Below are 72,089 nucleotides of genomic sequence, written 5' to 3' on the forward strand. Positions count from 1 at the left end.
TCCCGGCAATGTGGAAAATTTCCCAGGTATGTTCTGTACACCAAAAGCAGGACAAGTCCAACCCGGCCAACTACCGCCCCATCAGTCTACTCTCAATCATCAGTAAAGTGATGGAAGGTGTCATCGACAGTGCCATCAAGCAGCACTTACTTAGCAATAACCTGCTCAGTGATGCTCAGTTTGGGTTCCGCCAGGGCCACTCAGCTCCTGACCTCATTACAACCTTGGTTCAAACATGGACAAAAGAGCTGAACTCAAGAAGTGAGGTGAGAGTGACTGCCCTTGACATCAAGGCAGCATCTGACCGAGTATGGTATCAAGGAGCCCTAGCAAAACTGGAGTCAATGGGAATCAGGGGGAAAACTCTCCGCTGGTTGGAATCGTATCTCGCGCAAAGGAAGTTTGTGTTGGAGGTGTGGTGTTGGAGGTCAATCATCTCAGCTCCAGGACATCACTGCAGGAGTATCTCAGGGTAGTGTCCTCGGCCCAACCATCTTTAGCTGCTTCATCAATGACCTTCCTTCAATCATAAGGTCAGAAGTGGGGATGTTCGCTGATGATTGCACAATGTTTAGCACCATTCGCGACTCGTCAGATACTGAAGCAGTCCGTGTCGGAATACAAAGAACAAAGAACAAAGAAAATTACAGCACAGGAACAGGCCTTTCGGCCCTCCAAGCCTACGCTGATACAAATCCTCTATCTAAACCTGTCGCCTATTTTCTAAGGGTCTGTATCTCTTTACTTCCTGCCCATTCATGTATCTGTCTCGATACATCTTAAAAGACGCTATCATGCCCGCGTCTACCACCTCCGCGGGCAATGCGTTCCATGCACCCACAACCCTCTGCGTAAAGAACTTTCCACGCATATCCCCCCGAAACTTTTCCCCTAAACTTTTCCCCTAAATACAGCAAGACCTGGACAATATCCAGGCTTGGGCTGATAAGTGGCAAGTAACATTCCTGCCACACAAGTGCCAGGCAATGACCATCTCCAACAAGAGAGATGGAACCATCTCCCCTTGACATTCAATGGCATTACCATTGCTAAATCCCCCACTATCAACATCCTAGGGTCTACCATTGACCAGAAACTGAACTGGAATAGCCATATAAATACCGTGGCTACAAGAGCAGGTCAGAGGCTAGTAATCCTGCAGCGAGTAACTCATCTCCTGACTCCCCAAAGCCTTTCCACCATCTACAAGGCACAAGTCAGGGGTGTGTTGGAATACTCTCCACTTGCCTGGATGGGTGGAGCTCCACCAACACTCAAGAAGCTCGACACCATCCAAGACAAAGCAGCCCGCTTGATTGGCACCCCATCCACAAACATTCACTCCCTCCACCACCGACGCACAGTGGCAGCAGTGTGTACCATCTACAAGATGCACTGCAGCAACACACCAAGGCTCCTAAGGCAGCACCTTCCAAACCCGTGAGGTCTACCAACTAGAAGGGCAAGGGCAGCAAATTCATGGGAACACCACCACCTGCAAGTTCCCCTTCAAGTCACACACCTTAGAACTATATCGCCGTCCCTTCACTGTCACTGGGTCAAAATCCTGGAACTCCCTTCCTAACAGCACTGTGGGTGTACCTACTTCACATGGACTGCTGTGGTTCAAGAAGGCAGCTCACCACCACCTTCTCAAGGGCAATTCGGGATGGGCAATAAATGGTGGCCTAGCCACCGATGCCCATATCCCATGAATGAATAAAAAAAAAGAATATTCATCAGGAAGATTAGCATGCGAAGTATCGCTAAATACAAGTTTCATGTTCTTTGGGTCACCTAAGGATGGGAACTTAATACACATTTCTCCAGATTTAATTTTTAAAAATGTTTTATTTGCCCTTAAAACATTCTCTATTTTAGGGTTTCATCATCGTACTTAACTCATTTCAAAACTAGCATCTGGTCTAATCTGAATGCACAACCAGTTCAACTGACCAATCAAGCTTTACAATTGTTCTGTCTCGTCTTTAGGATATAATATATTCTTCATGACCTAGCATGATTAACCAGGATGGGACCGACATCTCTAAATAGGGTTGTTGATCTACAGTTACTCTAAACCAATATATTTAAAAGCCCCACAAGTCTGATTCCCAATTTTAAATTCTCATCTTATGCATAACACATTTCTCAAATTCTGCAGGACCATCCCATAAGAAATCATCAACATGCATCATGAAGATGACTAAAAGTTTTCCTTTATGATACCAGTAAAATATTGCAAGATCTGCTTTTAATTGAACACAACAGATTTTCAGCAAACAAATCTCACCAAAAATACCACACCCTGAAAGCATCATTCAGGCCATAAATGCATTTATTTAGTTTCCACAGTTTTCCTTCTGCATCTGTTACCTCTTTGGGCGGATTCAGAAACATTTCTGTCCGAAAAGTATCACCGTGCAGCAAAGTGATGACACTCCCATGAATATGTGGACAAAAGAGCTAAAAAGATTTTAAAGATTACTTTTCCAGCTATGGGAGAGTCCATTCTAACATCTGTAACACACAGCTGCGCTTTAAAACCCCTAGCAGAGAGCCTTGCTTTGGCTTTATAAGTTCCATCTGCGAGGGCTTTTTCTGTAAAAATCCACCAATGTGACAAAGCTGGTTGCCCCTTATCTGGTACCTCAGAATAAATTCCAAACTCTCTCCAACTACCCAATTCCCTTTAATAAAAGCAAAATACTGCAGATGCTGGAAATCTGAAATAAAAACAGAAAGTGCTGGAAATACTCAGCAGGTCAGGCAGCATCTGTGGAGAGAGAAGCAGAGTTAACCTTTCAGGTCAGTGACATTTCATCAGAACTCTGATCTCTGAATTGTGTTCTGATTAGCTGGTGTCCCTCTTGCTCCTCTGGCTGGGTGCAGTCCCAGCAGTGGTCACCGCTCCCAGTGGCACTGCTGGCACTGAGGTCTGCCAGCTCACCAATTGGCCGGCAGTTCTTGGAGGTGGGACTCCCTGCTTCAAAGGGGTAGAAGACCCACCCGAGGCCAATTAAGGGCCTAGGCCACGCAAAATCATAGCGTGGCTTCCAGGCCTGGTGGAGGCAGGTTCGCTCCTAGCTTTTTGGCCGGTGGGCAGGGCTTCCAGCCCAACATAAAATTCTGGCCTGTGTTTTTGATTCCAAAGTCCATATCGTTAATGTAAATTATGAACAGCAGTGGTCCCACCACTGATCCTTGTGGAAAACCACTTCCCATCTTCTGCCACTCTGAATAACTACCCTTTACTCCCACGATCTGCTTTCTGTCTTGAAGCCAGTTGCAATCCATTCTGCCACCTGGCCCCTGACTCCGCTGACCTTATTTGTTAGTCTATTATGGGGCACCTGATCGAAGGTCTTTTGAAAATCCAGATTAATCACATCTACTGCATTGCCATTGTCTATTCTCTCTGTTACCTCCTCAAAAAATCCTATACGATTGGTCAAGCAAGATTTTCCCTTTTGAAATCCATGCTGACGATTCATTATCATATTTTTTGTTTTGAGATATTCTATTCTCTCCTTTAGCAGGGATTCCATTATTTTTCCTACCACTGATGTTAAGCTGACTGGTCTATAATTCCCTGGCCATGTTCTGTCCCCCTTCTTAAATATAGGAATTACATTAGCTATCTACCAGTCTTCTGGCACTACACCTTTTTCTAATGAATTATTAAATATGTGTGGTAATGCCTCTGCTATCCCTTCTCTAGATTCTTTTAAAAAATGTGGTTGCAATCCATCCGGACCAGGGACTTTATCTTCTTTGAGTTTGATAAGCTTATTCAATACATCCCCTTTTTTATTTGAATGCACTTATCTCATTGCTCATCTCATCATTCAATGTCATGTCTAACTGTTCTATCTCCCTGGTAAACACTGAAGCAAAATAATTATTTTATTATTTCGCCATCTCTCTATCATTACCTGTGGTATTATCATGTGTATCCCTTAATGGTCCCATTCCAATCTCAACCTTCCTTTTTTATTGATGTGCCAGTAAAATTTTACTATTTTGTTTTATGTTCCTTGGTAATTTAATTTCATATTCCTCTTTGCCATCCTAATCTTTTTTTGACTTCTCTCCTAATCTCTACACATTCTCTCTCATTGTGCAGTCTTGTACTATGTATTTAACGTATGCCTCTTTCCTAACCATCAACTGTCCCCTTATGGCTTTACTCATCCATGGATACTCACAAGTGTTTAGTTTGTTGTTTCCTTTTAGCTAAATATATTTTTTCTGCACTCTACATACGAACATACGAATTAGGAGCAGGAGTAGTCCACTTGGCCCATCGAGCCTGCCCCGCCATTCAATAAGATCTGTTAAACACCATTGTAAATCTTTCCCATTGTAGTTCTACATTGCTGTTTGCCAATATTGTTGCCCATTCTATTTTCCCAAGTTCTATTCTCAGCCCTTCAAAATCATCTTTTTTCCAATCTATGAGCCTGGTTTACATCATACTTATGTCCTTCTCTATCATCATCTGAAAGCTTGTTATATTATGGCCAATATTGCCTAGATGTTCCCCTAATTTTACTTCTCTGATCTGCTGTGGTTCATTCTCCATTACTAGATCCAAAAGCGTATCTTCCTTTGTTGGGCTTTTTACATATTAGGTTAGAAAGGAGCCCTGTATACATTGTAGAAACTCCATTCCCTTATCCCTTTACCTATCTCTTCTGTCAAATTAATATCAGGGCAGTTGAAATCCCCCATGATTATTCTATGTTTTTTGCTTGACTCCCTAATTTGTCTGTATATTTCTTCCTCCACCGCCCTTCCACTACTAGGTGGTCTGTAGACTACACCTATTAGTGTGATTGATCCTTTATTATCTTTCATCTCTATCCATATGGATTCTATTGTTGTCTTGCTGATAGCTGCGTTCCTTTTCTCTACTGCCATTATTTTATCCCTATTATGTACAGCTACTCCACCTCTCCTTTTTCCCTCTCTATCTTTTCTAAATACGTTATACTCTGTAATGTTTAATTCCCAGTCCTGATTTCTCTGTAACTATGTCTCAGTAATCCCTACTATGTCTGCTTCTTCCCAACACATGACTGGCTCCAGCTTCCCTGTTTTATTACAAACACTGTGCACATTGCTGATACAGACATTTTAGTTCATTTTTAATAGGACTTGGTCTCACTTTATGTTTAGCTATCTTTTTAGACTTGTCTAACACTCTGATAAGAAACATTAGGTTCTGTTAAGGGGATGCATTAATGTCCCAACTGGGTAACTTGCAGATCCACTAACTTTCCAAAAATAATTGCCTAATCACACTCCATGTCAAGTTTCATTTGTGCCTTTTTCAGAGAAGGTTTATTCAACAGCATAGGCATCTCACTAGAGACTACATCAATACTTATAAAATGGCTTACTCCAGCTTATTTAACATGGAATTACAACTCTCTTTAGTGACCTCAGTGTGTTGTCATCACCAAACATAAACCTTAACCTTGTATTGATTCTCACTATTTAACCAATTTGAACCACATACTATCAAAGTGCAAGTTACTAACACATTCATCACAGGACTAAAACTCCTTGTGACCAGTATAATTTGTTCGGATTCATTATTATCTTCATCCTCTTACTCAAAATTCTGTGTCATGTATCATTTTGAGAACTCTGCCCCTCCACTTTGGGAAGTTCACCGCATAATGATCCTTCGAGTCAGACCTGAGGCACCTAGTAACTGTTCTTTGGATGTTCCTTGGATTCATTCACCTATTATTGCTGTACCAATTTTATCTTCTGCTGTAATAGCCAGATCCATTAACGATGCTTTCATCCTCATTCTGTCTGTCTTTAACATTGTATTAACCCCTGCATCCAGTATCTGGACCATTTTGAAATCTGGTAATCCTTGAGTCCTCTATTTTTTGTGTCATTGCAAAATGCCCCACTTGTTCCATGGAGGCTGAAGGAAATTACTATTTCCCCAGGATTTTTTTCAAGGCTGCAGATACCATATCCAACAGGAAGGCTCTCTCTGAGAACCAAAAACCCATTTAAAGCCAAGGGCTTCTCCATATGAGACACCTTAGCACAATCCAGCAACTTAAACATTCATACTGATCATGGACCCCAAATTGATTTTTGTTAATCTTTTATACAATATTCCTCCATTGAATGACAATCTGTTTTATGAGATTTATTAAAGTCGAATCATGCCTCATATGCATTTAACAGATCATCTTTCTTGTAAATTTCATCCAAGAACTCTAATAGCAGGTCCAAACCTTCATTACTATCCAACTGACAGGCATCCATCTCACAAAATACTTTTATTTCTTATTTTACTTCTGGTAGGAAGTACAATGCCAAGGACATATCTTTTTTCCTCATAGGTGTCCACGGATCCACTTTATTCTTCCACTGGTCATATCGTTCAGACTCCGAGAGCATCAGAGGGTAATCATACCATAACAATTTATACTTGCTTTCTGCCATTTTTCACAATGGCCACTAGGATAGCAGTCTTCTGTCTGAATTTTTTTCTTAGCTTCCAACCTTCACCTTTAGGCAAGCATCCTCTGACTATGTTCTATTCCAGAAAGCTAGTTGGTGAAGGATATAACTGGAGCCAATCTTTACACACGTTTACATTTATTTACAGAGTCACATTAAAAGCATACACTACTAAACTCACCACCACCGCAAATAGTCTGTGTCCATTTATAGAGGCTCAAGAGAATCCTCAGTTAATCCCCACCACCTGCATACAATGAAACACAATTAAGAAACAAAGTGGATAATCCTACTCTGTGTTCTTCTGAGGTTCTATCATCCTAGATGCCGGTTTCCAGTCAACTTGATTCCCTCAATATGGAATTTAAAAGTAGCTTTGGACACATCAAAGACCATGGAACTAGACAACATCCCAGCTTTAGTGACCTATGCACCAGACCTAGCAGGAAGCATTGCCCATGTCCTGAGAACAAACAGAAGAGTTTTGGTAAAAAGGTAGCAAAGTTGGACTGCTCCATTCAATGAAGAAATTTAGACATGCTACTGCAGGAATCCTGGCAGGTTAGGTTGTTTTATTTGGAGCTGATGAGCATCATCTAGTGAAGAGAAGTGCCAGAGGAGATGAATCAAGGGGCTCGATATTGACAGGGGTAGGTTTGGTGAGCGCAGAGGGCAGAGTTTCAGGTGGAAAACCCAGAAGTTTGGGTTTCCCCTCGGGTGTAGAATATTAACTCCACAGTGTGTGTACTTTTTTAGCGACATGATTTTCGCCCACAAGTCAGCTTGATTGAAAGGCTGGGATTTCAGTTAAGCAGGGGGCAAGCCAGCACAGCCCACAGCCCCAGGTAAGGAGCCTGCAGCAGTTTGTAGGAGCATGATGGGGGGGAGGGCCTGATCCCCAACTCGGGGTGGGGTACCAATCCCTGTCCCAAGGGAGGATCTGATCCACAACCCCGAGGGGGTCTGAAGTTCGATCAGAGGGGGTCTGAGGGGGTGGGGTGGGAATCCAACCTAAGGGAAGAAGCTAAGTTTGGGGGCCAGAGGGAATCCTCTTGGCCCACAAGCAGTGCTGCAAAAGTGCTTATCTTTTCCCTGAAGCTGTCCTCACCTCCCTTAAGCTGCCAGGTTTCCCAAGGTTTGGGGAAACCCTGCCGGCCTGGGTTAAACACAAAACAGGTTAAATCTGAGGTTGTCAGTCTCGTTTAACTGGCTAAATTGCCTCCTGGGAGTTGGCTGGCTGTCAGGCTTATGTCCCACCTCCATTAAACCCAAAAGTAGGTAGGTTGGGGTGGGGTTTGGGGATTTTAAAATGTTAACATCTTACTCAATTCCAACCTAGCCAGTTTTTGGGTCAAAATTCACCCCAAGGTGGCTGAAAGAGTAAATTATGAATGGAATCTTTAAAATGTTTCTGTTGTCAGGAACAGCAGGCCGGCTGGTCACATGACATTGTCATGGGACGCATCCAATAAAGAGGCTGCCTCCGTGTTTCCCATCCAATTCGGGATGGTGGGTGGATTCTCAAGGCGGGAGATCCATTCAGAGGGCCCGAAGCGCTGGATGACTGACAGCCCCACCAGGAGAAATGGGTGCTGCAGAGGTAGGCAGGAGACTGCGAGGATGCCTCAAAATGGAGGCACTCCCTGCAGAATTCTAGAAATTTAAAAATCATTCATAGCCACAGCTGTCAGGCCAATTATGTGAAGGAAAAGCCCCTCCACAGACTGGCTTGTGGCCGCAGCTGTGGCCCTCCCATCCCAGTGGCTCCATGCTGGGGTGATGAACAGGAGGTGCAATGGCTCCTTGGCCTGCCGCCGGGAGGCCACCTCCAATTATCTGTTGGGCTCCAGCATCATCGGAGGGGTGGGGCTTCTGCCATCAGGAAGATCCGGCGATGCCATAACCATGTCCCCAATTGGCCCCTTCGCTGCTGCCGATTGGGTAGCCGCTGCCACCTTGACTCCGTCTCTGGCAAGATTGCTCAGAATCGGGAACGTGTCGGGTGGGCTGACCTAATGCACTAATTTCCAAGTTTCCTCCCAGTTCCACCTCCTATATTTCAGCAGGCCTTGAACCTGGGAGTAGTTGACAAAGGACCATACTTGACTTTAGAAGATTGCCGAGGTTAAATGTTGCTCATTTTATGCCTATTTTGAAATGTTACTGTGCATTGGAAGGATGAATGAGAACGGGCAGAGACTGCTTGAGTTGTGTACCTATCATAACCTCTGCATCACCAACTCGTTCTTTCACACTAAACCCTGTCACCAGGTTTCATGGAGGCACCCAAGATCACGTCGTTGGCACCAGCTAGACCTCATTGTCACAAGGCGAGCCGCCTTAAACAGTGTTCAAATCACACGCAGCTTCCACAGTGCGGACTGCGACACCGACCACTCCCTGGTGTGCAGCAAGGTTAGACTCAGACCAAAGAAGTTGCATCATTCCAAGCAGAAGGGCCACCCGCGCATCAACACGAGCAGAATTTCTCACCCACAGCTGTTACAAAAATTTCTAAATTCACTTGTAACAGCCCTTCAAAACACTCCCACAGGGGATGCTGAGACCAAGTGGGCCCACATCAGAGACGCCATCTATGAGTCAGCTTTGACCACCTACGGCAAAAGTGCGAAGAGAAATGCAGACTGGTTTCAATCTCATAATGAAGAGCTGGAACCTGTCATAGCCGCTAAGCGCATTGCACTTTTGAACTACAAGAAAGCCCCCAGCGATTTAACATCCGCAGCACTTAAAGCAGCCAGAAGTACTGCACAAAGAACAGCTAGGCGTTGCGCAAACGACTACTGGCAACACCTATGCAGTCATATTCAGCTGGCCTCAGACACTGGAAACATCAGAGGAATGTATGATGGCATGAAGAGAGCTCTTGGGCCAACCATCAAGAAGATCACCCCCCTCAAATCTAAATCGGGGGACATAATCACTGACCAACGCAAACAGATGGACCGCTGGGTTGAACACTACCTAGAACTGTACTCCAGGGAGAATGCTGTCACTGAGACTGCCCTCAATGCAGCCCAGCCTCTACCAGTCATGGATGAGCTGGACATACAGCCAACCAAATCGGAACTCAGTGATGCCATTGATTTCCTAGCCAGCGGAAAAGCCCCTGGGAAGGACAGCATTACCCCTGAAATAATCAAGAGTGCCAAGCCTGCTATACTCTCAGCACTACATGAACTGCTATGCCTGTGCTGGGACGAGGGAGCAGTACCCCAGGACATGCGCGATGCCAACATCATCACCCTCTATAAAAACAAAGGTGACCGCGGTGACTGCAACAACTACCGTGGAATCTCCCTGCTCAGCATAGTGGGGATAGTCTTTGCTCGAGTCGCTCTGAACAGGCTCCAGAAGCTGGCCGAGCGCGTCTACCCTGAGGCACAGTGTGGCTTTCGTGCAGAGAGATCGACTATTGACATGCTGTTCTCCCTTCGTCAGATACAGGAGAAATGCCGTGAACAACAGATGCCCCTCTACATTGCTTTCATTGATCTCACCAAAGCCTTTGACCTCGTCAGCAGACGTGGTCTCTTCAGACTACTAGAAAAGATCGGATGTCCACCAAAGCTACTAAGTATCATCACCTCATTCCATGACAATATGAAAGGCACAATTCAACATGGTGGCTCCTCATCAGAGCCCTTTCCTATCCTGAGTGGTGTGAAACAGGGCTGTGTTCTCGCACCCACACTTTTTGGGATTTTCTTCTCCCTGCTGCTTTCACATGCGTTCAAATCCTCTGAAGAAGGAATTTTCCTCCACACAAGATCAGGGGGCAGGTTGTTCAACCTTGCCCGTCTAAGAGCGAAGTCCAAAGTACGGAAAGTCCTCATCAGAGAACTCCTCTTTGCTGACGATGCTGCTTTAACATCTCACACTGAAGAATGCCTGCAGAGTCTCATCGACAGGTTTGCGTCTGCCTGCAATGAATTTGGCCTAACCATCAGCCTCAAGAAAACGAACATCATGGGGCAGGATGTCAGAAATGCTCCATCCATCAATATTGGCGACCACGCTCTGGAAGTGGTTCAAGAGTTCACCTACCTAGGCTCAACTATCACCAGTAACCTGTCTCTAGATGCAGAAATCAACAAGCGCATGGGTAAGGCTTCCACCGCTATGTTCAGACTGGCCAAGAGAGTGTGGGAAAATGGCGCACTGACACGGAACACAAAAGTCCGAGTGTATCAGGCCTGTGTCCTCAGTACCTTGCTCTACGGCAGCGAGGCCTGGACAACGTATGCCAGCCAAGAGCGACGTCTCAATTCATTCCATCTTCGCTGCCTTCGGAGAATACTTGGCATCAGGTGGCAGGACTATATCTCCAACACAGAAGTCCTTGAAGCGGCCAACATCCCCAGCTTATACACACTACTGAGTCAGCGGCGCTTGAGATGGCTTGGCCATGTGAGCCGCATGGAAGATGGCAGGATCCCCAAAGACACATTGTACAGCGAGCTCGCCACTGGTATCAGACCCACCGGCCGTCCATGTCTCCGTTATAAAGACGTCTGCAAACGCGACATGAAATCGTGTGACATTGATCACAAGTCGTGGGAGTCAGTTGCCAGCATTCGCCAGAGCTGGCGGGCAGCCATAAAGACAGGGCTAAATTGTGGCGAGTCGAAGAGACTTAGTAGTTGGCAGGAAAAAAGACAGAGGCGCAAGGGGAGAGCCAACTGTGCAACAGCCCCAACAAACAAATTTCTCTGCAGCACCTGTGGAAGAGCCTGTCACTCCAGAATTGGCCTTTATAGCCACTCCAGGCGCTGCTTCACAAACCACTGACCACCTCCAGGCGCGTATCCATTGTCTCTCGAGATAAGGAGGCCCAAAAGAGAAGACTGTGCATTGCATCTCAACAATGCCTCATTGTACAATTGATACAGCATCGCACAGGGTGAAAGCACAGCACTGTAACACCTGCTCTTGTATTTTCCTAAAGTACTGACATTCTCATTTTTGCTAGGACAATGCATTTGCCCTGTGGTTCATTAAATGTGGCAAGCATCAAATATTGAGCCTGTTGTATTGCAATGTGTATGAATGCAGCATGTTCACACATTTACATAAGGTGGCTCTTAGCCTGGGCTCTTTGGTAACACATTTTCACCCCCATATTCCTGACTACAACATATGTATCTTTACAATCTGTTTGCAGAAGGCTGCATATAACAAATAACAATCCATGCGGACAGGAAGATATCCAGCTTCATTGCTTATGAAGAGAGGGCCCTGGAGATTTTTGGTGTCTTGGAGGAAGGATACTAATGCCCTCCTCCAAGCTCATGGCTGATTATCTTCATTTACTTTTCATTCATTTATCTCCTTACTCACTCCCTTCACTCCTTATCTCGAGAGACAATGGGTAAGCGCCTGGAAGTGGTCAGTGGTGTGCGGAGCAGCGCCTGGAGTGGCTATAAAGGCCAATTCTAGAGTGACAGGCTCTTCCACAGGTGCTGCAGAAAAATTTGTTTGTCGGGGCTGTTACACAGTTGGCTCTCCCCTTGCGCTTCTGTCTTTTTTTCTGCCAACTGCTAAGTCTCTTCGACTCGCCACACTCACCGCAGATACTGTAGCACTAATAATCTACAATGTACAATGTGAACTCTGTGCCAAGTGGTGAATTGACAGTAAACATTGTAAAATATGGTATTTTTCTGTTTCGCTGGGTGCCCAAGAGGAAGAGGAGGGGACAAAGCCCAATGTGCAGCCTCAACCACATTCATTATTGGATCTGATTGGTCCTTGCTAGCCATGCAATTCCTTATAGTTAGTAAAAAATACAGAAGGAATGTAGGAATACTACATTCATAGAGACAAATGCCACATTCAGAATCCTAGCAAAACGACATCCAGCTAATTTACTCCTAGATCTATTATCAGTGCTGCTTCTGAACTGGCTGTCAGAAGATATCCAGGACTGACCTGAGCTGCTTCAATGACAATTGCTCTCTTCCATTTTACCTTCCATTCTCCAGAGGACACAACAGGTCCTGTGCTGCTGAGATCATGGAAATGACATCTGCAAAAAGCAACCACTCAGGTAAGAAAAATAGACCTTTAAGATAGAGTAGTGGCTAAATAGATTTGCTGAAGTTTCACTCTTATGAGTTCAGAGTGAAATTCTATAGTGCTTTCCCTCAGGACAGTATATGTGTAGTCTAGATGATACCTGATCTATGGGTGAGTTCCACAACATTTCAGGTACATGTTCTATTTTATGACAAAAGTCATCCAAAAACATTGATAATAAACCATGCAATGGACTTGAATGGGATACAGTTGAAATTAATTCACATGTTGTACTGTTGATGTATAAGTTCGACCCTAATACAAAAGCAAAATACTGTTGATGCTGAAAATCTGAAATCAAAACAGAAAATGCTGGAAATGTTCAGCAGGTCAGGCAGTCTCTGTGGAGAGAGAAATAGAGTTAAGTGGCAGAATTTTCCAAACCAATTGGAGGCGGGTTTTGGTTTGGGCAGGGAATTAAATCCCCTGAAATTGACATCAGGTCGGGATCCTGATATCATCCCACCTTGTTCTGGGTTTCCCCAAGGCGGTTCCAAGTCCAGTGGAGAACTCCCTTGTGTCTAGCATGAAAACAATTGAGCCAAATGAAAAGGCAAATAAGAGTATTTTTAACCCTGGATTCCTTCTTTCTGAGAAACACACGGGTTCCACGTTAAGTCTGCCCCTCACCAGGGTCAGCAAAGCAAATGCACAGCAGGAAGAGCTTCTTCAGTGAAACTGACAAATTGGGAAGGCTTTGATTGGTTACAATGAAGAGCTCCAGTCATGGCCAGGTGGGAAACTACTTTTCAAGATTGGCAACTTCTTGGAAGGCATTTCACCTGTCTAGCACATCATTCACCTGTAGCGGCACTATCCTGCTGCCAGCCTTCAACACGGCACAGAAACAGCTTATGCAAATTTACCTTCCACCTCTACTGAGGGGCAAGATCAGAGACCATGCCACCTCCATCAGCTTTAGCAGCAGCAGGAGCAGCACCAGCTGCCTTCTCCTCAGTCACATGCCGCTCCACAGGGCAGATGGAATGGACACCGAGATCCGGCTGGAAGGAGATGAGAACCCCAACACGGTCTACAGGCAGAGGATCAAATCTCCAACATGTCTGAGCACCAGTGCTCAGGAGGTTCAGGCTTTCATGGCAGGTTGCTGCTGACATCTGTAGCCTCCTGGAACATGACCTCCTTCCCAGTGGAGCAGGTGGGCACACATTGCTGGTGGCTGACAAGGTGCCTATCACTCAAGGGCCACCCACCACTCCCCCCACCCCACCTCCACCCCATCGGGTCACCTCCTCTTGCCAAGCTTTGTGCTCTCTCCTCCTGCAAGGAAAGAAAGCAGAGTGTGTGCTCATAATGGCTTGCGTGGAGAGGAGGGAAGGACACCATTTGTGGAGAGTGACTGTGAGGCATGGGTGCAAGAAGGCCATAGGATGAGGGTGAGTCTGAGTGGTAGCTGCACAGATGGGGTTGTAAGGTGCCTGCAGAGAGAGGAATGAGTGGAGCTGCAAGGTGTGTTGATCTGAGGAGTGCTGTGCAGGAGAATGCTGGGCAAGTCAGATTGAGGGACCTGGCACCACAATGCTACACACCTGTCATGCCCTCCTGAAGTCCTGGATCCTCAGCGCATTGTCTCCAGGCTGGAGGGGGCACACTTCTGCTGATGACGTTCTTGGCCACTTCCATTCATGCCTGCTTGATTGGAGAAGCTGTCCTCTTCCTCCAGTCATCCAGGTAAGACTGAGAGGCTGGGGGAGCAGTCTTCTCAAGTCTCCTCTCCATAGAATCATAGAATAGTTACAGCACAGAAGGAGGTAATTTGCTCATCATGTCCGTGCCAGCTCTCCACAAGAGCAACTCACCTCGTCTCACACACCCGCCTTTTCCCTATAGCCCTGCAAGTTTTTTCTCTTCAGATAATTATCAAATTCCCTTTTTAAAGCTACGATTAAATCTGCCTCCACCATACTCTCAGTGCATTCCAGATCCAAATCGCTCAATGCGTAAAGATTTTCCTCCTGTTACAGGTGCTTCTTTTGCCAATCACCTTAAATCAGCACCCTCTGGTTCTCCGTCCTTCACCAATAGGAACAGTCTCTCTCTATCTACGTTGACCAGACCCTTCATATTTTTGAACAGCTCTATCAAATCTCCTTTTAATTTCTTCTCCAAGGGGAACAGCCCCAGCTTCTCCGATCTAGCCATGTAACTGAAGTTCCTCATCCCTAGAACCATTCTCATGAATGTTTTCTACACCCTCTCTAATGCCTTCACATCCTTTCTGAAGTGTCCAGAATTGGACACAACACTCCAGTTGAGGCTGAGCCAGTGTTTTATACAGGTTTAGCATAACTTCCTTGCTTTTGTACTCTATGCCCAGGATCCCATATGCTTTATCAACTGCTTTCTCAACCTGCCCTGCAACATTCAATGATTTGTGCACATATACCCCTAGGTCCCTTTGCTCCTGTACCCCCTTTAGAATTGTACCCTTTATTTTATATTGCCTCTCCTCATTCTTCCTACCAAAATGAATCACTTCACACTTTGCTGCATTAAATTTCATTTGCCACTTGTCTGCACATTCTGCCAGCCTCTCTATGTTCTTTTGAAGTTTATCAATATCCTCCTCACAGTTCACAATACTTCCAATTTTTATGTCATCTGCAAATTTTGAAATTGTGCCCTGTACACCCAAGTCAAGCTCATTAATATATTTTGATATTTTTGTGGCTGCTGCAGCCTCAAAGATCCATTTACAGGTAAGCCATCGTAACCCATGCCATGATCTTTTTAAATAAAAGTCCTTCCTTTGATAGAATGTACACGTCATCCCACCCGCCCTGTCTAATTGGTCAGGGAGGTTGGAGGCGGGATGCTAATGGCATTATTCTCGGTAAAGCCCACCATTTAGGAAATCGAGTTCACAGCCTGAAAATAGTTATGCCATTCCAGCAGGGATTAAGTCCACAAAGATTCCGTCCAATATTTCAGGACAATGACCTTTTGTCAAAATTGGACAAAGTTAGAGGTGTAATAGGTCTTATGCAAAAGCAGAGGCAAGGGTGGGGGAGGAGGAGAAAGAACGAAAGGGAAAATTTGTGTTAGAGTGGAAGGCAGAAGAGATTAAATTATTGAATTTAAAAACAACTATGTGATCCCCCAATCTGCATTTGGTCTCTCCAATTCACCATCCCATGCAAGTGCAGGAAATGTGACAGCTGCCCTTTCACCTCCTCCTATCCCACCCCCCATAGGCCTAGACACTCCTCCCAGATGAAACAGCGATTTACTTGTACTTTTTTCAATTTAGTACACTGTATTTGTTGCTCATAATGTGGCCTCCTCTACAAATGTAGATTAGGTAGCTGCTTGGTGGAAAACCTCCGTTCAGTCGCAAGAAAGATTCTGAGCTTCTGGTTTTCTGCCATTTTAATTCTCCACCCCACCCACTCTGACCCCTCTGTGCTCGGCCTCCTACAATGAACCAATGAAGCTTAACATAAGCTCGAGGAACAGCATCTCATCTTTCAATTAGGCACTTTACAGCCTTCTGGACTCAACATTGAGTTCAACAATTTCAGATCCTAGTCATTGTTCCCAATGTTTTGGACAGCAGCTGATTTTGCTTTCCCATTTACACCTCCTGTAGACCCACTTCTGTTGCTTTACTTATCCCACGACCATACCATGTTACCTTTCACCAACATCACTTTAGTTATTTAATCTTTCCTACCTTCCACCCTGTTACAGACTGTCCCTTTTCTCTTCCTTCCCTTTCCCTGCCTCTGTACTTGCTTGAAACATGTTACATAGAGTCATAGGCTAGAATTTAATGTCCCCTGCTCCCCATCCCGGGAGCGGGCTGGGAGGCTGGGGAATCGTAAAATCAGTTGGGATGGCGGGAGTGCCATACCCATCGCCTACCCTCCCCTGCTGGTATCTTACTAGTAGCGGGGAGATGGCAGGCGCCCCACCTGCCCTTAGGCCAATAGAAGCCCTTAAGTGCCCAATTAATGGCCATTTAAGGGTCTCTTCCCGCTACTGCTGGTACTACCTTGCGGCCTCATTGGGGGCTGGGGGTGGGGGTGTCCACCTGATCGGGCACCCTGTGCCCCATGGAGGGCCCCTCCAGCGGCACAGGCCGCCCCCGCTGGAACAACTCCCACCCTCTGGATTGACATCCCCCCCTCGCTGGGACCTGCTTCTTAGACTGGCGTCCTTAATACCTCTTCTCACTGGGTGCTGTTCCAGCAGTGGCCACCACTCTCAATGGCGCTGTTGGGCTTGAAGAACTGTCGGCCCTCTGATTGGCCGGCAGCTCTTGGAGTTGGGACATCCTGCCTCCGAGGGGTGGAAGCCATAATTGCCTGAAACATGCCAAATGCGGTCATGGCTTCCAGGGCCAGTGGAGGCAGGCTCACTCTTGGCTTTCCAGCTGGTGAGCGGGGCTACCGCCTCCTCATGAAATTCCGGCGATAGAGTTATCATGGCACAGAAGAATGCCATTCAGCCCTTCGAGTCCATGCCAGTTCTCTGTAGACCAACCCAATCAGTCCCATTCCCCTGCTGTATCCCCGTAGCCCTAACTATCTCTAACTTTTTTTGAGTTCTGATCAAAGATCATTGACCCAAAATGTTAACTCTGTTTCTTTCTCCACTGATGCTGCCTGACCTGCTGAGTATTTCCAGCATTTTCTGTTTATCTTCCTGGTTAGACAAAAACTGGAAAACTCTAAGCAATTCTGGTCACCTGCTCATCAGAAGCACAGTGCCAACCTCGAGAGATTAGAGAGGTGAGGAAAAAGCATAATTTCAGATGTTAATTTAAGTTCAGAGGAACAGACAATGGCTTCTTGTCATGACTTTGACATGATAATTAATTTAAAGTTTTCAAGATACTTTTAACTTGAAATTGCTTAATTTGAATTAACTATTATTCAATTGGAAATCATGCAGAAATAAACTCTTGTTTTTGTGTCTTATTAATTTTTTATTCTTTTATTGGGTACTTTTTCAAGCAAGTTAAAGCTTTGAATTAATAGGAGTGATTGTATAAATGGAACTGGCATTTTTCTAGGTAAATTTTTTACTGGAAAAGTTCAAATACCAAGGGACAGAACTTAGAAATGAGTAAGTTGGTGTTTAGATAGGGAAGGCAAGATTTTCTCACCCAAAGGATAATAGATTGGTGGGAAAAGTTAGCTGGAAAAGTCATTGAAGCAATACTGTATATATGGGTTCAAGAGCCAATTGTATCCGGAGATTAAAACGTTTGAAGGAAATGAAAAGAAGGTAAATAGTTGGAGGTTGATCTATGAAAAAGGAAATGGACTTATTTGGGCCTACTGGACTTTCCTGTTCCTAAAAACTCTTCTCCTGTTATGTCCTTGAGAGTTGGCTGAATACATTTAAAATGACAGCTTAGGTAACAATTGCATTTTTGTGCACCTAACCAAATGATACAGGGTTTTGTGACTCATTCTTCCCGTACAAATAACTGCCCCAGGTAATTATCATTGATACTGCAGTATATTCTTAGAATCCTAATGAATCATAACAATTCCATTGCAGGACTTAGTGTGGGCTCAAAGGTGGGAGTAGGACACTCAGAGTGGGAGTATGGCATGTACACATAGATAGAAAATTCTGTAATTGCACAATATAACAAGTGCACAGTGAAAGTGTCAAGTACAACACTACCAATAGTAAGTATTATGATGACTTATTTCACTTGACTATGAAAGTGAATGAAGTCATGATAATAAAAGGGAAAAAAACTGTTCTGATCTATTAGTGAATGGTGAAGAGCACTGTTTGCTACTATGAGGTCATTATCATGGAAAGCTGAATAAGTTCTGCAGAGAACAGCAAATTGAGTGACCACACCATTTTACTTTTGTTCTGCATGGTAAACAATGAGGTAATTTGAGAATACAGAACAAAAAAAGGTAAAATACAAAGTGCTTTTACAGCTCAATTCATACAGGCGAATTGAGGCCAAATTAGCCCCAAAATCTGGCTTCTGGCAGTAAGAACAGTCTGACTTGTCCAGACTCTGAACAGGACTTATGTAAAGAGCACTTCAGATTGTTTGCCAATTGGGACTGAAATGCAACTAATACTGGAAGTGTCCTTGAAAAGTCTTCATGACAACGGCAGGGAAATGGACAATTGCACATTTTATTGCCATAAAGTAGTGAACGAAACAATTAGGCTTAAGCAATTAAGTACAATTAAGCAATTAATCAATCTGTGAACAGACTAACAAAATCAAACACAGATCAATGAAACCATTGAACACTACACTGTAAAACAAGCATATGATTTAATACATATGAAAAATTAGACAAAGTCCCAATACCCCAATCACTTTTATCCAAAGCAACAAAATTCATACAAAAATTGCCTTTGAATACAGTAAATTGCATTCGGAGTTAAAGTAACTATTTCAAGTTATCATTTTAAATTATGAACAGAGTACGCCTATAAAAAACAAAACTGTTGAACTAGGTAACACATCAGTTTTTTTCTGACTGAAGCTTGGTACATATCCTGTATTGTCCAATGTTACACACTACTAAGTAAAACACTTTGGAATGAATCCTCAAAGGAGACCCCCATCCTTAGGATGGAAAGGCAGTCGGGTGATCCTGTGGAAGTTTGAATGGAAATATGCTGACATGGTCACTTGATAACAAAAATAGTTGGGAACCAAGGGCTAATGTTAGTGAGGAACCTAAACTACTTAGTGTCAGTAGAGAAAAAGTATTAGAGAAATTAATCAGACTGAAAGCCAACAAATCCCCTGGACCTAATGGTCTATATCCTAGGGCTTGAAAAAAGATGGCTACAGAGATATTGGATGCATTGGTTGTGATCTTCCAAAATTTGCTAGATTCCAAAATGGTTCTAGCAGAAGGTAGAAAATGTAACCCTGCTATTCAAGAACGGAGGGAAAGAGAAAACAAAGAACAACAAGCCAGTTACCCTGACATCAGTTATTGGGAAAATACTGAGATCATTATTAAGGAAGTATTAACAAGGTGCTTAATGTGACACTCATGCAAGGAGAAAGTATGTACTATAAAATGAATTGATGAATTGAACTCAAAACTGGCACATTTTTGCAGCAAAACAAGATGGAGTAAGAGGTCAGGTGACCACTTTCTGTACTGTAAATACACATGGTAACTGCTGGAACCCTGAACCAATCATCATGTCTGGTTAACTGTTGAAGAAAACAGTAGAAATGTAAATGACCCATTCAGTGTTAATGTCTATCCCTCTCCAACATGTTGGGCTAACAATGACTTTGTAGGCATGAAGACCCCAGACTCAAACTCGGGATAATGTATGTGAAAAAACACCATTTTATCAAGATGGCATAGAGATGAGCAACATTCAAACCCATTGTATAACAATGGCCACACAATCAAACACCGTTTATGAAAACACAATGAGAGAGAAACTTGGGTCAATCGACAGAAACCAAGTGCTGAATTTTATGCAGCCGCTGCCATGAGCGGCGGTGGGCAAGAAAAATGGTAGCCCGCATGTGCGGGCCGCGCATCGCCATGCCGCCGCGATTTTGCGTGTGGCAGCTGATATAAATTCGCACGTTAGCCCATCCCCCAATCATGTGGAGGGGGTGGACTGTCTGATGCCAGCAACGGCGTCAGCTGATTTGTGAGCAGATGCTGGCGCCATCTTTAAAAGGCAGCCAGGCCTGCATGAAAGCTGTTTGAACTTTTTGTTTGTGCTGCTGGAGCAGAGTAGCCAGGCGTGCCTGTAGCACAGCACCATCTTTGAAGCAGCACCCCCTGGAAGCCCAGTGCGAATGGAAAGGCTGGTCCCATGGTTCATCGATGCCTCATTGCTCACTCTCCTCCAGGCTGCAAGGGAAAGGCGGGAGGTCCTTTTCCCCAGCGATGGTAAGAAGAGGTCCTCCGCCTGACTAAGCATGCCTGGATGGAGATTGCAGAGGAGGTAAGCTGCTGTGGGTCACCGACGAAACTGGGTCCAGTGCAGGAAGAGGGTCAATGATCTCATGCGCTCAACAAAGGTAAGTGGCATGTTGCAGAACAGCTCTGTTTGACCTGGATGTCCCCTCACGGTATGGCACATGGGTGCCACTGCCAAGTCAAAGACACGGAGGTTGGGCGGGGAGGGTTAATGCCAAAAGTGGCTGCAGATCCAAATCAACCAACCCTCATTTATACCTCAGAGCATGTCACATCCATGACCGAGTGAGTCCATATACCAGACTAAGCTTCCCCTACCTGTTGTTGAAGTGCCCCTGTTGTGACAAGCGCCATGTTGATGTTTGGCAAATGTTCAATATCTGTATCCTTGCTCTTCCAGGCGAAGAGGGCTCACAATAGTCGGGAGGTGTGCAGGACCTGAGACCGCTCACTGCTGAGGAAGAGGCGCTGGAGTTAGCAGGCAGCCAGGGAGCACATGCCGTTTCGGACATGGAGCTTGGGGTCCCAGATGAACAGATGAGAGCACCATACACACGCCTGAACAGCTGGCTGAGGCTGAGAAAGGCAATACCTCTGACAGTCAGAGGACTGTGGGTGGCCAGGCCCATGCTGAGCCCCAGGCTGATGATGATCCTCTCGTGTCAGCAGCACAGGGCATGCTGGAGTTGCAGGGAGAGTTAAGGCAACAACTGGCGGAAATGTCAGAGGCCGTGCGCAGCCTTGAGCGGATGGTGGGGGAGACCCAAGCACATGAGGGCATGGCTTCATCCAGCAAGAGGTTGGAGAGCCACATTCCACTAATACGTGCAGACCTGCAAACCCTCGCCTCGAACATGAGCTGGACATGGCAGTGGCAAGGTGAGAGAGGGACTAGGGCTGTGGAGGTTGTTTCTGCTCCTGGTCCTACTAGGGAGAGCAGTGAGATTCTTACGAGCTTTGAGAGGGAGGAGGTGAGCCTGCGCTCCACATCTGGGGCTCCCCCGGAGGGTGATTCCAATGTGGACACCGACTCCTCAGCCCCTCCACCAGTGATTCCAGCTCCAACAGCCATGACGTCTGAGGAAAGCCCTGCACTGGTGCAGGAGACCCTTAGGCAGCCGGGGCTCTCCAGGCCTCAGGCGCCCAGAGGACGACCGCCCAAGTCATCCAAAATCAAAGGGCGTCCTGATCAGCAGCCTGCCTCCAGTCTAGCTGGTAGTGCAGAAGTCACACCGCAAAGGATCACCTTCAAACTTTTCAAAAAGACACCTTGACACATAAGGTTTTTCACGGGTGGCATGACTATGTCATAATCGATGTCAGTAAATGTGCTTTTCTAACAATTGCAGCCTTTTTCCTATATGAATGATGCATGCCAGCATGTACCAATTATGTGTCCTCCCATTACATCATTGACCTGACAGTACTGTCAATGTAAGGAATAACATAATTGCCATGCCAGTATGTCCCCTTCCCTGCTCCACCCTCTCAGCTCACCCCCTCACAACCCCGTCCCAGCCCGCCACCCCCTCGCACCATCTTCACCCCGCACCCCCTTCCCCTGCACCCCCCCCCACCCCCTCCCTCTACCCCTCCCCCTTGCATCCCCTCCTCCCACCGGCACCATCCTACACCTGTGTAGGGGCCCCAACAACCCCACTGCCTTGTGGGCGTCTCGGGAGAGACCAAGGCTAAGGGAGTAAACCCTAACAGAAAATCCGGAGCGGAACCCCGTAGGCGGTCATGTGTCACCTTTGGCATGTTTCCGGCAGTTCCTGCAGCCATACTGGTGCCAAACGTCGTGTCCTGCACTCCTTTGGACCCCACCAGAAAGGCCGAGAGGGGGGTTTTGACGACTGGGCAACTCTCAACCTCCATAAATTTGCCCAGGCATGCGCCATGGAGAGGTCACTCCATAGTTGCCTCACAGCGACTAAAACAACACGGAAGGCAGCAGTTACGGGTTATAAGTCCAGATAAATTGGCGTAGAAACTGGGCGCCACGGGTTGCCTTTGTCGGGGGGAGAGGTCATTGCACCTCACTGGACAGCTACCGCCCGCCTCAAACCGGGCAGCCCCCGGTCAATAAGGTTCTGTCCCGCCACAGTCTGCCTGCTTCAATGGGTGCTTGGAGCTCAGGGTCATTGCCCGAAAGGTGGACTGATACACCGCACCAAACAACATGAAAAAAGGAAAGAAGGTACCAGCCCTTCGCTTTGCAAGCTGGAACGTCAGAACTATGTGTCCTGGCCTGTCGGAAGACCTTACACAAATCAACGATTCTCGGAAGACCGCCATCATTAACAACGAGCTCAGTAGATTCAATGTGGACATTGCAGCACTTCAGGAGACTCGCCTCCCCGCGAGTGGCTCTCTAGCAGAGCAAGACTACACCTTCTTCTGGCAGGGCAGGGATCCTGAAGAACCAAGACAGCATGGAGTGGGCTTCGCCATCAGAAACTCCTTGCTCAGCATGATAGAGCCTCCCTCAAATGGCTCGGAACGCATACTGTCCATCCGACTGCTCACCACCTCTGGTCCAGTACACCTACTCAGCATCTATGCTCCAACACTCTGCTCCGCACCTGAAGCTAAAGACCAGTTCTATGAACAACTCCATAACATCATTAGCAGCATCCCCAACACCGAACACCTATTCCTGCTGGGGGACTTTAATGCCAGGGTTGGGGCCAACCATGACTCATGGCCCTCCTGCCTTGGGCGCTATGGCGTTGGAAGGATGAATGAGAATGGGCAGAGACTGCTTGAGTTGTGTACCTATCATAACCTCTGCATCACCAACTCGTTCTTTCACACTAAACCCTGTCACCAGGTTTCATGGAGGCACCCAAGATCACGTCGTTGGCACCAGCTAGACCTCATTGTCACAAGGCGAGCCGCCTTAAACAGTGTTCAAATCACACGCAGCTTCCACAGTGCGGACTGCGACACCGACCACTCCCTGGTGTGCAGCAAGGTTAGACTCAGACCAAAGAAGTTGCATCATTCCAAGCAGAAGGGCCACCCGCGCATCAACACGAGCAGAATTTCTCACCCACAGCTGTTACAAAAATTTCTAAATTCACTTGTAACAGCCCTTCAAAACACTCCCACAGGGGATGCTGAGACCAAGTGGGCCCACATCAGAGACGCCATCTATGAGTCAGCTTTGACCACCTACGGCAAAAGTGCGAAGAGAAATGCAGACTGGTTTCAATCTCATAATGAAGAGCTGGAACCTGTCATAGCCGCTAAGCGCATTGCACTTTTGAACTACAAGAAAGCCCCCAGCGATTTAACATCCGCAGCACTTAAAGCAGCCAGAAGTACTGCACAAAGAACAGCTAGGCGTTGCGCAAACGACTACTGGCAACACCTATGCAGTCATATTCAGCTGGCCTCAGACACTGGAAACATCAGAGGAATGTATGATGGCATGAAGAGAGCTCTTGGGCCAACCATCAAGAAGATCACCCCCCTCAAATCTAAATCGGGGGACATAATCACTGACCAACGCAAACAGATGGACCGCTGGGTTGAGCACTACCTAGAACTGTACTCCAGGGAGAATGCTGTCACTGAGACTGCCCTCAATGCAGCCCAGCCTCTACCAGTCATGGATGAGCTGGACATACAGCCAACCAAATCGGAACTCAGTGATGCCATTGATTTCCTAGCCAGCGGAAAAGCCCCTGGGAAGGACAGCATTACCCCTGAAATAATCAAGAGTGCCAAGCCTGCTATACTCTCAGCACTACATGAACTGCTATGCCTGTGCTGGGACGAGGGAGCAGTACCCCAGGACATGCGCGATGCCAACATCATCACCCTCTATAAAAACAAAGGTGACCGCGGTGACTGCAACAACTACCGTGGAATCTCCCTGCTCAGCATAGTGGGGATAGTCTTTGCTCGAGTCGCTCTGAACAGGCTCCAGAAGCTGGCCGAGCGCGTCTACCCTGAGGCACAGTGTGGCTTTCGTGCAGAGAGATCGACTATTGACATGCTGTTCTCCCTTCGTCAGATACAGGAGAAATGCCGTGAACAACAGATGCCCCTCTACATTGCTTTCATTGATCTCACCAAAGCCTTTGACCTCGTCAGCAGACGTGGTCTCTTCAGACTACTAGAAAAGATCGGATGTCCACCAAAGCTACTAAGTATCATCACCTCATTCCATGACAATATGAAAGGCACAATTCAACATGGTGGCTCCTCATCAGAGCCCTTTCCTATCCTGAGTGGTGTGAAACAGGGCTGTGTTCTCGCACCCACACTTTTTGGGATTTTCTTCTCCCTGCTGCTTTCACATGCGTTCAAATCCTCTGAAGAAGGAATTTTCCTCCACACAAGATCAGGGGGCAGGTTGTTCAACCTTGCCCGTCTAAGAGCGAAGTCCAAAGTACGGAAAGTCCTCATCAGAGAACTCCTCTTTGCTGACGATGCTGCTTTAACATCTCACACTGAAGAATGCCTGCAGAGTCTCATCGACAGGTTTGCGTCTGCCTGCAATGAATTTGGCCTAACCATCAGCCTCAAGAAAACGAACATCATGGGGCAGGATGTCAGAAATGCTCCATCCATCAATATTGGCGACCACGCTCTGGAAGTGGTTCAAGAGTTCACCTACCTAGGCTCAACTATCACCAGTAACCTGTCTCTAGATGCAGAAATCAACAAGCGCATGGGTAAGGCTTCCACTGCTATGTCCAGACTGGCCAAGAGAGTGTGGGAAAATGGCGCACTGACACGGAACACAAAAGTCCGAGTGTATCAGGCCTGTGTCCTCAGTACCTTGCTCTACGGCAGCGAGGCCTGGACAACGTATGCCAGCCAAGAGCGACGTCTCAATTCATTCCATCTTCGCTGCCTTCGGAGAATACTTGGCATCAGGTGGCAGGACTATATCTCCAACACAGAAGTCCTTGAAGCGGCCAACACCCCCAGCTTATACACACTACTGAGTCAGCGGCGCTTGAGATGGCTTGGCCATGTGAGCCGCATGGAAGATGGCAGGATCCCCAAAGACACATTGTACAGCGAGCTCGCCACTGGTATCAGACCCACCGGCCGTCCATGTCTCCGTTATAAAGACGTCTGCAAACGTGACATGAAATCGTGTGACATTGATCACAAGTCGTGGGAGTCAGTTGCCAGCATTCGCCAGAGCTGGCGGGCAGCCATAAAGACAGGGCTAAATTGTGGCGAGTCGAAGAGACTTAGTAGTTGGCAGGAAAAAAGACAGAGGCGCAAGGGGAGAGCCAACTGTGCAACAGCCCCATCAAACAAATTTCTCTGCAGCACCTGTGGAAGAGCCTGTCACTCCAGAACTGGCCTTTATAGCCACTCCAGGCGCTGCTTCACAAACCACTGACCACCTCCAGGCGCGTATCCATTGTCTCTCGAGATAAGGAGGCCCAAAAGAAAAGAAAAAAGAAAAGAATGTGTGAGATGGCACTGCATGGATGCAGTCACATGGGAAATGGCTCAGTCAGCTACTGCCAGTAATGCTGGAGAGATAGATGTTACATATGCAGAACACGTCAGACGAGATGCAGGACAGTGGTGTGTGTTGTGGGGAGCATACGTTGCACTTCAGGGATTGTGAAAGTGCTCAATGATCAGGCATTGTCTTTCTCGCTGCTTGACGTGTATGTCCTCCATCAATGCCCTCTGTGTCCTCATCATCTGAGGATGTCTCCTGCTCGTGTGGAGCTGTGACAGGCATTGTATCACTTTTCTGCATCGCTGCTAGGGTTGCTCACCGGCATCAGAAGCCATGTCAGCAAAGGGTAGCCCTTGTCCTCGAGAATCCACCCGTGAGTCTGAGCCAGTGAACAGCAGCGGTACTGGGACTGGCACAGGATGAAGGAGCTGCCTGGAACTCAGGCGCACACTTGCGGGAAGCGCTTCCTGTGGTCGCATACTAGCCGCATGTTGAGCAAGTAGAAGCTCTTTCTATTGAGGTATGTAGCTGGTTGCACCATTGGAGCCTTGATGGTCCCATGTGTGCAGTTGATGACCCTTTGCACCTATGGGAATCCCCTAATGGCCCCAAATCCAAGGACCCTCTCGGCCTGACTCTCAGGGTCCGTCCTGAAGCACACATAGTCAGCAACCCTCCTGTACAAGGCATCGGTGACCTCCCTGATACAGCGGTGTACTGCTGATTGCAAAACCCCACACAGGTTGCCAGTGGATCGCTGGAATGATGTGGAGGTGTAGAAGTTTAGAGCCACTGTCAATTTGAGGGCCACGGGCATAGGGAGACCACCAGAGCCCATTGGCTGCAGGTGATCATTGAGCAGTGCACAGAGATGTATCACCTGCCTCTCTGGACATCTACAGTCACCTCTGACACTGGCGCTCCAAAATCTGCAGGTAAGTCATTTTTTTTTATTCATTCATAAGATGTGGGCGTCACTCGCTAGGCCAGCATTTATTGCCCATCCCCAATTGCCTTGAAATGAGCAGCATACTAGGCCATTTCAGAGGGCATTTAAGAGTCAACCACATTGCTGCGGGTCTGGAGTCCCATGTAGGCCAGACCAGGTAAAGATTTCCATCCCTAAAGGACATTAGTGAACCAGAAGGGTATTTACAACAATCGACAATGGTTTTATGGTCACCATTAGACTAGCTTTTTAATTCCATATTTATGAATTGAATTCAAATTTCACCATCTGCCATGGTGGGATTCGAATCCAGGTCCCCAGAGCCTGGGCCTCTGGATTACTAGTCCAGTGACATAGAAACATAGAAAAACAGGAGCAGGAGTAGGCCATTCGGCCCTTCGAGCCTGCTCCGCCATTCAATACGATCATGGCTGATCATCCAAACTCAGTAACCTGTTCCTGCTTTCTCCCCGTATCCCTTGATCCCATTAACCCTAGGAACTATATCTAACTCTTTCTTGAATATATTTAATGATTTGGTCTTAACTGCTTTTCGTGGTAGAGAATTCCACAGGTTCACCACTCTATGGGTGAAGAAATCTCTCCTCATCTCAGTCCTAAATGGCTTATCCCTCAACCTTAGACTGTGACCCCTGGTCCTGGACTCCCCTGCCATCAGGAACATCCTTCTTGTATTCAGTCTGTCCAGTCCTGTTAGAATTTTGTAGGTTTCTATGAGATCCCCTCTCATTCTTCTAAACTCTAGCGAATACAAGCTTAATCAACCCAATCTCTCTTCATACGTCAGTGCTGCTATCCCAGGAATCAGTCTGATGAACCTTCGCTGCACTCCCTCCATAGCAAGAACATCCTTCCTCAGATAAGGAGACCAAAACTGTATACAATATTCCAGATGTGGTCTCACCAAGGCCTTGTATAAATGCAGCAAGACATCCTTGCTCCTGTACTCGAATCCTCTCGCTATGAAGGCTAACATACCATTTGCCTTCTTAACTGCCTGCTGCACCTGCATGCTTACTTTCAGCGACTGGTGCACAAGGACACACAGATCTCGCTGCACCTCCCCCTTTCCCAATCTATTGCCAAGCAGATAATAATCTGCCTTTCTGTTTTTGCCACCAAAGTGGATAACCTCACATTTATCCACATTATACTGCATTTGCCATGTATTTGCCCACTCACTCAACCTGTCCAAATCACACTGGAGCTTCTCTACATCCTCCTCACAGCTCACACTCCCACCCAGCGTTGTGTCATCTGTAAACTTGGATATATTACATTTAACTCCCTCATCTATGTCATTAATATATATTGTGAATAGCTGGGGTCCTAGCACTGATACCTGCGGTACCCCACTAGTCACTGCCTGCCACTCGGAAAAAGTCCCCACTAGTCACTGTCTGCCAACCAGTTCTCTATCCATGTCAGTACCTTACCCCCAATCCCATGTGCTTTAATTTTGCATGCTAATCTCTTATGTGGGACCTTATCGAAAGCCTTCTGAAAGTCCAAATACACCACGTCCATTGGTTCTCCCTTATCTATTCTATTAGTTACATCCTCAAAAAATTCCAGTAGATTTGTCAAGCATGATTTCCCTATCATAAATCCATGTTGACTTTGTCCGATCCTGCCATTGTTTTCCAGGTGCTCTGCTATTACATCTTTTATAATGGACTCTAGCATTTTAGCATGATGTCAGGCTAACCGGGCTATAATTCCCTTTTTTCTCTCTACCTCCTTTTTTAAATAGTGGGGTTACATTAGCTACCCTCCAATCCATTGGAACTGTTCCAGAGTCTATAGAATTTTGAAAAGTGACCAGCAATGCATCTACTATATCTAGGGCCACTTACTTAAGTACTCTGGGATGTAGATTATCAGGCCCTGGGGATTTATCGGCCTTCAATCCCATCAATTTCCCTAACACCATTTCCCTACTAATACAGAGTTCCTCCTTCTCACTAGACCCTATGTTCCCAAACATTTCTTGGAGGTAATTTGTGTCCTCCTTTGTGAAGACAAAACATGACCATTACACCACCACCTTCGCTAATCTATGGGTCTTACACACCCACTGTCTTCTCTGGGCTCGAATGCACCTTGGTTGCTGCTGCTGCTCATGACTGGGAGCTTCCACATGGGCTGCGCCTGTTTCTTGGTTCCGGCGGATATGCCTCATCACTGCATGAGGATCCAGATAGACAGGATGGTCCAGCCCCATCTCTATGCTGGAGTTCAACGCGGTTCCTTCACCAGGTCAATGGCACCTATCTGGGCAGAGAGTTATGTGAATTGGTGCTTTGGCTGCGTTCCTACATTACATGTATGGATTGGCATGACATTGCCCGTCTTAGCTTTAAATAAGAGCGGGGCAGCCTGACTACCATCATATCATTCCAGTTGCCTGGATTGGACCACTGGCACATGAGCTCACAGCATCTAATATTTGTTCCTTGCACCCCACATAAAGGACTCATTGACTTCCATTGACCCACATATCGTTGCCAGATTGCAGGGTCAGCCCCTTTCCCCTCCCCAAACGTTCACGGGTGCTGAGTGGCCCCCTTTACAGAAAAAGGAAACGGGGTATCTCCCCTTCATGAATGCAGAGCTGAGACCCCCTTCACAACACACACCCACCCACCACCCTTCATGAATGCAGAGTTGAGACCCCCTTCACAAAACACACCCACCCACCACCCTTCATGAATGCAGAGTGAAACCCCGTTTGCACCACACATCCACCCTTCTTCACAGGCTCCGAGGAGTGATGCCTCGGTGGCGCCATCTTTTCTCTGACGTGAAAGTGAAGGCACGTGAGTGCCGCATGTCCAGCTGAAGATCCTAAACTGATGAGTGAATGAATGTATGCAAAGAGGCGATTTAAATATTACAGTTGAGTCTTGACGTTGAGTGGCGGGGCAGGGGCAGTGGGGGGGGGGGGTGGGGAGTGGTGGGGTGGTGGGGTGGTGGTGCATGGTACCGCTGCACAGCCTCACCGCCGCTGGGAAGATCAGGCCCAGCATGACCCTCCTGGCATCGGGTTCCATGGCAGACTGCTGCCGGAACGATCTTCTTGCACCCCCAGCCACGGAGCCCAATGTTGGGTGCTTTGTAAAATCCCAGCCCAATTCTCTGATAAGGAGTTTTTAATAAGAGACATTTTCTAGCCAGGAAGCGAAAAGCCGGAAGGAAGAGAGACCCATCCCAGCAAGAAGAAGGACCCTGCCAGAATACTACCTTTAAAACTACCTAGAGACAGATGAAAGGTGACCTTGAAATTCCCTGAGCAATTGTAACAGGATTTATGCCATTGAGCTGTGACTGAGATTTAGCGAAAGAAGTCTGCAGCAAAGCATCTGTCCACCTGAAAGTTTCCAAAGTTTGACATCAGTGAACCAGGAAAAAGGAAAAACAGGCCTGCACCATTTTTTATATCATCCTCCTGGGGAAACAAGCAAGGTTTCACAATGAACTCTTTTTTAAACCATGAGACCTAAACACATGCTGTCTGTTAATCTCTATTTTTTGCTCTGTGTGTGTGTGTGAGTGGATCAAACTGAATATTTTTGGGTATTGTTTAATAAACATTTATATTCCTTTAAACATACGAGAAATCCTGTCATTTGTCTGTATATTGACCATTAAAAAGCTCAAGGGTTAAACACAATTCTAATAAAACACACTGTCGTCAGTCAGTTGAGAGGTTCAAAGTGAAAATTGTCCCTATCATTTCGCACCTGTCCGTAACATTAGAAAATCATAATATGATCAGGCAGTCAAGATGGTTTTATAAAAGCGAAGTAATGTTTAATAAATTTATTAGAGTTTTTATGGATGTAACTAGCAGGATAGATAAAAGAAAATCAGTGCATGTAGGATATTTGGACTTCAAAATGCATTCGACCAAAAAAGAAAGACTTGCATTTATATAGCGCCATTCACGACCATAGGACATCTCTTAAGTGCTTTACAGCTAATAAAGTACTTTTTGAAGTGTAGTCACTGTTGTAATGTAGGAAAGGCAGCAGGAAATTTGCACACAGCAAGCTCCCACGAACAGCAATATGATAATGACCAGATAAACCTTTTTTATTGATGTTGGTTGAGGGATGAATGTTGGCCAAGACACTGGGGAAAACTCTCTGCTCTTCATTGAAATATTGCCATGGGATCTTTTAAGTTCCCCTGAGAGGACCGACAGGGCCTTGGTTTAATGTCTCATCTGAAAGTTGGCACCTCTGACAATGCAGAAGTCCCTCAGTATTGCACTGGAGCATCAGCCTTATCAAGGTATCACATCAAAGGTATTTACACAAGATAGGGACTCATGGGTTGGGGTAATATATTAGCATGGATAGAGTATTGATTAATAGAGAAAAAGCAAAGAGCAGGGATAAATGGGGACATTTCAAGTTGTCAGGCTATAACAAGCGGGGTATTGCAAGGATTAGTGTTGGGGCCTCAGCAATTTACAATATATATTAATTATTTAAATGAAGTGATCAAGTGTAATGTATCCAGTTCATTAATGAAACAAAGCTAGCCGGAACAGTAAACTGTGAGAAGGACACAAGAGGCTGCAAAGGGATATAGATTGGTTAAATGAGTGGGCAATAATTAGTGGATAGAGTATAATGTGGAGAAATGTAAAGTTATTCACTTCAGTAGGAAGAATTGAAAATCAGAATCTTTCTTAAATGGTGAGCAATTTTTAAATGTTGTTATTCAAAGAGATTTGGGTGTTTTTACACAAGAAACACATAAAGTTGGCATACCAGTACAGCAAGCGATTAGGTAGGCAAAAGGTATGTTGGCCTTTATTACAAAGGGTTTGGAATACAAGAATAGCGAAGTCTTGCTACAATTGTTCAGAGCTTTGGTGAGACCACCCCTGGAGTACTGTGCACAATTTTGGTCTGCTTATCTAAGGACAGATATACTTGCATTGGAGGCAGTGCAGTGAAGGTTCACTAGGTTGATTCCTGGGATGATAGGATTCTCCTATGAGGAGAGGTTGAGTAGATTGGGCTTATACTCTATGGCGTTTAGAAGAATGAAAGATGATCTCATGGAAACATCTAAGATTTTGAGGAGGCTTGACAGTGTAGATGCTGAGAGGCCAGTCCCCTGGCCAGAGAGTCTAGAACTAGGGGACATAGATTCAGGATAAGGGGTGAGATGAGGAGTAATTTCTTAACTCAGAGGGTTGTGAATCTTTGGAATTTTCTACCTCAGAGGATTATGAATGGTCAGTTGTTGAGTATATTCAAGGCTGAGATAGATTTTTGGACTTTCAGAGAATCAAGGGATATAGGGATCAAACAGGAAAGTGAAATTGTAGTCAGAGATCAACGATGATCTTATTGAATGGTGGAGCAGGTTCACAGAGCCATATGGCCTACTCCTGCTCCTATTCATTATTCCTTATGTGCTTAGGATGACTACTGGAGCCTCATCAATGAGAAAGATCGCCCTTGCTCTGATACCCATGTTGTCAGGGGTTGGATGCTGGCAGGCAAATGTAAGCTTCTGTCAGGAAGGCAATAAGCAGAAGTCTTTGAGTGTAAGGGATTTTGTGAGTGAGTAGTGGGAGAGCAAGTAGATGTGAAATTATTTTATTTAGTGTGTCAATTTTTATTCATTATAAGCCTTGTCATGTAAATGCATCTGAGGATTCTTAAGGAAATAGGGAAGAAAATTGCAGGAACTCTAGCACAAATGTTCCAGAATACTGTAGAGGCGTCTGGTGACTGGAGAAAGGCAGATGTTACTCCTATTTTTAAAAGTGGTAGCAAAAATGACACAGGAAACCACAGTTTGTTTGATGTCGATTGTGGGGAAAGTCATATAAACCCTTATTGCAGATAGATCATGGAGCATCTGCATAGAAGTAAAATTGTCAAAGATAACCAATAAGGTTCATGAGGGGTAGTTTTGCCAATCTAATTTAATAATTTTCTTTGAGGGTGTGACAACGGATATGGGAAAGAAAGTGGATGTGGTGTACTTGGATTTCAGTAAGACCTTTGATACAGTTAAAAACGACTTAAATGGATAGAAAATAAAAGAAATCTTGGAGTTCTTATTGACAACAAGTTGAAGCTATTGCAATAATGTTTGGCAGCAGTGAGTAAATCAGATGATGTGAGTATTAAAATGTAAATATTGAGCAGAAGCAGTGAAGTAATCCTGCAATTTTATAAATCATGGGTGCAAAAATGTATTTTTGACGGTTAACAAACGTGCAAGTTCTAAAAGTCATTCAGCACTCAAAAGATGTGCTATTTCATTTCATTGCTGTGTGATGGTGGCAGTTCACTGCTATTGACCACGACACTCACCTCCTGCTCTCTTGACCCTATTTCCACTAAACTGATGACAACCCAACATCCCTGCCTGGTTCCTATGTTAGCTGCGTTAGTCAACGGTTCTCACTCCTTAGGTACTGTCCACCTTTCCTTCAAATCTGCTGCCATCATCCCCCTCCTCAAAAAACCAGCCCTTCACCCCAACATCCTTGCAAATTACCGCCCCATCTCTAACCTCCCTTTCCTCTCCAAAGTCCTTGAATGTGCTGTCGCCAACATCCGTACCCATCTTTTCTCAAACTCCATGTTTGAATCCCTCCAATCAGGTTTCTGCCCCAGCAGAGTACTGAAACAACTCTCATCAATGTTACAAATGACTTCCGATGTGACTGTGACAAAAGTACACTATATCACCTTATCCTTCTTGACTTGTCTGCAGCCTTTATCATGGCTGACCAGACCATCCTCCTCAAAAGCCTCTCCACCCTCGTCCAGCTGGTTGGACTTCACTCGCCCAGTTCCATTCTTATCTATCCAGCCATAGCCAGAGATTCACCTGCAATGGCTTCTCTTCCCTCTCCCACACTGTTACATCTGGTGTTCCCCCAGAGATCTACCTCACCACCATCCACTGTCTCTAAGTTATCAGACTGCTTGTTTGATATTCAATATTGGATGAACAGAAGTTTCCTCCAATTAAATGTGGGTAGGACAAAAGTCATTCTCTTTAGTCCTTCAGCCTCAAATTCCGTTCAGTAGTTACCAACCCCATCCCACTCCCTGACAACTGTCTATAACTGAACCAGACTGTTCGCAACCTTGATGTTATATTTGACTCTGAGATGAGCTCTGACCACATAGCCATGCCATCACTAAGACCAGCTACTTGAACCTCTGTAATATCGTTGGTCACAGCCCCTGCCTCAGCTCATCTGCTGCTGAAACTCTCATCCATGCCTTTGTTATCTCTAGACTTGACTATTCCAATACACTCTTGGATGGTCTCTCAAATTCTACCCTCCTTAAGCTTGAGGTCATCCAAAGCCCTGCTGCCTGTATCCCAATTTGCACCAAGTCCCGTTCACCTATTATCCCTGTGTCACTGACCTACATCGGCTCCCGGTTAAGCAACATCTTGATTTTAAAATTCTCATCCTTATTCTCAAATTCCTGCATGGCCTCCTCCTCCCTATCTCTGCAATCTCCTCCAGCCTCACAACTCTCTGAGATAATGCGCTCCTCCAATTCTGACCTCTTGAGCATCCCTTATTTTAATCACTCCACTATTGGCAGCTGTTCCTTCTGCTGCCTAGGCCTTACGCTATGGATTTCCTCCTTAAACCTCTCTGACTCTTTACCTTTATTGCCTCCTTTAAGATGTTGCTTAGAGAAATAGAGAGCTGCAGAGGTTTAGGGAGGGAATTCCAGAGCTTAGGGCCTTGGCAGCTGAAGGCACAGCCGCCAATGGTGGAGTGGTTAAAATAGGGGATGTATAAGAGACCAGAATTGGAGGAATGCAGAGCTCTTGGATGGTTGTAGAGCCTGAGGAGGTTACAGACATAAGGAGGGGACAGGCCATGGCAGGATTTGAAAACAGAGATGAGAATTTTAAAATTGATTTGTTGCTGTATCGGGAGCCAATTTAGATCAGCAAGCACGGGATTAATGATTGAATGGGATGGTGCAAGTTAGCATACAGACAGCAGACTTTGGATGAGCTCAAAGTTTATGGAGAGTGAAAGATGGGAGGCCAGGCAGAAGAGCATTCAAATAGTCAAGTCTAGAGGTAACAAAGGCATACATGAGGGTTTCAGAGCAAATGAGCTGAGACAAAGATGAAGATGGATGATGTTATGGAGGTGAAAATAGGTGCTCTTGGTGATGGTATGGCTATGGGGTCGAAAGCTCAGCTCAGGGTCAAATAACATGTCACGGTTCCGAATGATCTGGTTCAGCCTCAGACGGTGACCAGGGAGTGGGATGGAGTTGTTGGCTAAGGAACAGAGTTAATGGCGGGCGGTCTTCCCAATATTTAGTTGGAGGAAATTTCTGCTCATCCAGTACTGAATGTTGAACAAGCAGTGTGACAAATCAGAGACATTGGAGAGGTCCAGAGAAGTAGTTATGAGGTAGAGCTAGATATCATCAACAAACAAGTGGAACCTGACATTGTGTTAACAGATAATGTCACCAAGCAGCAGCATGTAGATGAGAAATAGGACAGAGCCAAGGATAGATCCATGGGGGATTTCCTGAAGAATTGCTCTGTTTACAGCAAGAATAAAAAAAAGGTCTCAATGTATTAATCCATTTTACCAAAGAGTTGAAAACCAAGCTCATGACTTCTTAGTAATCAAAACCTAATTTTTTCTAATTATATTCAAAATCATACAGTAATTGAAATGAAAAGCGTATCTTTCATTTTAGGTCATCCTTATCTTTACCTCGTAAAGGAAATAAAACCATACCATTCAACAGACGGGCGGGTCGGGGAGGTAGCGGGCGGGTTGAGGGGAGAAATCAAGCGGGCGGGTCGGTGGGGGAGTGAGCGAGCGGGCAGGTCAGGGGGGAGTGGGCGGGTCAGGGTGGAGCGATCGAGCGAACGGGTTGGGGGAGCAAGCGGGCGGGCGGATCGGGGGAGGGAGCAAGCGGGCGGGCAGGTCCGGGAGGAGCAAGCGGGCAGGCAGGTCGGGATGAGCGAGCGGGCGGGTCGGGGGGGAGGGAGCGGGCGTGCGGGTTGTGGGGGAGCGAGTAGGCGGGCGGGTCAAGTCCACCGCCGCCACCAAGGTCTTGGGCCGCCGCCACCAAGGTCTTGGGCCACTCCCTCCCCACATCCCGCTCTCACCCCGCTTCTCCGCTTGCTCTCTCGCCCGTGTTATGCGATGATGTCATCTGTGCATGCATGGACCACTCCTGGCAATTTATGCGATGACGTCATCCACGCATGCGCCAACTAGTCCTGGCAATGCGGAACGCAGCGCACGCGCAGGGAGCAGGCACCCGTTTGCGCATGTGCGCAGGTTGGCACAGTCGGATGATGTCACCGGCCGGCTGCGTTGTCGAGAATCACTTTGTAAAAAAAATGCTTTGATGCAAGTCAATGTTTCAGGTATGCAGCTTACAATTGAAAATCTCACACCTCAGATTTGTCCTATATTGATAAAGAACAAAGAACAAAGAAAATTACAGCACAGGAACAGGCCCTTCGGCCCTCCAAGCCTGCGCCGATCCAGATCCTCTAACTAAACCTGTCGCCTATTTTCTAAGGGTCTGTATCTCTTTGCTTCCTGCCCATTCATGTATCTGTCTAGATACATCTTAAAAGACACTATCGTGCCCGCGTCTACCACCTCCGCTGGCAACACGTTCCAGGCACCCACCACTCTCTGCGTAAAGAACATTCCACGCACATCCCCCCTAAACGTTTCCCCTCTCACTTTGAACTCGTGACCCCTAGTAATTGAATCCCCCACTCTGGGAAAAAGCTTCTTGCTATCCACCCTGTCTATACCTCTCATGATTTTGTACACCTCAATCAGGTCCCCCCTCAACCTCCGTCTTTCTAATGAAAATAATCCTAATCTACTCAACCTCTCTTCATAGCTAATGCCCTCCATACCAGGCAACATCCTGGTGAACCTCCTCTGCACCCTCTCCAAAGCATCTACATCCTTTTGGTAATGTGGCGACCAGAACTGCACGCAGTATTCCAAATGTGGCCGAACCAAAGTCTTATACAACTGTAACATGACCTGCCAACTCTTGTACTCAATACCCCGTCCGATGAAGGAAAGCATGCCGTATGCCTTCTTGACCACTCTATTGACCTGCGTTGCCACCTTCAGGGAACAATGGACCTGAACACCCAAATCTCTCCGTACATCAATTTTCCCCAGGACTTTTCCATTTATTGTATAGTTCACTCTTGAATTGGATCTTCCAAAATGCATCACCTCGCATTTGCCTGGATTGAACTCCATCTGCCATTTCTCTGCCCAACTCTCCAATCTATCTATATTCTGCTGTATTCTCTGACAGTCCCCTTCACTATCTGCTACTCCACCAATCTTAGTGTCGTCTGCAAACTTGCTAATCAGACCACCTATACTTTCCTCCAAATCATTTATGTATATCACAAACAACAGTGATCCCAGCACGGATCCCTGTGGAACACCACTGGTCACACGTCTCCATTTTGAAAAACTCCCTTCCACTGCTACTCTCTGTCTCCTGTTGCTCAGCCAGTTCTTTATCCATCTAGCTAGTACACCCTGGACCCCATGCGACTTCACTTTCTCCATCAGCCTACCATGGGGAACCTTATCAAACACCTTACTGAAGTCCATGTATATGACATCTACAGCCCTTCCCTCAACAATCAACTTTGTCACTTCCTCAAAGAATTCTATTAAGTTGGTAAGACATGACCTTCCCTGCACAAAACCATGTTGCCTATCACTGATAAGCCCATTTCTTCCAAATGGGAATAGATCCTATCCCTCAGTATCTTCTCCAGCAGCTTCCCTACCACTGACGTTAGGCTCACCAGTCTATAATTACCTGGATTATCCCTGCTACCCTTCTTAAACAAGGGGACAACATTAGCAATTCTCCAGTCCTCCGGGACCTCACCCATGTTTAAGGATGCTGCAAAGATATCTGGTAAGGCCCCAGCTATTTCCTCTCTCGCTTCCCTCAGTAACCTGGGATAGATCCCATCCGGACCTGGGGACTTGTCCACCTTAATGCCTTTTAGAATACCCAACACTTCCTCCCTCCTTATGCCGACTTGACCTAGAGTAATCAAACATCTGTCCTTAACATCAACATCCGTCATGTCCCTCTCCTCGGTGAATACCGATGCAAAGTACTCGTTTAGAATCTCACCCATTTTCTCTGACTCCACGCATAATTTTCCTCCTTTGTCCTTGAGTGGGCCAATCCTTTCTCTAGTTACCCTCTTGCTCCTTATATATGAATAAAAGGCTTTGGGATTTTCCTTAACCCTGTTTGCTAAAGATATTTCATGACCCCTTTTAGCCCTCTTAATTCCTCGTTTCAGATTGGTCCTACATTCCCAATATTCTTCCAAAGCTTCATCTTTCTTCAGCCTCCTAGACCTTATGTATGCTTCCTTTTTCCTCTTAGCTAGTTTCACAATTTCACCTGTCATCCATGGTTCCCTAATCTTTCCATTTCTATCCCTCATTTTCACAGGAACATGTCTCTCCTGCACGCTAATCAACCTCTCTTTAAAAGCCTCCCACATATCAAATGTGGATTTATCTTCAAACAGCTGCTCCCAATCTACATTCCCCAGCTCCTGCCGAATTTTGGCCTTCCCCCAATTTAGCACTCTTCCTTTAGGACCACTCTCGTCTTTGTCCATGAGTATTCTAAAACTTATGGAATTGTGATCACTATTCCCAAAGTAGTCCCCTACTGAAACTTCAACCACCTGGCCGGGCTCATTCCCCAACACCAGGTCCAGTATGGCCCCTTCCCAAGTTGGACTATTTACATACTGCTCTAGAAAACCCTCCTGGACGCTCCTTACAAATTCTGCTCCATCTAGACCTCTAACACTAAGTGAATCCCAGTCAATGTTGGGAAAATTAAAATCTCCTATCACCACCACCCTGTTGCTCCTACATCTTTCCATAAACTGTTTATATATTTGTACCTCTATCTCACGCTCGCTGTTGGGAGGCCTGTAGTACAGCCCCAACATTGTTACCGCACCCTTCCTATTTCTGAGTTCTGCCCATATTGCCTCACTGCTCGAGTCCTCCATAGTGCCCTCCTTCAGCACAGCTGTGATATCCTCTTTGACCAGTAATGCAACTCCTCCATCCCTTTTACCTCCCTCTCTATCCCGCCTGAAGCATCGATATCCTGGGATATTTAGTTGCCAATCGTGCCCTTCCTTCAACCAAGTCTCAGTAATAGCAATAACATCATACTCCCAGGTACTAATCCAAGCCCTAAGCTCATCTGCCTTACCTACTACACTTCTTGCATTAAAACAAATGCACCTCAGACCACCAGCCTACTCTTCCCCTTAGTCACGCTGACTTCATTATCTAGTTCCTTACAGGCTTTAGCTACTACCTCCTTACTGTCCACTGACCTCCTCATTTGGTTCCCATCCCCCTGCCACATTAGTTTAAACCCTCCCCAACAGCGTTAGCAAAAGCACCCCCAAGGACATTGGTTCCAGTCCGGCCCAGGTGTAGACCGTCCAATTTGTAATAGTCCCACCTCCCCGAGAACCGGTCCCAATGTCCCAAAAATCTGAACCCCTCCCTCCTGCACCATCTCTCAAGCCACGCATTCATCCTGACTATTTTTTCATTTCTACTCTGACTAGCACGTGGCACTGGTAGCAATGCTGAGATTACTACCTCTGAGGTCCTACTTGTTAACTTGGCTTCTAACTCCCTAAATTCTGCTTGTAGGTCCTCATCCCATTTTTTACCTATATCATTGGTGCCTATGTGCACAATGACAACTGGCTGTTCACCCTCCCCCTTCAGAATGTTCTGCAGCCGATCTGAGACATCCCTGACCCGTGCACCTGGGAGGCAACATAGCATTCAGGAGTCTCGTTTTCGACCACAGAACCGCCTATCTACTCCCCTTACAATCGAATCCCCTATGACTATAGCCCTTCCACTCTTTTTCCCGCCCTTCTGAACAGCAGAGCCAGCCATGGTGCCATGAACCTGGCTACTGCTGCCTTCCCCTGGTGAGCCATCTCCCCCAACAGTATCCAAAACGGTATACCTGTTTTGGAGGGGGATGACCTCAGGGGACACCTGCGCTGCCTTCCTGCTCTTTCTCTGCCTTTTGGTCACCCATTTCCTTTCTCCCTCAGCAATCCTAATCTGTGATGTGACCAATTCGCTAAACGTGCTATCCACGACCTCCTCAGCATCGCGGATGCTCCAAAGTGAGTCCACCCGCAGCTCCAGAGCCATCATGCGGTCTAACAAGAGCTGCAGCTGGACACACTTCCAGCACGTGAAGGAGTCAGGGACATCAGCCGTGTCCCTGAGCTCCCACATTGAGCAAGAGGAGCATAACACGGGTCTGAGATCTCCTGTCATTTTTAATCTTAAGCTTAACTTAGTCTTAACTTAGATAAATGAAAAAGGAATGAAAAGTTTTTACCAATCACACGGGAAAAAAAAGAAATCGAAAAAGCCTTACCTTATCTGCACACCACCGAGTCCTTTTTTTTTAGTTAGAGGAGGAGGGCGGGTGGGAGACACTACAGGTGTAGTGTCTCGGGTTCAGCTGCTGCCCAAATATATAGGACTTACTTACCCAGCTGCCACCTCGCTCTCCCTGTCGCCGCTGCAAAAAGAAACTGCCGAATCAAAAAGGTAAGTTTATATAAGTTGAAACTCACTTACCCAGCTGCCACCTCGCTCTCCCTGTCGCCGCTGCAAAAAGAAACTGCCGAAACAAAAAGGTAAGTTTATATAAGTTGAAACTCACTTACCCAGCTGCCACCTCGCTCTCCCTGTCGCCGCTGCTGTTACTGTGTGTAATTTCTCTCGCTGATGTTAGTATAGTACTGACGATACAGAATGACAAGAGTGGCAATCACCTTCACCAGGGCTATCGGTATGATTTATAGCAGCATCATACATTAGATCCAAGGCATTTCTTTTATGAATATTGTCAAGAAAACACAATATGTCAAATGAGAAATATTAATTCATCGGTTGGAAACTTACATTAAACTTTTAATGGAAAAATCCTACATTTAACTTTTTTAAAAAAAGCTGACAACCAAGATGGCCATTTCAATTTACATCTGAAATACCAGGAGATAGAATCGGAGACACATGTCAAACAAGAAGCCCAGTCAGGGCAATGCTTTGGCTAACTGAGTAGATTATCCAGATCATCCTTGTTGGCCGGACATTCAAAACCATCTTGAAGCATTCATAGTTGGAGACATCCCTTCCTCAGACAACCTGAGAAAGGTTTTGAGTTTTAGACTTTGAACCTCATTAAAAACAAAGGGGAATGAGAGAACCATGTGACCAGCTCCCCAAGCTGTGTAAAACTGGGAGTTTTGCTAAACAGAAAGAGACAAGCAGTAACTGAGACTGCAGCAGCAGAGAAGGCTGTGTGCCTCCCTTTCTTTCTCTCTTTCCAGAAAACATCAAGTTTGAAAACCATCTGCGATTGTGGACTCTCCAAGCCTACAGACTGCTACAGCCAGAGACCAAGCGAAGAGACCCACCTACAATTCTGCCTCCAAGAAAACCCTGAGCAAAGTGGTCCAGCCACAAAGTGCACTTTAACCAGCCAAGACTTGAAGTACACAACTCCAGCTGGAAGACCACCGAATGATCCAACCTCAGACTGTATTTAACTTTTATTTATTCTGGACTGTAATCCAATGAAAAAAACCTGCTTTTCACTTTGCAATCTATTTGTGTGTGTGTGTGTGATCCTCGTGTGAATGTGTAGCATATTTTTTTATTATTTTTAGATCAGGGTTTAGCTTATTGAATATAATAAACTTACCTCTTTCTTCTTCAAACTCAAGAAAATCTGTCCGATCAGTTCTTTCACGATCACATTAAAGGTAAAAGGTAAAACACTCACTGAGGTGGTAAGCACAGCCGGTTTTTGAAACGAAGTAAACCCTGTTGCAGTCAAATAAGAGGAAGGGCAAGAAGGGCGACTGTGACCCCCTCCTCACTTGGCTGTATCAATATAAATCTTTAAAGATTGCTTGCCCGACTAGTCAATAAAACCTTTCCACTGTATGTAAATTCTGAGAGGGATGTGCTTTACTGTGAAAGGCCTTGACAGTACCAGCTGTCAGCATTTTGTAGCAGCTTGCATCCATGCTGTGTAACAGACTTTTATATGAAGTGGCATTGTTTCTATTACTTCCTCATGCCATAAAGAGTGCATAAATTAGGTGTTATTGTCCTTGAATTAGTTAATAGAATTACAAATTTGGCACAGTATGATTCATTTATATGCATAGATAATACATTAGTACACAAACACAACAATAGACTGCAGCAGAGTTTAGACAATGCCAAAAATATTGTGCTAAGTTCCGAATCAACGAGCACTAAGATTTACCTACTCAAGTGTAAATTCAAAGCCTTGCCAGCAGCATGCCACTAAAAATAAAGCCTGTTTCCATTGCAGCACAGGTTGTTCCTTAACTGCTCTTTGTGCAGCTAGCCACCATCAAATAATGCCAGGCTTTAAATAATAATATGATTCTTTTACGAGTTTTCCTCAAAAATGGTGCATGGTCCAACTTTCAAATTGGCAGTTTGTGGTGCAAGGCAACAGCTTTCATCAGTGGGTTCCTCAACAGACTTACAGTTTACTGTAGCTGCAAACAGGGACAGATTTAAAAGGGGTGTCTTCCAGGTCCTTGCTGTTCACACAATTCCTGATGGTTATAGAGTAAAATTTGATGATTATACCCCACTTTGTGGTAGGGATTTAAACAGCATTGAAAGCAATTTGAAACAATTAAACAGATGAGATTGATTAGGAATGAGGTAAGTAAAGACAGTGTCAGTTGAAATATTGGATGACTGCAATGCTTCCCAGGGATTGCTGTGTGTGTTGTCCAGCATGTCAGTGCTAAATAGTGGCACATAAAGCAATCCATTTTTCCATTGCTTTACATCCAGAAGATTATGATCTCAGTTGTTTCTACAACAAAGACCCTTACACATGGTCAGGTTGTTAGCCTAACTCACAACCCCATATTTAGACAACCAGAGCAATGCAATGGGAATGGGGTGGGTGGTGGGGGAGGGGAGCGGTACCCTGTTGGATGGTCAACCAAGTATTCAGAGGCTGGAACTCTGGTCTCCTCCATACCAGAACAATGATGGGGAGACCACTCCACTCCCATCAGATACAGGTACCTTGCAGGATGTCAGCACACTATTTAGAGACCAGAACTCTTGCCTATGCTTGCCAGGGCTGACTGAAATGGGGCTCAAACACATAACTTGATTCAGACACAGGAATGCAACCACTGAGTTAAGGTTCACTCTAGTGGAGAGCCAGGGATGGATAAATATTCTGGAGCTTTGCACAAATATTCTGGGGTTTTGGTTAATTATCATTGGTGGCCAAGGTATTTTGTGGTAGAGCTCTCCTCCAGGAGGGCAAGATAGTTGATTAGCTGTCCAATAAGCTTTTGACAAAGTTTTCCATTAAAAACTTCTAATTAAACTCAAAGTCACCAGAAACCATGGTAGGAGATGAGATTAGATGAGAAGTTGGTTAGAAAATAGGAAAATGGAGTAATCATGAAAGCTAAAGGGGCAATTTTACTGGCTTTTTCTTCTATCCCCTGGATGCAGAGGTCAGAAACAAGGGCAGAGGTGGTCTCTGCCCCCTTTACACTGTCCTGGGGCATCTGGGGCTCCCACCAAGGGGTGGAGTGCCAGGACCTGCACCTCCAATTGGCGCAAGACTGTCATTTGCAACTTCCTGCAGTAATGTCCATTGGTTACCTATTTCCAGTGGCAGCAAAAAGCTGGTGCCAGGTGCCTCCACTGACCAGAGAGTGACGGTGAAGAGGACCTAGAAAGTAAGTTTTAATTTTTTCTCTTCAGGGACCCACAGATCTTACAGCCTTAGATCACTTTGGCCACTGTTACCCCAAGAGGGGAAATGATGCAATTGAGCCAAATTAATCACCAAACCCACCAGTACAGGGCACAGTTGGGCTTGGATAAGTGCAGCACACTTTGGCAGCTCTACTCCTGTCTGGTGCCCAACCAGAGGAGAACCAGGAAAAATTCATCTCATAACAGACTGACAGGAGATACCAAGGGGAACCAACAAGGACAGTGCTTGAACCTCTATTGATTCCAGTCGAAATAAATGACACGAATACTGAAACCAATTCCAAGATGGCAAAGTGGACTATGACACTAAAGTTATGAGAGTAGGAGTAGATTGGCAGAAGGATTTATATTAGTTATGCAAGTAGGCAGATAAATAGTAAATTACATTTGATGATAATAAATGTAAAATATTACACTTAGTAAAAAGACTTCCATCAGAAATATGCAATAAATGAAATTGAATCAGAGGTGCACTCCACAATGTGACAGTTGGGAGGCATGAACCGTTTTCAGCTTTGCATCACATTAACATCTTTTTGGCAAGCTGAGATGCCAAATGCTCTACTGCACTTCATCAGTTTGATGTAGTGGAAAATCAGACAACTGTTACACATTGCGGGGCTGGGGAGACTAGAATGAGCTAGCAGCAGGTCAGAAGGTTTGTGGAGCATCCTGCTGTGGAACAAAAATATTTTGCTTTTTGGAGAGGCCTCCAGTAACACCTTTAACCACCAGTTAGGCCTCTCAATACCTGGAGAATGTGGGACTGCCATGTTGTGTACAAGATCCACCCATTTCTCCATGAAAGTTGCAATCAGGGTCCTACACAAGTATATTTGCATATTTAAACAGCCACCCATCTGATTTGGGTGGGAGCGCTGGGTGGCAGATTAAGGAAGACAGGAAGACTTAGAAAGCAACCTGGGAGTAATAGTAGGCATGTTCAATGGCTACAGAATGCTGCAAGCAATTAGAAAGCTACTCAGATGCTAGGATGTTCAGTTAATTGAATGGTGCCTTCTTTTTCCACGCTTTCATATATTTTATGAACAGGATCAAAATGAAGAATGATATATACAGAGTATCATTAAATGTAGTCATGCAACTGGCTACATTTATTCTTTTTAATGGATTATTTTTAATCAAAATGCCAAATTAGGAAGAACTGTAGTAACTTCATAAATCTATTTTTAAAATTAACCAGAATAAAACAGTGTCCAACACCAATGAGACAAGTTAATTCAAATTCAGACAACTGGGAAGGTTGCTAAGTAGTTCACCAATGAAGTAATTAAATCAGCTTTGGTATGTAGCCCCAACATGAAGCACATGATTCTCGAAATGCAGCCGTTAACAAACTCTTGTTTGATCTTTTATATGTTCTCCACTCTGCCTTTTGTTCCTTTTCTAAGGAGAACTACAGCAAGCTTTGTGTCAATTTAATAGACAATCAATATATTATACCCAGAAAATGATTTATGTCCTGTAAACAACTTGCAAATTTCCACTGTGCTACATGTATGGAACTAGTGGTGGTTAACAGATGTGCTCCAGGTGTCCACCTGTCTTTTTTCACCAAAATAAATTAACTTCAGTAAAACATCAGGCAACCAAGCTTTTAATCTTATATCCTGTTGAGTTCAATTTATTTCTAATTTGCTGCGGCCATTGACAATGTGGGATCTTATCTAAAGCCCATTAAATTCCTCCAAATGTTCTTTCAAATTACTTTGACCTCAGGTCTCTTATTCACTAGTGTATTTGTTGATATCTGCTCCAATATATCTCATACAAAGATGCCATCTGTATCCCTTATGCTGCTCATCTATACCTGTATAATTGAACTCAACCTGTAGTTTGTTTCTTGTTGTGGATAGCAGTATGATGAATAATGACTTAGATACTATCAATTATGATACAGACCCTTAGGTTCAATTCCATCAACCATCTCACATGATGCAATACTATCAGTATTGGGGTCTGACAATATTTTCAGCCAGTAGTTAGCTCTCCGATTGTCACATTCTGTAAATCTGAGTTCTGAATATGTACAATTGAACTCCGTTTTACTTGTTGCCCTAACAGGTAGAACGTCCTCATTTTCCTAATGGTCTTCAGCAGTTCCAAAGTTCTATTTCCTATCCTGACTGCCACCATCCAGGTTTCACCTACCTGCATACTAATTTTAGGAAGCTCCACAAGTTGACTGGCCCTTGTAGTTATCGTTAAACTTGAGGAGCATTCCAATAAAGTTCTGCTGACAATTTATCTCAGACTGCTTCTCTGCAATCGAACTTTTCTTTGCTCTAAGCAGTCAATTACGAACTCACTAAAAGATTCAATACCTGGTGTTTCCTGAGCTTTATAAAAATATCTGTGAGACAGACATTTTTCGGAATACACTTTTTATTTAGAATTGCATCTGGCGAATCCCAGCTGGCATATCACTTGATACCATTTTGTAACAAAGTGCTGCAATCCAATGCCCTGCAGGATTCTCTTTGTCTTAAGCCAAGTAATAATGACCTAGAAATTCGATGGTGCCACACCCATATTTCAGCCACTAAACAGGTTTGTAGAACTCCACTATGGCGGGCACGAAACATTACAAACCAGAAGTGCACAGGCTACATTATTGACATATTCCAAAAAAAAGGCTAAAAAGGCCTAGAGCTGAAACAGGCATTCAGCCCTTTGCATGCATAGGAGCCTAATGTGTGTTGGAGGTTCCCTTTGTAATATTGGTCTGCCCTGAGGTAGCCAGCACTGGAAATGGTTGCATTCAGGAAAACCAGGTCTACATGCAGACAACCAGCAGTCCTTAAAGGGGCCACTGACCACCACCAAAACTTAAGCTTGTTAAAAATACTTTTTGAATGTTGCGCCAGGAGCAGCAGGAGTCTCCTGTCAACCTCACATTAAAAACGTGAGATACTGCCAGTCATCGCTTTTTCCCCCCTTCAATTGCAGCATCAACACCCCTCCCCAGCCAATCATGACCTCAACCCCTCCCTGATCCTGACAGCTACTACATCTCCCGATCCCAGCCACCTTTACCCTCTCTGATTGCCATCCTCATCCCCTAGCCATTGCTACCACCCCTGATCCCAGGCACTGCAACCCTCCTGGATCACCCCTCCCAGCCACAGCCACCACCCCAGTCGACACCCACCCCCGCCCCACCCCAGTCCCTTTAAGGAGCTACTTGAGGGATGTTGCCAGTGGAACCAGCCAGCAGCCCAATCTTTGAGACCTCTTCTCTGGTGAGCTGCTGGTGGACAATCTTTAGGTATCTTCAGTTCAATAATAATGCGGCCCAAAGCGCAATATTAGGTGCACCTTGGACCTATTGATTTAGGCATGGGGATAATTTGCATTTTTACACCTGTATTTGGGAACAAAATAACCTTTTCTCACCATGGGCTGAATTTTGTTCGGGCGCCGCACTGAGCGGCAGGGCCCTTTAAACTCAGTGGGGTGCCCGCATTTATTGGCTGCTGCAGAGCCCACACGATATTTCGCATGGGGGATCATTAGCATCACTGCGCTGAGCCGCCCTCCCCATATTACGTGGGGAAAGGCAGGACATTTGGTGCAGTGAGAGACCTTTTGACAGTTGTGCAGCAGGCGTTGGGGCCCTATTTAAAGTGCCCCAGTACCTGCTTCCTGACAGCTGTCAAAGAAATACTTAGCTGACAGATGAAGTGTGGGGCTGCTGTCAATCTGGCAGCATAGTGGAAAGTGCTGGAGTAACTCAGCAGGTCAGGCAGCATCTGTGGAGAGAGAAGCAAAGTTAGCTTTCAGGTCTGTGATCTTGGACAAGTTAACTCTACTTTTCTCTCCACAGATGCTGCCTGACCTGCTGGATTTCTGCAGCACTTTCTGCTTTGCTGCCAGATTGACAGCAACCCCACTCTTTTTCACACAAGAATTTACTTTGAGTCGAGAAGATTCCCATGAACGGTGTTACAATCAGGTGAAGAGGGGTCAAAAGGCTCACCTTTTGTCCCTCTCCTTGTTTGACCGCAACAGGGTTTTTTTTTTAAACAGTGGACATGCTTACCGATTCAGTGAATGTTTAACCTTTTATGTGCTATGATTATAAAAGAACCAATTGGATAGGTTTTCTTGAGTTTAAACAAGAAAGAGGTTAGTTTATTGTACTTAAAACCAAAGCCCAATCTAAGTAAAATAATAAACTACACACTAACTTTCACACACACACAGACACACAAGAATCACACACACACAAATAGGTTATAGAGTGAAGAAGAATAGATTGGTTGGATTAGAGTCCAGAACAAATAAAAGAATATACAGTCTGTGGAGTCTGGTTATTCAATTGTCTTCCAGCTGAACCCGTGGTCCTGAGGTTTCTGGCTGGTAGAGGTGGCCACTTGGTTCAGGGTTTTCTTGGAGACAGTGATGGAGATGGTTTTCTCCCCAGGATCTCTGTCTGCAGCAATGATAGACCTTGATGTTTTGCAGCCAGCAGACAAGGTTCACACTTATATGATTGCCTGGAGAGAGAAGCAGAGAGAGAGAGCCTGACCCTCACTCGGGTCCTGCACTGGTCAAAAATAGGTGCATGCCTGCTGCAGAAAGAAGAAACTGCAAGTTTTCACACAGCTGGAGAGTCTATCACATGATGACCCAGTATATTCTCTCTTTTGCATCTTAATTAGTTCAAGTCTAAGAATTCCAATCCCTCTCGGGTCCCATTGCTTTAGTTTTTAACCCTTTGAGGTTCATCTCCACCACAGTTAATGTTCCAAGATGGCTTTGAATATCTAGTTAATGCAGGTAGCTCATTCAAAATTCAAGAGCCATTGTTCTGGTGGGAGATTAACCAGACATTCATCTACACTTCGATACCTTGGTATGTGAGGTATTTAAGATGCAGATCATGGCAGCCATTTTAGCTGCTAGCAGAGATCCTATTATCAGTTTTTTGTCTCCTGCTTTCTTTTTAAGTTTAATTCAAGTTCTTTGTCTCCTGATTTCTTATTAAAGTTTAATTCAGGTGTCCAACCGATGGATTTAAAAAATCATCAGATGGCACAGCACATGTTCATAACTACATTATCATGTTAAACTCATACATTGGGGTGAATTTTAACCCACCAGGGTGACAGGGTGGCAGCGCATGTGGGAGGTTAAAACATCAAAAAATGTTGGCATGTTGGGAAGCCAGCAGGAACCCGCCAACTTCTGCATTTAAATAGTGCACATGCATGAGCATGCAGGAAACATTTATGAAACAGGCAGGACTGCTATTGCACAGGCACTGATGCCATTTTTTAAGGGCTTCGAGCCTTACATTGCAGTTCAAATTTTTAAAGAGATATTGAAATAAAATGTATTTAAATAAATTAAATTAATGTTTCTCGCCCCTCTCCCACCCCCCCAATAACCATACAATTCATTCCTTGCCCTCCCCCCCCACCCCCACAAAATACTTACCTTGTGCACCTGAACTTCCCACACCCCCACCCCCCTGTAAAAGTTCATAAACTTTTAACGTCGCCTCGTCCCACCATCACCTACACCAATCAGATTAGTTGGACCTGGCTGCCCCTCCCCCACCGCACTGAAGTATTAACCTGCTCCCTCCTCCCCACCATTGTCCCGCTTCAGATCTCCGAACGAAGGTGTGGGTGTGCCGGCCATCGGCAGCAAAACTGCCGCGGAATGGACAGCGGGAGCGTGTAAGTACTTAATTCATTTATGTTAATAAATTAACATCAGGTGGCAGGACTATATCTCCAACACAGAAGTCCTTGAAGCGGCCAACACCCCCAGCTTATACACACTACTGAGTCAGCGGCGCTTGAGATGGCTTGGCCATGTGAGCCGCATGGAAGATGGCAGGATCCCCAAAGACACATTGTACAGCGAGCTCGCCACTGGTATCAGACCCACCGGCCGTCCATGTCTCCGTTATAAAGACGTCTGCAAACGTGACATGAAATCGTGTGACATTGATCACAAGTCGTGGGAGTCAGTTGCCAGCATTCGCCAGAGCTGGCGGGCAGCCATAAAGACAGGGCTAAATTGTGGCGAGTCGAAGAGACTTAGTAGTTGGCAGGAAAAAAGACAGAGGCGCAAGGGGAGAGCCAACTGTGCAACAGCCCCAACAAACAAATTTCTCTGCAGCACCTGTGGAAGAGCCTGTCACTCCAGAATTGGCCTTTATAGCCACTCCAGGCGCTGCTTCACAAACCACTGACCACCTCCAGGCGCGTATCCATTGTCTCTCGAGATAAGGAGGCCCAAAAGAGAGAATAAATTAATATATTTAAATTTGGCTCTTGTCACCGAACGGTGCGGGGTGGGGGGTGGGGGGGGGTGCGGGGGGGTTCCATGAGGCCTCGCCACCGTCGGCAGCAATATTGGGGCCAGGCCTTCCTGGCCTCGAGGCCGGGGGCGGGTCTCTCCTGGAGGCATTTTCTGCCACCATCACCCCCCACCCCCCACCCCCCCACATTATTCCACATTATTTTGAATACAGCAGAATGAAAAGGAATACCTCTGTTAAAAAAAGAAGTAACTAAAAAAAATTCATTGCCAGCTATCAGGTCCAATGTTCCACAACATGAACACATTCATTTCACTGCTGTTCAAACTTTCACAGTACAACATCTTTGTTTGGAATTTTTTTGCAAAATTAGAATGGTTATCAGAAAATAGCAACACAGATCTCAAGAAGCAGTCTTTACATCAATTGTACTTACCACTAGGGTTGCTTTCTCTTTTAATGGCAAGCACTGATTTAAACAAAGACAAATTGGGATTAAATTATTTTCTAGGTCAAAAGGGCAATCAGTTGAAACGATTTTATGTCAATCATACGACACTTCAAATACAAAAATAGTCCTTATGACATTTCAGCTTGATGGAACTGCGCAAAAAACTGTAATAATATATTCTGATGGCATAGCAACAGGATGCAGCTCCAAACAATGAAGGCAAAAAAAACTTAAAAGGCAATTGTTTGTTGTAGTGGAACAATTCATTAAATTCAAAGAAACGTTTATGAAATGGATAATAGTGTCTGCATTAAGGTGAACATGGACTGTGATATCTAAGAAAGTGAACAAATTCTGAAATTCCACAAATGACACAGGAAACCTGAAAAGGGTGACAATGAAAAAGTAGAGTTACAGTAAGTAAAGGGCTATCACCTAATCACGAATCAACTTTGGATTTTTTACTCTTTTCAACATTTGTACTATTCTCTGTCCAGCATTATGGGCCTTGACAAGTGAAGACCCATAACATCAGAGCATCATTCTCCCTTCATATTGAATCAGTAGGAAGAGACCCCATCTCTGACCTTTTTTTTATTCATTCATGAGATGTTGGCATTGCATTTGCCCATCGGTAATTGCTCTCTAGGAAGTGGTGTTGAGCCTCCTTCTCGAACCGCTGCAGTCCATGTGGTATAGGTACACCCACAGTGCTGTTAGCTAAGGAACACCAAGATACTGACCCAGCAACAACAGACCTCCGAGTCAGGATGGTGTGTAACTTCTAGGGAGTCTCAGGACCCATGAATTGAAAAGTCAGAGGTGCAGAGTTCATGGTATGCTGCTGGTGACAGAACGGCCATGCCTGCCATTAATTCATGTGAACAAATTATTGTGTTTTGCATAGTATCATAGAATGATACATCACAGAAGGAGATCAATCACCCAATTGTCCCTGCGTCCATTGTCTGAAATCGCTATCCAATTAATCCCATACCCTTGCCCATTCCCCATAGAAGAACTGGGCCAAACACAGCGGCGTTACCAAAGTGGAGGAGTTTCTGGGAGAGTGGGGCAGCAAGAGTGGACAGTCAGTGGTCTTGTGTCTGAAAAGGCAGATGGCAGCCTGTTCTTCGTTGACACAGGTGACAAAAAGAAAGATCTGCTCGATAATAAAGGAAAATTGAAACCTCTGCGAATCAACCTAATTCAATATTTTTCCCCTTCAAGTATTTATCCAATTCCATTTTGAACGATATTATTGAATCTTCCATCCTTTTAGGCAATACGTTCCAGTACAGTTTTCTGGCATCTGCAACAACCTTTCTGCATTTTTCTAACATTGGGAAATTAAAGACCACTCAGCATTCAACCTGTTATTAAAATTTAATTTTGAAGTTTAAAAAGTTGCCTTTTGCAGTTATCACAGCTATATGGCAACATCAGATGACTTTCTCTGGTTGGTCTCAGGCTCGACATAAAATGACAGACCAGCACCAACTCTGCTACAGCTTATTGTACAGCTTATCTTGCATTACTGCATCATGGAAGGTGCTTTACAGGGACAAAAGCTGTGTGGTGTAACTCCAATGCCCCACAAATATATTTAAGTTGTTTTCATCTCACAAAACCTATTTCAGATAATTTCCGTTCTCATAGAAGTTTATATTTCTTTGTGTCAGAACCACATTTACAAATTTGTCGTTAATTCCTAAGTCCATAATTGGCAGGAACTGACAGCTCAATGGGGGATATGAAGGAAAAATTGTATTGCATAAGCAGATCTCATCATTACCTACAGAACAACAAAAATATCTCCAAAACATTATGTTTCAAATGCAATTTTTGTCATATAACAGTTTAATGATCATGCTTGAAGTCCTGTGTTCCTAACAATATAGTTAGTATAAATTTTTCTTGTTTCCTACATTACAACAGCAATTACAGTTCAAAAGTACTTCATTGGCTATAAAGTGTTTTTTGAAGTCCTGACATCATGAAAGCGTCTAAACATATATGCCAGCCTTCCTCTTCTTTGTTTCAAGAAGGGAAAGAATAACTAGAGGAGCTGTGCCTCACTTCTGGCATGTTGATGTTCAGAATAAGTGATATGATATAGTGTTTCAATATGGGTTAGCTGAGTCAGAAGGTTGTGAGTGCAAGTCCCGCTCTCGACACTTGCAGATGATATTTAGACTGACACTCCAGTATAGTTGTGTGTGCTGCAGTGACAGAGATGCTGTTAAACTGAGACCCTGCCTGCCCAGTCAGGTGGATACAAAAGATCCCTGGCACTATTTTGAAGAAGAGGGTGGTGTGTTCTCCCTCATGTCCTGACCAATATTTATCCCTCGAACAACATCAAAAGTAGATTATCGGGTCATTATCACATTACTGTTTACGCAAAAATTGGATGACAGGTTTCCTACATTACAATACTGACATCAAGAGTTCTTCATTGGTTGCAAAGTGCTTTGGGACGTCCTATCGTTGTGAAAGGTGCTATATAAATGCATGTCTTTCTTCTTTCTTGTGGCCAATTTTATTGTGCACCTATGAAGAAAGATTTGCCAAACATGTTCTCATGAACTTGGCACCCCTTTAAAAGCGGTGAATGTATATGTGGGCAGTGTAGCTTTAATCCTATCATTGGCTGGATAAACAGGAAATGCCACATGTCTGCCTGTTAAATTTTCATTCAGTGTACATACACAAAGATAAAAAAAAACTATATCTCTCAAAATGGTGAGCAGCTGCATCATGGTATAAATCACAGTTCTGTGATGTTCTCATCCATTGATTTCTGGTGCTGACAGGAACCAGGAAGAAAGAAGTTAAACAAATTGATGCTTTTCAGTTTGTGTCATTATGGACATACTCCTTGTGCTTCTCATCTCAAGGTCAAGGCAGCAGGTGGATGCAGTTTAATTGCAGCTGTGGGGAGACCTTTTTCCCAATATAGACCTAACAGTTCAATATCCTTCTGTAGAATTCTCCAGCAAACACCCTAAACATTATTTTATGTGTAGTAAACACTTATTCACCCCCTCATACTCAGCTGTTCAACTGTATATTAAAAAAGCAACATTTGGAAACTACATATAATTACATCTCTATCTGTTTAAATGTATCATTTTTCTGAAGCTCTGAAAATCATGCAGAACACATGACTAAATCTCTGCTATGTGATCCCGGCAAGCAAGGCTCCCAACCTGGAGCGCAATGTTAGATGTTAATTATTTTGTCCACCTAACACATTTTCCATGGCATTTAAAAGGTCTCCCACAGCATTGCTTACAGTGAGTCAAAGGATACACGATTTCACAATGATCATATAACACACAGCTGGGCGGTAATGTGACAGAGTGAATTGCAGGATTGCAAACCTGGTCTTGCCTATGTCATTGATGCCTCGGCCCCTTCCTGGCTAGAGTTTTTCCAGGCTGCTGTGTGGCTTTCCCAACCGTGACACCAGGAAGGCTGGGTTCAGATGGGAGTTGGGCCTGGTATATTTAAATGAGGCCTTGGGAGTTAACATGGCCTGGACCTCGAGTTGGTGAGCTGGAGTGAGCTAGACACTCACCACAATGACCCGATGCTTGCTAGTATACCCAGATATCAATTGGCCAATCGTGCCTGTGAATCCGCACACAATGAGTTTCCCATTTTAACCATGCCATCATGTCAGGTTGGGACTAGGATTTTCCCCATGGAGGAAAAGGGTGATGGGGGGAAGGTTAAAATCAGGAGACCTGTAGCCACTTCCCAATGGTTAGCTATACAGCATTATTAGCAGATGAATGGAAAATGGGATTCAGCCTCACTTTTTCACCAGGGATAAAAAGAGACAATCAAATAAATGACCAGAAAAGAAAAATACATTTATTGGATTCTTAATAGAATGAAAAGTATAAAACCATACTCGATTATTGTTGCCTGGATTGCTATGATTTAATGCTTTTCAAAATCACTGCAGGATGTGCTTGAATAAGCCCATATCTGCTTATTTATGATCTTGGTTTTATCAACTGTCATTTAAATTGGGCTGCATGCTGTGGTCAGTAAGGGGTTTTATATCATATCTATACCCAAATGTAGAACTGAAAATTAAATAACTGTCAGGTCCCCTTTGCATTGATATTTTCATTCACTCTGCAAGATGAATGAGCACACAGTTCAGATTATGTTCCCCATCCCTTTTGCTATCCTTTTGCATCTCATTTTTAAATACATACATTTTCATTCCTTACAGCTAGTTTAAAGTTTTAGTAGACTGAAAACAGGCCCACCTCACATGAAAAAATAAAAGCCCAAATTTTCTGATTGGTGTTGGTTTTAAGTCCAGTGTTAACCTGTATCAAATACATCTAGACTTGAAAATGCAATGAAAATTCTACAAGTTATTACTACTTTGCTAGTTCTGCTTACCCACACCACCTACCTCTTGTCTCCACTTATTACCTCTCTCCTCCCCTTCAAAAGCCTCTTCAAAATTTACCTTTTAAACTCCGCATTTGATCACCTCCCCAAATTGTCCCACTTCTTGCCATCTGGGGGAGAATTTCCGCCCCCCCACACCCATGTGATGTTTGGGTACCTGTCCCACAGGAGGCCTGGTCCATTTGAAGGGCTGTGCCGTGTCACCATATGACCGGTGGGCTACGGGAGCAATGCGTGTGCTTCCCAAGCAGTCTGTCTATTAAAGTTTACATACCCCCATCGCCATAGCAATCCTTGATGTGAGGAACACCTCGAGGTTCCTCATGCCCAGAGGTGTTAGTGCACAAATAACAGGATATATATGCTGGATGGCATATTTCCACCATTTACACCCATTTAGCTCATCTACACCTCCCACCACTTCCAATAGAAAATCCCAGAATTAGAGGGTGGAGTGGGCAGAGAAGTTTCCATACAGATTTTTCAACCATGTCTACTGGGGAGTCAGTGTAATTCCAGTGGAAAATCCAGAACTTTCCAGAGAGCAGAATTAGGCTGCTAAACTTTTAAAATGAATCAAAATACATCCATTTGACCAATTTCATGAGTCGACATAATTTGCAAATTTGCATTCCTTATACTTAAAAATTACTGACCCCTTGGTTTCTGAAAGCTGAAACATTTCCAATTAATTGAACTTATTTGAGGCTATTCGTATTTCATATGGTCTCTTATGAGATCTGATAGCGTTCAAGTTAATAGGATCAGCGAGCTCAATGGGATTAAAGAGCTGGTGATTTGAGTGACTGGCTACAGCAAGGATATTGGGAGCACAAAATCAGAAGCTTCTTGAAGTGGGACTTGTTTCAAATACACAATCTAGTTTGCTGTTATATTTAAGAATTCAGACACTTATCACAAGCTTTAAATCTTTTATCCTTAGTTGCATCGTCACCAGTCCTTACTGGTGCAACTGCTCACACCATACTTCACCATAGTGAGATGAACTTCATCATAACCTCCACAAATTCACTGCAGTTCAGTTTCTGGGTGTTAAATTATCTTAGGTATATTTTTTAAAAGCCTATGATCACTGTTCATATAGTTAATATATATAAACCATAATATTCAGTAATATTGACAAGCTCAAGGAAGATTGGACAGATAGACCATAATAATCCTATACATTCATGTGGCAATGAAATAAATTACCAAGTACAAAACCACTTTAAAGACTACTTATACCTATCTGTGACTAACAAGTAAATCTGGCATTTGGGAATGCTTATGCTACACTAACAACTACACTGCCTATCCAAATCATTCTGAAACAATATAAAACTAAAGATCTTGCAGATATTCTTTATTTCTTATCAAATATCTATTATAGAATGGAAGGACTGTAAAATCTTAATAAAGAGAGTAATCTAGATGAAAGCTACATTTCTCAAAGGGTTCAGAAAGACTAAGAAATGAGGTGTTGCAATCAAGTGAGGAGGGGTCGAAGGGCTTCCCTCTTTTCCCTCTCCTTGCTTGACCACAACAGGTTTAATTCTTTTTTAAATTGGATGGACTGGCAAATTCAGTAGGTGTTTGATTACTGACTTGCTATGACCATAACAAGAACCAATTGGACAGGTTTTCTTGAGTTTAACAAAGAAAAAGGTTAACTTTATTGTACCTAAACCGAACTAATGAAAATAATAAACTTCACGCCAACTTTCACTCACACACACACACTAGGGCTGGGATTTTGTTGAACTCCCAACATCGGGCTCTGTGGCAGGGGAGGGCCAGAAGATTGCAGCAGTAATGGCCCACCATGGAGCCTGATGCCGGGATTGCCAGGCCCGATCTCCTGGCGGCAGCAAGGCTCCGTGGTGGCCCTGCTATTGACGATGGGGCCCAACTTTAAATATTTAAATAAAGGAAATGAATAAATTTAAATACCATTCACCGTGATCTTACCAACTGTTCGGGATCTTCTGTGCGACGGCTGGCACTCACGCATCTTCACTTTCCCGTCCAGGGAAAGTTGCGCCATCAAGGTGGGGAAGGGGGGAATTTAGGATTGTGAGTGAAGTGGGGGAGGTCAACTCTGCATTTCTAGTGTAGGGGGAGAAGGGGTGATCTCCGCACTTTGTGCAGTGGTGGGGAGTGGGGGGAGCAGGAAGAGGTCAAACCTTCAATGTAAGTGTTTTGGGAGGGGAATGGAGCGGCCATTTATTTTCATTGTATTGGTATTGGGGGGGTACAGATCAGAAATTTATTTACAGTATAGTGGGGGTGAGGTTCAACTGTGCAGGTCTGGCAGCCCTTTAAAAATGGCACCAGCACCTCTGCAGAGGCGGCTGATGCCATTCACAGCGTCGCAGAGCCTGCCCCGCCACGTGATTGCAGGGGGCGGAGTGCCTTGGATATTTAAATGAGCCGCCGCATTCTAGGTTGCGGCGGTGTGGCAGTGCAATGCCCGTGCCTGCGGGCTGCCATTTATTTCACCCGCCTCTAGCAGCGGCGGTGGGGAAATAAAATTCAGCCCTAGAGGTTTATAGACACACAAATAGGTTAAAGAGTGGGAAAAGGTAGTTTGGCTGAGTTGGAGTCCATAGTAAAAAGGGGTATACAGTCTGTGTGGTTTGGTGATTCAGCTGCCTTCTCGCTGAATTTTGTGTTCCTGAGGGTTTTAGCTTGAAGAGGTAGATGACTGGTTTAGTGGGTCTCTTGGAGACAGCAATATGGATAATTTCCTCCAGCTGGGTTTCTGATTGTAGCTGGAGTGGTCAGTAAACAGGCAGGATTTGAAGCTTGCAAGCTGGAATGGACAGAGAGAGAGAGAGAGGGACCCCCACTTGGGTCTACATGGGTCAGAGTCCAGATGCTTCTTCTTACTGCTGCAGAGAAACACAAGCTTAAAACCACAGATGGGGAGGGACTTGTCACATGACAGTCACTCAGTGATTCAAGCATAGTAGTTAGCAGTGTTTCCTCTTGCTAAAAGAAAAATAACAAGCAGTTCCCTTAAAGCTCTTAGGGCTTGGTTCTTTCTGGGATGAGCAGACATTTCATCTCCCTCCTCACAGACCTTGCAATGTAGGATAGTGTTGCAAATTAGGTGGCCATCTTTAGCTGCTAGCAGAGTCATCTTTTATCAGTTCTTTTTAAAATTTCTTCAAAAAATATAAATTCAGATCTCCAGTCATTGGATTTAAGAAAATTATCATTCAACAAAGCAAGTTGGCATGACAGAGGAAACACGAGAGGTTTATTGAAAGGCATTAAAAACACTGATGGCACAATGCAGAATGTCTTTCTTGTCTTTGCAGCCTTACTGCTTGACAATGTACTCTATTTCCTTCTTTGTTACAGTTCGTCAGAGCTGCACACCTTACCACAGATAAGCAAAAGGGTAGAGATTGTGTCAGATGTCACATCCATGATTTTATAAACCACTCTGGTCACATACCTAAATTACAGTTGAAATACTTGATACTGCTCCTTGCTCACAATAAGAATACAAATAGACACTTAGCACATGGATACTGCTGCTTCATGAGCGCATGAATCATAAATCTGTATCAAATAGCAATTTCGCATTATCATTGTGCACAGTAATTCTTCCAGTGGGATTTCATTGGCCTTCATCCCAGATATATCTATCAATTAATCAATCACAAGGGAGATGTGCACATAACTGCATCAACAGCTTCTGTGAAACCCATCTCATCAATTGGGCTGCTGCCAGCTTTCACATCTGCCTTCCTTCTTTCTTTGTTTTGAAGTCCAACATCTTTTTTGGTTGTTGTATGTAAATTTCAAGTGTACGTGAGCTCAGTCAGGCTAGAAAATGTGCTAGCAATTTTGTTTCATTCATTTTTCTCAACTTCCTACCTGGTATCATAACGAAGCATTCTCAAACCACCAATATAGGCCATTGCTGGAAAATAGCCAAGCATTCTTGTTTGGGGTGGAAATCAGGTACTCTGGGAGATGATGGGCTGAATTTCATCAGGTTTCCTGCGCCTTTCTGGCTCCTTTGTAAACTTTTGACGGAGGGGGCTGCAGGTTCTTCTTCACCTTCTCAAAGTTGCTTTTGGTGACATTTCTGGCAGGATTCCAAGCTCCCCAGAAATGATACCAGTTATGCTTTTGGTATGGCTGCAAGGGACAGGCATACTAACTGTACACAATCACACATTTGGCCCTATAATGTTATTTTCAAATGGTATTTGATTTAAGAGAGATTGATTACCATTTGTAAGTGAGCCTTGCACCCCCCACCCCACCACCTCTGAAGGCAGCATCAGCAAAGAGGACTGCTGCCCTCCAGATTTTCTAGTAGAGCAATAAGAAATCAAAATAATAGTACTGCATGATATTATGTTCACAACAAGTTAATCTCCTGTTAAGACACAGAAACCTAGCCTGCATATACTGATAATTAAATTCACCAATCAGTAGGATGTCTGTTAATTTAAGAGCGCACTTCCCTATTTGTGTCAAATAGTTATTGTTCATTTAAAAACATTAGCCAGTGAAATCTGATAATTAAAAGGTAGATTGATTCATGGATAAGTTATATGTAGTTATACAGATAGTTACATGAAACGGAAAACCCGAATGCAGTTAGTGAATGATGTTTGCTCTCTGCCTGGCAGCAAAGCAAGGCACAGAATGATTGATGAAGATGCTAATTATGTGGATTTATTCTGTGATGAAGTAGTCTGGTCATTTGTCATTCATATGAGCTCTGGTGCATATTCCAATATGTTTACCAATCTTCTCATGGGGTTTTGACATTTGGCAAGGTTTTGAAAAGTTAGATCAATTGTAAAAGAGAAACAATGGGTGCCAGCCAGTAGGTTCACCGGTGCTGGGTATCACGAGGGATTGCAAGCCTAAATTCAGTGGTTGACAGTCTGTGTTCAGCACCCTAATCCCTACCAATTAATCTAGATCCATGCAGATTTATTTATTTATCTCAATTCATTCCATCTTCGCTGTCTCTGGAAAGTCCTTGGCATCAGGTGGCAGGACCGTATCTCCAATGCAGAAGTCCTCGAGGCGGCCAACATCCCCAGCGGCGCCTGAGATGGCTTGGCCATGTGAGCCGCATGGAAGATGGCAGGGTCCCCAAGGACACATTGTACAGCGAGCTCGTCACTGGTATCAGACCCACCGGCTGTCCGTCTCTGCTTTAAAGACGTCTGCAAATGTGACATGAAGTCCTGTGACATTGATCACAAGTCGTGGGAGTCAGTTGCCAGTGATCACCAGAGCTGGCGGTCAGCCATAAAGGCAAGGCTAAAGAGTGGCGAGTCAAAGAGACTTAGCTGTTGGCAGGAAAAAAGACAGAAACGCAAGGGGAGAGCCAACTGTGTAACAGCCCCGACAACCAATTTTATCTGCAGCACCTGTGCAAGAGTCTGTTACTCTAGAATTGGCCTTTATAACCACTCCAGGCGCTGCTTCACAAACCACTGACCACCTTCAGGTGCTTACCCATTGTCTCTTGAGACAAGGAGGCCAAAGAAGAAGAAGAAGATGCGGATTGATTTATTTACGTACTTACTGCTTCCTAGCAAAATTGTAAAGTGTGTCAAAGTGATGTTCTAAATATTTCATATTTTTCCTACCAATTTAAAAGTAATATTTATTCTGTGCCAGATCATAATGATAACAGACAATTCTAAAAAATATGTATGCAAAATTTTTTGCAGTAGAAAGACAAAGTTCAGTAGTGCTAATAGTGAAAATGCCCCTTCCCTGTTGGATGAGCGCTGGCATGCAGGAACAAGGAGTGGGAGTATAAGCAAACTCAAGGTGAACCCAAAGATGTTTTATCAATACATTAAGAGTAAGAGGATAATTAGGGTGAGAGTAGGGCCCATAAAAGACTAAAAAGGTAACCTATGTGTAGGGGCAGAAGATGTTGGTATGGTTCTTAATGAATACTTTGCGTCTGTCTTCAAAAGAAGGGTGACGATGCAGATATTGTAGTTAAGGGGGAGGAGTGTGAAGTATTGGATGTGATAAATATAAGGAGAGAGGAAGTATTAATGGGATTAGCATCCTTGAAAGTTGATAATTCACCAGGGCCAGATGAAATGCACTCTGGGCTGTTAGAAGAAGCAAGAGAGGAAATAGCAGAAGGTCTGACCATCATTTCCAGTCCTCACTGGATGCAGGTGTGGTGCCAGAGGATTGGAGAACTGCTAAAGTTGTATCTCTGTTTAAAAAGGAAGTGAGGGAGAGACCGAATAATTACTGGCCAGTCAGTCTAACCTCAGTAGTGGGCAAATTATTGGAATCTATTCTGAGAGACAGGATAAACTGTCACTTAGAAAGACACAGGTTAACCAATGATAATCAGCATGGATTTGTTTAGGGAAGATCTTGTTTGACCAACTTGATCGAATTTTTTGAAGCAGTAACAAGGAAGATAGATGAGGGTAGTGCAGTTGATGTTATCTACATGAATTCTAGCAAGGCTTTTGACAAGGTCCCACATAGCAGACAGGTTAAAAAAATAAAAGCCCAGGGGATCCAGGGAAATGCAGCAAGGTGGATACAAATTTGCTCAGTGGCAGGAAACAAAGGGTAATTGTTGACGACTACTTTAGCAATTGGAGGGCTGTTTCCAGTGGCGTTACAGAAGGCTCAGTACTGGGCCCTCTGCTTTTTGTGGTATATATTAATGATTTGGATGTAAATGTAAGGGGCATGCTCAAGAAGTTTGCAGATGACACAAAAATTGGCCATGTGGTCGATAGCAAGGAGCGTAGCTGTAGGCTGCAGGAAGATATTAATGGTCTGGTCAGATGGGCAGAAAAGTGTCAAATGGAATTCAACCCGGAGAAGGGTGACTTGATGCATTTGGGGAGATCAAACAAGGCAAAGGAATACACGATTAATAGGAAAATACTGAGAAATGCTGCTGTTGCTGCTCTCACATGCGTTCAAGTCTTCAGAAGAAGGAATTTTCCTCCACACAAGATCAGGGGGCAGGTTTTTCAACCTTGCCCGTCTAAGAGCGAAGTCCAAAGTACAGAAAGTCCTCATCAGGGAACTCCTCTTTGCTGACGATGCTGCTTTAATATCTCACATTGAACAGTGTCTGCAGGGTCTCATCGACAGGTTTGCGGCTGCCTGCAACGAATTTGGCCTAACCATCAGCCTCAAGAAAATGAACATCATGGGACAGGACGTCAGAAATGCTCCATCCATCAATATTGGTGACCACACTCTGGAAGTGGCTCAAGAGTTCACCTACCTAGGCTCAACTATCACCAGTAACCTGTCTCTAGATGCAGAAATCAACAAGCGCATGGGAAAGGCTTCCACTGCTATGTCCAGACTGGCCAGGAGAGTGTGGGAAAATGGCGCACTGACACGGAACACAAAAGTCTGAGTGTATCAAGCCTGTGTCCTCAGTACCTTGCTCTATGGCAGCGAGGCCTGGACAACGTATGTCAGCCAAGAGCGACGTCTCAATTCATTCCATCTTCGCTGCCTCCGGAGGATCCTTGGCATCAGGTGGCAGGACCATATCTCCAACACTAAAGTCCTCGAGGCGGCCAACATCCCCAGCTTATACACACTACTGAGTCAGCGGCGCTTGAGATGGCTTGGCCATGTGAGCCGCATGGAAGATGGCAGGATCCCCAAAGACACATTGTACAGCGAGCTCGCCACTGGTATCAGACCCACTGGCCGCCCATGTCTCCACTTTAAAGACATCTGCAAACGCGACATGAAGTCCTGTGACATTGATCACAAGTCGTGGGAGTCAGTTGCCAGCGTTTGCCAGAGCTGGTGGGCAGCCATAAAGGCGGGGCTAAAGTGTTGCGAGTCGAAGAGACTTAGCAGTTGGCAGGAAAAAAGTCAGAAGCGCAAGGGGAGAGCCAACTGTGAAACAGCCCCAACAAACAAATTTTTCTGCTGCCACTGTGGAAGAGCCTGTCACTCTAGAATTGGCCTTTATAGCCACTCCAGGCGCTGCTCCACACACCACTGACCCACTGACCACCTCCAGGCGCTTACCCATTGTCTCTCGAGATAAGGAGGCCAAAGAAGACTGAGAAATGTAGAGGAAGTGAGGGACCTTGGAGTAAATGTCCACAGATCTCTGAAGGTAGCAGGACAGGTCGATAAGGTGGTCAAGAAGGCATATGGAATGCTTTCCTTTATTAGCCGGGATATTGGATATAGGAGCAGGGAGGTTATGCTGGAACTGTATAACTCATTAGTTAGGCCACAACGAGTACTGTGTGCAGTTCTGGTCACCTCATTACAGAAAGGATGTAATTGTACTAGAGAGGGTACAGAGGAGATTTACAAGGATGCTGCCAGGACTGGAAAAGTGCAGCTATGAGGAAAGATTGGATAGGCTGGGGTTGTTCTCCTTAGAACAGAGACGGCTGAGGGGAGATCTGATTGAAATGTACAAACTTTTGAGGGGCTTAGATAGAGTGGAGGTGAAGGGTCTGTTCACCTTAGCAGAGAGGTCATTGACAAGGGGGCAAACATTTAAAGTGATTGGTAGAAATATTAGAAGGGAGATGAGGAAAGACTTTTTCACCCAGAGGGTGGTGGGGGTCTGGAACTCATTGCTTGAAAGAGCAGTTGAGGCAGAAACATTCAACTCATTCAAAAGAAGTCTGGATACGCACCTCAAGTGCCGTAATCTGCAGGGATACAGACCAAATGCTGGAAGGTGGGATTAGAATAGGTGGATCGTTTTTCGGCCACGATGGGCAAGTGGCCTCTTTCTGTGCCTTAAACTTTCTATGATTCTATGATAAGCGGTTATGCATCCCTAACCCTAATTAGTTCTTGATTTGGACTATTGCTGGGTGGGCAGGGAAAATCAAATTTGGACGATCTGTCAAAGCAGTTCCCATGACTCCCAGCAGCTAGCTGAAATGACCCATTGCAGAAGAATAGAAACATTCTTTCAATTTGCTCGCCTGGCATTGGAGAATAGGTACAAGCAGAACTAAGATTAGAAATTGTGGAAATAATTTATCAAAGAAAATGGGCAGTTTCTATTTTCATTTTAAATTGCTACATTTGGGGACATCGATGGGAAAGCATACTGCATAGTGTTCAAATCATCTGCTGTTTGTAGAAAATGCTAAGTGATGGTGAAAGGTAATTTCAGCACCTAATCACCAGTGAGTGGAAGCTCTTGTGAACAGCCACCAGGCAGTGAGGGTAGTGCTGCATTCCTTCATTAGATCTGAAACTTTGGAAGAACCCCAACAATCCGCTATATTTTGTATATGAAACGAGAAAACAAAAAATGTATTTGGGTCTGGCATGCTTGCTGCATTTGATATTTTCATTTCAGACTTCTTGTATCCAAGTTTTTCCCAGTTTTCCCTTTTTTCTACGTCCTATCCATATTTTACTTGCCGTAGCTATTTGCATGTTCTTTTGTTATCTTTTAATTGCCTGACAGATAACCTTTTACATAACCTTCTAATAGTTTCCTGCTTTACTTTTTAACTCATTCTCCAGATGTGGGCATCACTAGCAAGGCTAAGAAGTTGATGTTATAACTGAGTGTCTTTCTCAGCCACTTCAGAGGGCAGTTAAGAGTCAACTTTGTTGGTGTGGGACTGGAGTCGCGTATCGGTGAGAGCAGGTAAGCACAGGAGGCTTCCTTGCCTGAAAGATATTGATGAGCCACTGGGGCTTTTTGATAGCTTCCTGCCCCCTTTATATTGATAATAGTATCAGCCTTTTTTTAATTGAAAAACTGAATTCAGATTCCTAAACTGCCATGGGCAATGAGATGGGGATTTGAACACTTGTTTTGTAGATCATTAGTTCATAGGTCTGGCGTACTAGCCCAGTAACATAATCATCACACTACCATAAGGGTGGTTCTATGTCCCATTAAGGTCATTTTAGACATTTGCCTTGAATTCCTGTGGTGGCTGTTCAGGAGGAGATCGATAAAAGCCCTGAGATGGTTACAAATGGCCGTTACACCATTTCCAGCATGTCCAGTTTTTGTTTTACACAATTCAAGACATTGAAGAACACTAGATAGCATAATAATACCACTTGTGGGTCAGCAATGGCTCAGTTGGTCGAGCTCTTGTCCCTGAGTCAGAAGGTTGTGGGTTCAAATTCCACTCCAGCTAAGCACAAAAGTCTGGGCTGACACTCCAGTGCAGTCCTGAGGGGTGTGGCACTGTTAGAAGTTCTGTCTTTTGGATGAGACCTTAAACCAAGATCCCATCTGCCCTCTCAGGTGGACATAAAAGATCCTATGGCACTATTTCAAAGAAGAGCAGGGGAGTTATCCCTGGTGTCCTGGCCAATATTTACCTCTCAATCAACATCATAAAAACAGATAACCTGGTTATTATCACATTGCTATTTGTGGGAGCTTGTTGTGCGAAAATTGGCTGCTACATTTCTTACTTTATAACAGTGACTGCACTTCAAAAGTATTTCATTGGCTGTAAAGAGCTTTGGGACATCCTGTGGTCATGAAAGGCTATATAAATGCAAGTCTTGCATAATTTTACAAGAACATAGTAAAAATTATAAGGATCAACCTCAAGTGCTTGAGGCTGAATGAAAGAAAGAAAGCATGCTCAAGGGTAGCAATTAAAAGCTGTTGTGAGATGCAGGCAGAATTTGCACTAGTAGCATCAATATCCACAGTCTGCTGACAAGTTATTTAATTAAGTGTCCAATGCCACAATCAAGAAGATGGTCCGTCATTTCAACTACGCAGTTGTGTCAATCTTTAGTGTCATGAGCACTTGGTGATGACTGAAGGTAGTTTCATTACTTTTATTACTGTAATATAAAGGTTTGCGTCAATGTTGTAAGGTGTTAGTTGGAATCTTCTCTATAATAACAGTCAGACAGCCTGGAATTCTCTAGAGCAGGTAGCAGCATAAGCATTAACACCAGATGTTCTACAGATCAGCCACCATAACTTCAACAGCATAAAAACAGTTTCCACCAATCAGCTAAAAAATAACATTGGTAGGTCAAGAGAACCGCCAACCACCCCAACCTCAAGCAAGTTCACAGCATTCTAGACACCAAAATCGGGTGCAACTCAGTTGGCACAGGGGCAATACAATTAGAGTTGCCAACTCTCAAGGATTGCCCTGGAGGTTCCAGGAGTTAAAAGTTAATTTCCAGGACATTGTTGCAAGCAACCCAGGAGAAAAATCATAGGGGCATTACAACAATTGCGTGTTTGTTTTTCCATTTCTTTGAACACTTTTGTTTTTTTAGTTATAAAAATATTGGCAATGGGGAAACATTGGCCAACAGTCTAGAGTCATCCAATTGGGTAATGTAGAATTTGTTGACTTTCCAACTGGTGTCGGATGGACATGTCAGTGACCAATGACAGGACAGTTTTGGGATGGGGGAGGGGGACGATGGGCGGATGGTTGGAGGTAGGAATTCATGCGATGAAACTTCTAGGAATATGCCCAACCAGAGTTGGCAACCCGACTGCATTGATTGCAGTCCAGCACTGTGGCACAGGAAGACTAGGAAAATCAGCCCTTTGATATGCTCTACCAACTTAAAAGACCCAAGAAGATGATTACGATTGAGGTAATTATTTTGCTTCGGTGGTCTCAGCATAGAAACATGCCTATCAGGAGAGCACATCAGGAAGTTGCATACCAATAGCCCATGACTTACTGTCCATTAATTCATAGAGCAACTTGCACGCTACTGCACTGAATCGTGAAACCATAAATGCAGACTGGACCCTGTAAGGTGATTAGAAATGCAAAGAAACACTAAGTATTTTTATAAATTGCCATTGGCCACTCTATGAGATGAAATTATGATTAATCTGCCAATTTCAAAGTGAATACGGCAATTTTGTCCAACTCCTGGGATTAAGAAATATTTTAATATGTTCTTGGTTTGTGAGAGGGATCCAAGAAAGGCAAATAGTTATATTTTCTTAATGGTGAGAAACTAGGAGCTGTGGAAGGAGCAAAGGGATTTGGGTGTCTGTACACTGAAATCATTAAAAGCTAGTGTACAGGTACAGAGAGCAACCAAAAAGGCTAATCGATGTTGGCCTTTATCTACAGGAGGTTGGAATACCAATGTGATAAAGTGATGCTTCAGTTGTACAAAGACTTGGTCAGCCCCTATCTGGAGTACAGTGATCAGTTTTGGGTAACAGATCTCGGGAAAGATATATTGGCATTGGAAAGGTTGGAGCACACAATCACCAGAATGATGCCAGGACACAAAGGGTTAAATTATGGAGCCCAGTTGTATAAACTTGGTTTCTATTCCCTTGAGTTTAGAAGGTTGAGAATTGATCTAACCAAGATATTTAAAATAATAAAGGAATGTGACATGATAGATACAGAGGGCTAGAAATTGGATAGCTCTATTTTGGTGGGGGGCAGGGGGGGTGGGGGCGGTGGGGGCAGGGGAGTCGCGATTCGCAACCTTCCCATGCCCATGCACATCAAAGTGGGCAACCCGCAAACCTGGTGTACCCATCTCATCTGCATGATTGTGATGCTAGCTGGTGCACCTGCAGAGCTGCTTTCTGCTCCTTACTGCTGCTGAGAAGCTCTGCACACAGCAGGAGGCACCGGCAGCCTTATTTGCAGACTATGTGCAATAACCAGCCTGTTCATCTTAAGGGCAGGCTACATGTTCATGGGAAGCTGCCGAAAAGGATTGTTGCAATGGAATTTCTTGTAAAGTGAACACTAGGCCGACAAAGGGATCCATAGTGATGGATGCAGCGTTGAAGTCATTGGGCAGAAGGGGAAACGCCATGGACCTGCAGGGAGCCAGGAGACCCTCAAAGTCTACCCTCAGAAGGGGTTGGGAGCAGGTGGTGGGGAAGGTCAAATTCCAAAGTCCGGACCTGAAGATCTGGCAGCAGTACCACAAGAAGTCTAACAACCTCATGCAGATTAGATTAGATTAGAGATACAGCACTGAAACAGGCCCTTCGGCCCACCGAGTCTGTGCCGAACATCAACCACCCATTTATACTAATCCTACACTAATCCCATATTCCTACCAAACATCCCCACCTGTCCCTATATTTCCCTACCACCTACCTATACTAGTGACAATTTATAATGGCCAATTTACCTATCAACCTGCAAGTCTTTTGGCTTGTGGGAGGAAACCGGAGCACCCGGAGAAAACCCACGCAGACACAGGGAGAACTTGCAAACTCCACACAGGCAGTACCCGGAATCGAACCCGGGTCCCTGGAGCTGTGAGGCTGCGGTGCTAACCACTGCGCCACTGTGCCGCCAACGTCAGTGAATGTATCTTCATCTGACATCTCCTACCCACCACACCACCAACCTCTCAAGCTGCTCAATGCACCACACCCCCATTGCTCATCCATCAGCACTCCATGGCACTCAGGGCTCATTTTTTTTATTCATTCATGGGATGTGGCATCGCTGGATAGGCCAGCATTTATTGCCCATCCTCAATTGCCCTTGAGATGGTAGTGGTGAGCTGCCTTCTTGAACCGCAGCAGTCCATGTGGGGTAGGTACACCCACAGTGCTGTTAGGAAAGCAATTCCAGGACTTTGACCCCGTGACAGTGAAGGAACGGCGATATAGTTCCAAGTCAGGATGGTGTGTGGCTTGGAGGGGAACTTGAAGGTGGTGGTGTTCCCGTGCATCTGCTGCCCTTGTCCTTCTAGATGGTAGAGGTCATGGGTTTGGAAGGCGCTGTCTAAGGAGCCTTGGTGCGTTGCCTAAAATCCAGATATTCTACCTCACCCTCACACACCTACCAATGATGCAAGCTTCACACCGATGCCTCACTGCCTCCACATATCTCCAGCAATTCAGCTATGGCAGGCACATCACTCAAACACAGTGCTCCATAATCACTAACCTTCTTCCCTCTTCCTTGCAGTGCAAGGTGACACACAATAGAAGGAAGCAGAGCAGAACTGGCAGGGCAAAGGACACCTTCCTCTCCTGGTCCCTATAGAGGAGATGGTTCTCGGCATCATGGTGCCAGCTGCGATGGGCCCTGTGGCATCCAACATCGCTGTCAACTTTGAGAATGACGGTATGTTCCTGCTTTATGCTGCTTCTCAACTCCCAACACACCCTCATCCTACTATCTGGCATGATGAGCAAGCTGCAGATGGTGTGACCATGGACCTTTTGTTTTCCATTGCAGCCCTTTCTCACACTCCAGCCTTCCCCTTCTGAGTTCCTGCTTTCAGATACCCAAGAAATGCCACCTGCCCAGCCGCAGGAGACCCGGGAGGAGAGAGAGAGCTCCAGCAAGGGAGTAATAAAGAGGCAAAAACAAGAAATGCTGGAATCACTCAGCAGGTCTGGCAGCATCTGTGGAAAGAGAAGCAGAGTTAACGTTTCGGGTCAGTGACCCTTCTTCGGAACCCAGACCTGCTGAGTGATTCCAGCATTTCTTGTTTTTGTTTCAGATTTCCAGCATCCGCAGTATTTTGCTTTTATTTTAGTAATAAAGAGGCCCCGTCTTGCAGCCACCGGCTCAATACTGACACTGCCCATACCTTGGAGGCTAGTTGAGAGCTGGAATCAGCATGTGGTGAGTCACCAAGCACGAGTGAGTTACGACCATGCCAAGGGTAAAGGATGGTTCATTTGACAGCTCACAGGAGGGCGAGGCCACTGACAAGATCTGCTGCAGAGGACTCGGTTGAGGATTTTGATGGGACAGCATACAGGAAAGCACTGAATGAACATGCACACTGAGGTGCTGGGTGCATTAGCTGGCCTACCAGACAGTCTCCTGTCACTGTCACGGAGCATGAAGGAGTCTGGCTCCGACTTGACAGAGGGGATGATGTGGAGCTTGCCCTCTCTGCAGCCTCTGCTCCATCTCCCTGTTGTTCTGCAGACCCAGAGGTGCTGCCATTGCTACCCCCATACCTGTTGCAGCCTTTGTGTGGAGAGGTCACCTCCTCCTCTGCCATCCCTGTTAGGATGAGGCAAAATTCCCTGGCAAATACAGGAATTCACCAAAACACCTCCAAAAATACTTCAGAGCACTTTCAGATGCTCTGCAGTAGAAAAGGTTCCAAAAAATTATCCTATCTGCAATCAGATGCCTGGTCCTTTAAATACTGCTACTCAGGGCCCATCATGCAGCTTCACACTTTTTACATGAGTAAACAATGCAGATGCTGCCTACACATTTTTTATTCAAATTCGGGATCCTGGCATTATATTAGTCAGTTAGGCTGTGTGGCATCAGGATAGGGCCAAATCAACATCTTCCAGGGCACGTAGTGGACACCCCTGCGTGGGCCCATATCCTCCAGCATCGTCACATGGCCCATACAGGAGGTGGCCAGCGGGCCATCCTGCCCCCAGGAAATGGAGGTACGCATCTGTAGTGCCTCTAAAACCGTTTGGACCATCATGCCCATGCTGGGTCTTTGGTAGAGTTATCCAATTAGTCCCACTCCCCTGGCTTTTCTCTATAACCTTGTAAATTTTTACCCTTCATGTGTTTATCCAATTCCCCTTTCAATCTTACTATTGAATCTGCTTCCACCACCCTTTCAGGGAGTACATTCTAGATCACAACAACCCGCCTCTGGCTCTTTTGCCATCATAAAATGTTGAAGCTATAAACAGGGCGCTCTGTTTAATCACCAAGATAATGCCTTGCATAAGGAAATGCAAATCAAAAGAAAGATTGGGATTGTTTTTATTAGAACAGAGAAAATTATGGACTGATTTGATTGAGGTGTTTAAAATTATGTATAGATGTGACAGGGTAGATAGAAACAGACAGTTTCCAGTGATGGAGGGATCGATACTAAGGGGGCATAGGTGTGTAATTAAATGTGATAGATTTAGGACAGAGAGCAGGAAAACAGAGAGTTTTGTGGCATTACAGAGTTAGTTATATGTAAAAATATATTAGATTTTTGATCGGAAGGGGGAGTAAAGGGATATCAGAACACAGAAAGAGCATAGGCTTAGGACTATTTCTTGTGTGGAGATTAATTAGTAACATGGTCCAGGTGAACCAAACAACCAGTGTTGTAATTTGTGTATAATTCTATATAATCCCAAAGGGGGTCTGATACCCTTTCTAGACATACTCCCTTCTTACTTCAGATCTAGCAAAGCAATGGGGGCAGAGGATGATGATGAGGAAAAGGAGGGAAGATAGTTCTTTCTGGTGGACTATGAAGATGACAATGAGGATGATGATGAGAAAGAAGACATTGAAGACAAGGGCACACCCAGTTATCACTGGAGAAAGATTTTGCCCATGTTCCATTGCCCCAACACCCTCCCCACAACCCCCGATGTTACCCACTGTGCCATTTGGTTTATAAATCCCACACACCAGCTTAGAAAGTCATCCAGGCTTATGTTCGCTTTTGAGTTCCTTATATTAAAGGAGAACATATACTTATTTGTGCTCTGTTATTCATTGAGATTACAGTCACACTGGAAAGAGTGCACTTATTTTCAAACATCACACACTTCATTAATTATCTAGTGAATATATAAGACTTGATATCAAAATGCCAGAGCCTTTGGAGATAAGTCCCATCTCCAGCTCCCACACCATGCAGTTGTGCAGTGGAAAAGGCGTCCTCTATCATTGTGAAAATATTTAGTTCTGTAATCCACTTTAGAGTTAGTTGGTGACTGATGCTTTTTGTTTAGCTGCTCTTTTAATATCATGCAAATTTTGTTGAGCATTGTCTGATTGTCCAGTGCAGCATTCAATTGTCTCATGTACTTTTCTTCTAAAGCTGGAATGTGGTAGCTCTTTGTTGGTATATCCTGCTCCCTATTGTCTACTTTTATAATACTGCCATCGCTGGGGTATTACAGCATTGTCTATGTTAGCTCTCTGATGCCACAGCGAAATGTTTTGCATTGTTGCACTGGCTAATATGGCAGAGCATGTTATGTGGAATCTTGTCTCAAAAGCACTAGCTTTTGTGTCCTTCAATCCACAGCCAGAAAATATCCTCCAAAATC

The sequence above is a fragment of the Heterodontus francisci genome, chromosome 6, assembly GCF_036365525.1.
Source record: "Heterodontus francisci isolate sHetFra1 chromosome 6, sHetFra1.hap1, whole genome shotgun sequence".
NCBI classification, from domain to species: Eukaryota; Metazoa; Chordata; class Chondrichthyes; order Heterodontiformes; family Heterodontidae; genus Heterodontus; species Heterodontus francisci.